The sequence below is a fragment of the Dasypus novemcinctus genome, chromosome 23, assembly GCF_030445035.2.
Source record: "Dasypus novemcinctus isolate mDasNov1 chromosome 23, mDasNov1.1.hap2, whole genome shotgun sequence".
Classification (NCBI taxonomy): domain Eukaryota; kingdom Metazoa; phylum Chordata; class Mammalia; order Cingulata; family Dasypodidae; genus Dasypus; species Dasypus novemcinctus.
In genome coordinates, this window is record NC_080695.1 from 48,071,023 (window position 1) to 48,141,994 (window position 70,972).

Genomic DNA, 70,972 nt, shown 5'->3' on the forward strand with positions numbered 1-70,972 from the left:
ACTATGGTGTGGAAGAAGCAGGGACAGAAGCTGGAAGAAACAGTCATTATGTGGGTCCACATAGAGCTGGATGACTTCTGACAAGTGGGCCTGACATGCCCAGGGGACAGGAGAGGAGGCCTGCCAGCGCTTGCCATTCTTGCATCACTGCAGTATGTGCTGGAGTCGAGCTCTCTTCCGGGGCTGTGGCTTCAGAAACACAGTCTCTCCGTGTCTCCTTTGCCCTTCCTGTCTAATGAGTCATCCACATTACAATCCTGGTGACACCTGGTCCTGTGTCTAGGACTGGAAATCTCTTAATCAGCTAGTTCATCTCGGCCCCCAGCAGCTCTGAGATGTGGGTAATATTACTGTTCGCATTTCTTGGATAACAAAACTAGGGTACAGAGTGGTTTATCCACAGGTCCTGCAGCTAATGGCTGAGCTAGGATTTGGGACCAAGTGACCTGGCTTCTGGGTCCCAAGTATAACCAAAATCTCAAGGCCAATTTTTTTAAAGCAGGAAATCCCTTATCGACATAAAATTTTAGTCATTCAGTAAATGTCAATAAATGATTATAGGTCAATCAGTGATGGTATATCAATTTAGAATTCATTTTGTCTGCTTCAGGAGACAGTTTCTAACAGCTTCCTCTGAACTAATACTTCTGTCAGGTATGTTTGGACCATCTTGCCTCAGCTCAGGATCTTGGGGCTTCCCTGCCCATCCCCCAAATGATATAAATATAAATTCCTTGTCAGAGTCGAAGCTACTGTTGATGTGAGTCTCCAAATTTGTCTGCTCAGACCAGGCTGAGTTGATCATCTCATCTCTCCCAAACACTCAAGGAGCCTGACTTGCTGTTAGTTTAGAATACCTCTGAATCAGCATCCAGTAGCATCCCAAATCTCCTCTGCCCAATCCCTTCCCCTACTCCCACCACTGCAGCTTTGAAAAACATACTTTTCCTTAATACAAAGCATGTAATTTCCCTTGGAGGAAGCAAAGAGTTACTTCATTTCCCAGTAGCAGTCGTTTACCTAATTACCACAATCCACAAGTACATGCAGAAAATAGGCTTAACTCCACAGTGGTCAGTTCCATTGTAGTACATAAAATTGGAACTTCAGGTGCCCAAGAAAACAATTCCTTGAAAAAACAATTACTATACTGACCATATGCAATCTATCTTAAACCACAGAGATGTAGGAAGTTAACACTGGGCAAGACCAAAGAGACTTCCTAGTTGTAATTGGCTTGATTCATGCTAAGATGCAAGGGGTTTCACCCATCTTTGCTTTTACACTATTAGTGCCAATGTCAACATGATAAGAAAAAAAAAGTCAAATGATAACTTACTCTTCTAAAAATTGTTTTGACCCAGCAGATTCCCTAAAGGAGCTTCAGAGCCCAAAATTTGAGCACTGCTGTCTTAGACAAGTCATTAATCAGGTTATTTAACTGAAAAGAGGTGGTAATAGTTCTACATACCCTGATTCTACTAAGGTTGTCAGGATGTTTAAGTAATATTTTAAAGTGCTAAAGAAAATGGTGATTATAATAATATTTCTGGGCACGACAGAAGTAACATGGTTTAATGGCTTGTTTGTTGGGAGACTTGTGTTCTACTCCCTGTTAGGCCCAGAATTAAGGTGACCTTTGACAATTCCTTAACTTCTCTAAGATTTGATTCCTCATATTCAAAATGAGGGAGATGAACTGGATTATTTCAAAAGTTTTGACCCCTTTAAACAAATAAGATTATAAATGCTTTCCTCTTTGTTTTAATATCTTTATCTAAGTAAACTAAAAATGGATTCAGCCATGGAGGTGGATCTAGGTATTTTATTCCTTTTCATTTTAAACTTAGAAACAAATACAATTCTATTGCTGTTAGCATGGTTTTGCTTTTCCTATACAAGTTAAGGATGTGGAGGATTCTATCAGCCATAATACAGTCACAGGGTCCAGTTGCTTTAAACAACTACAAATGGACACAAGTTATGGAACAGCAGTTTTCCTACATTGGATAATAGTCAGCACAGGACAGTGAAAGAAGATAGACAAACAAGATGAGCCCTAGAGAGATTTTCTAGGCCATAGCACTGGGAGAGGGGAACCAAATAGAGCCTGGTGCTCTCCCTGAGATGAGCAGAATTCAAAATTTCGGGGAGCCATGGTGATTAGAATTCACAGGATAGTGTGCCATTGAGAAGAGAGCTGGACAGAGTGAAAGCTCCAGAGATATGAAGGAGTCCCCCTTGAGTGTTTGATAAGTACATGCATGAGAGGAAACAACCATGGATGGAGAACAAACCATTCAAAGGAGCAGGCAGAGCAGTCCACACAGCTCATGTGGAACCACACAGCTCAGAGCAGCCCACACAAAGGCCTCTTTACACACACAACATCAAGGAGAGGGCCTCAGTAGAGGAGCCAAAATAGCTCTAGATGTAAGGCCATTGTTGACCCACCTAGTGAGGTTTAAAACATTTGGTGACAGTAGAACACAGACCAGCAGGGGAAAAATGGAAATATATTCTTGTAAGGGCTCAATAGTTGATACTTTATACCAGTTATAAAGTGAGTTAATATTACTTGAATAGACTGCGATAAGTTAAAGATGTATATTATAAGCCCTAGAGCTATCACTAAAAAATCAAATGATATATCTAACAAGTCAATGAAGGAGAGAAGATGCAATATTGGAAAAATACTCAATTCCCCAAAAAGTCATCAAAAGAGGACAAAAGTAATGAAAACCTAAAAGTACAAATAGAAAACAGCCAGATGCTCTAAATTCTAAAGACACCAACTAAAAGGCAGAGATGATCAGGTTAGATAAAAAAGCAAGTCCCTTTTATTATATGTTATCTATAAGAAACCCACTTTAAGTAAAAAGATGTGGCTAGAGTAAAAGCCAAAGAATAGAAATATATATATATATATATATATATACTTTGGAATACTAATCTCAAAAGAGTAATTAATATCAGTTGAGGGAGTTGTGGTTAGCAGCACATATAGGAATCCCCTTAATTTTTAATGTAAGGTTTATAAAATCTAAGTATCTTTTAAAAAATAAAAAATATATTTTTAAAAAATATCACATGAAATAAGTTTCAGAATAAGAAGAATTACTAGGAGTAAAGAAGACCATTTTATAGTGAAAAAGTGGTTATATCATCAAGAGGACATAATCCTAAATAGTTACATACCAAATAACAATGTTTCAAAATACATGAAGCAAACATTGCTAGAACTAAATGTAAAGTTAGCCAGACTCACGTTGCAGTTGGAAATTTCAGCATCTCCATTTGATGATTAAAAGAACATTTCATGACTCTCAGGATGGGAGTTCAATATTTTCCTGTTTATTGCGTGAGGCACTGCCCACTGATATAACACAATATGACAAGATGAACATTTACATATTCCACAGACACCCCCCTGCAGGTGCACCGTATCTTTTATACCCCCCCACATCCAACACCCTATACCAGTAATCCTCCCCTGCATATTTGCCAAAAGAACATTTCCAAAATTGTAGTTTAACCAGAGACCTGCAAATCTGCAGTTCACCTGCTCCTTCCCCTGTGTTCACTTGATTCAATGAGACTCCTCTCATGGTTGAAGGCAATCTCCTCTGTTAATTGTAAATGTAATCACCCCTAGATGCAATTAACTGATACCTTCAATCTTCAAAATACTCTAACAAACAGGCCAGTACTTGCTTGACTGCACAACAGCACAGCATAAGCTAGCCAAGTCCTCACATGAGCTGAACCACCACAGGCAGCTATGCACAGAAGGGGAGGCTGAGGCCCATGGTGGGAAGGAGGGACTTTTCTAAGATGCACAGTGGTCCCTTTATTGGGATTACACTTTTGGCTTCAGAGGGTTTGACCAGCATTCTGACTGCTTCACAGCAGGCTGCTCATGGTTTAACTCTTCCAAGAAGTTGGGGAATTAGAAAAAAATCATTTTTGTCAACTGTCAAGAGTCCAATGGGGGAGGCAGAAGTCTGATCTGTATGCTTCTTCTCAACACTGTCCATTTTTCCCTCAGGAGCCCATGGACATTCCTGTCCATGAGCTGTAGAATGTCCTTCAGTATCCTAGTGGTCTGTACCCACCCATCACACATGCTATCCTCCAGACATATGAGATTTCCACATTCCTCCTTCCTCCCACTTCATCAACAATCACTCTATTACATCCCCAACCTGAGCCAGAGAATACTGGAGATTCGAGTCTGAGACTCATGGAGCAGGTGCACTTGCTTTTTTTCTCTATGTTGGGAGTCTCTCTGTGACCATTTTCTCTCCTGGTCTATGGATACATATATGCTCAACTGTCCTGGACCATCCTTCTTCACATTCATGTTTAGCTCTGTGCTCTCAGCACTTGGCCCCACATCTGGCACAGAGATGGTTTGAGGAATATTTCTTGACTGAACAGTTAGTGGAGCATTCTACTCACCATCAAGGATTAGAGAAAGTTGGTTTTCAAGTAATTGACATGTCATTGGGGAGGAAGGTAGGAGAGGTGAGCAAGGTGCAGCCCTAGACCCTACTGTCCAGGGACATCCAGGTTGGAGGGAGAATCCCAACCAAAATAGGGAATCATTACTCCTTTCCTGAAACATGGGGCTGGACGTGCAAGGAGCAGCACTGTCTCAGAGTTGCAAGTGACTCTCCATGCCCAGGGTAGGTATGAGTGCTTTACAGTGTTGACATTTAAACTGGACCAGGGAGGGTGAGGAGGAGGTCAGCAGAAAGGAAGGAAAGTCACACTATGGGGGAGAAATGGCCTGAGCAAATGAGCCAGGTAGAAGACTGCAAGTCCTTTGTGTGGTGTGGGGGGAGGTTAGAAGGTGGTGTGCAGTGAGGGACATGCAGGGCTGGATCACTAAGGGCCTTAGGGAACACCGGCTCCCACTGCCCACAGGCTCCCTCCTCATCCTCATGCTGCAGAGGCTCCTTGCCTTGGTGCTCATGGACAGCATGGTACAGCCTGTTATCCACAGCCAGGGCCTGAACATGCTCCAAGCTACAGTGGCTCCCAGGCACTGAGGTCCTATTCCCCATAAAATAGTTAGGAAGGAATATATCTCTAGGGAACTTTCTACCACTTCTTTTTTTTTTTATTTAATTTAATTTCCTTATTATCTTTTTTGAAGTTAATATGGAGCCAAGAGTGCCTACAACTGCAAGCAGGAGAATTACATCCATCATCTATGTGGAATCTAAGCCTCCTCTTGATACAGGTATGGAGTGGACATAACCATCCCAGTTTCCACAGGATGGAGGAATAGAGTATGGACTAGAGTGGACTTATTGATATTGTACTATGGAACTAGTGTGATTAGTAATGGAAGAAATTGTAGCACTGATGTGGAGAACGTGTTCATGGTACCTGCTGAGGGTAGGGAGAGGGAAGAAGAAATATGATGTGGGGACATTTTCAGGACTTGGAGTTGTGCTGGGTGGTACTAAAGGGACAGTTGCTGGACATTGTATGTCCCGCCATGGCCCATTGTGTGGCCTGGGGGAGAGTATAAACTACAGTGTAAACCATTATCCATGTGGTGCATCAGTGTCCAAAATGTATTCATTAAATGCGATGAATGTGCCACAATGATGAAAGAGGTTGTTTATGTGGGAGGAGTGGGGTGATGTGATGGGGATGGGGGTACATGGGGACCTCTTATATTTTTTTAAAGTAATGTTTTAAAAAAATAAAGAAAAAACAACAACTGCTTTTTGACCTTGAATTAAAATTGGAAAATGGCAAAGACAAAAGTGTTGGTATTACTAAAAGTCTCCAAAAAAGAGTTGGGAAGTCATCAGAGGGGTCTAGGTTACTCACGCCTCAGTGAGAACCCAGAGACAGCCAAAGTAGGTACAACCCCAGGTACTGGTTCTCCTGAGGGCTACAGAGACCCACAGGGCATGGCACATGGCTCTGGAGTTCAGTGCCATGTCAGTGAACCCTACATTGGAATTTGTATTTCTGAGTGTGATTGGAGTTGGACTAAGATGTGACCTTACTACACATGCCTCTTCTTTCACTTTTACTGAACCGGTGGTTGGTGCTAGGGTTGATGTATACTCAGGAGACTTGAATCTCTGGACTATCCATGTGACAGCTGAGTCCTGAGCCTCAGCAGAGTTGGAACTACTACTCTCTGGTTCATTGGACTTACCCAGGTCAGCTAACAGGGAGTAAAGATGGTTAATCACCAGGGAACCGAGAGTGCCTACATCTACATCTTCTTTTAAACATAATAGATTTTTCAGCTTTACAGGGAAAATACCGAGAAAGCAGAGTTCCTCTATACCACCCCTACACATGCAGTTTCTCTTAATATTAACTTGCAGGAAATGAACCAATATTGATAAAATTTTTGTAACCAAAGCCCATAGTTCACATGAGGGTTCACTTTTTGTGTGAACAGTTACACGGGTTTTGACAAATGCATCATGCCATGTATCCAGCAATCCATGAGCTTACAGATTAATTGCACTACCCTAATAATGCACTGTGCTCCCCCCAGTCATCCACCCACCCAGCCCCCCAAAACCACAGGAACCACTGATCTCTTTACTGTCGCTATAGTTCTGCTTTTTCCACAGGGTCATATAGTTGGAAATGCAGAGCTTTGACCCTTTGCAGACTGACTACTTTCATTTAGCAACAGGCCTTGAAGGTTCCTCCATGATTTTTGAGGCTTCACAACACATTTCTTTTTAATGCAGAAATATACCCCATTGTAGAGCTGTGCATTTTGTTTATCTATTAAGTATTATTGGGCATCTTGGTCACTACCAATTTTTAGCAGTTATTAATAATACCTCTGTAAACATTCCTGTGCAGGTTTTAGCATGGATATGATTTTCAAATCTTTGAGGAAATTATAACGAGTATGAATGCTGGGTCCTATGGTAAGCCTCTATTCAGCTTTGTAAGAAAATGCCAAACTGGGTTCCAAAGTGACTGAATTATTTTGCAGCCCCATCAGCAATGAATGAGTGCTCCTTTTGCACCACGTCTTCACCAGTGTTTGTTGCCAGAGTTCTGGATTTCAGCCCATTGACTGGAGTATAGTGGAATGGAATTGTTTAATCTGCATTCCCTTAGTGACACATGATGTTGAACATCTTTTCTTACACACTTACCATCTCTATGCAATCTTTGTTGAAGGGTCTTTTTCTAATGTCATTGTTTTCCTATTATTGAGTTTTAATGGTTCTTTGGATATTTTGGTCTTTGCAACTCTTTATAAGTCAGTTTAATATATTTCAGTAAAGACAAGGGTTCCATGTGGCAACAACTGGCACAGCAGTCATGTGAGATGAAGCAACCCCGGAGCAATCCTGGGGAGGTACAGCCTGGCCTGGCGTATTCTCTGGATTTGGGGATTCAGTGCATGGTTTGGCATGCTGTCTGTGGGCCATTATCACACAAACCCTGTGCTAGTCAGCTTTTGTCACATCTTGATATCAGGCCACAGAGAGAAGAACCTGAGTAGGACATCACATACTGGCACCTAAATTAATCAGCAGGTAAATACTACACTGGGATGGACAGCAAGAAATGGATCCCTTAAAGGCCTCCCTGGGAACCCAGAGATGGCCCAAGCACAATATCTTTTCCCCCTGCTCCCCCACTCCTGTGCTGGAGAGCCCTTCTCCCCACAAGTTCAGGAGAATGAGCTCCCAGGAAGGCTGGCCATGGGAGCCTCCAACCATGTGTCCTTGTCTTGCTAACTGGTCACTCCCATCCTCCTAGTGGAGCTCAGCACAAGCTCTCAGGGGCATCATGTCTAGCTTCCTTGGAGCTCCAGAATGTCCATTCCCAGCCCACACTGCATGGGTAGGCACCGTCTTCTCTGGAAGCCCACCCAGTAGCCTGTTGTCAGTGTGGGCACACCAATAATCTGGGCTGTCTTCACTGTCCTGGAACACAGCAGATGCCCAGCTCTGTGGGACAATCTCACATCCCTCCAGACCACTTCATGTCCACAGACAACCCTGTCCAGGTCTTCTTGCCACACCAAAGTCTTTCCGGGTAGCTCTGCCCACAGCCTCTTTGATTGGGCAGAGGCTCACTGAGTTACCCTGGTCTCTCTGTGCTGAAACATCCTGGGACCCCGTGTCTCAGCGAGGCCCAGGATGAGGAGGTTTTTGCTGCAGAGCCTAATCAACAACCCAGACTCATCGAGCCCAGCACATCCACAGAGGGTCACAGGTCCAAATCTTCCTGGGATTGCTGATGAGCCTGGAGACCTGACTCTGACCCATGAGAATGGCTCCTTGACCAGGCCAGGCTGTCTGCCCTAAGAGAAGGACCAGGCTCAAGAGCAGCTTTCCCTGCCATGTGGGGGAAGGAGCACTGGAGGTTCAAGTGACAGGCAGCACCAGTCCCTCAGGAAACAGCTTACCTGGTGGAGTGTCAGGGTGATTTCACAGCCTTGGGGAAAAGAAAATAAACACAAGAAATGTCCTGTACTCTCCATGGTATGAAGGCAGCCTTGGGGACCGAAATGTTAAGAAGCACTTAATCTGGCTACCACATAGAGCTTTCTGTCACTGAGGAAGGTTGGAAAATTGTAATACCTGAGATGTTAATTGAAAGGCCAGATTTTCCCCTGAAAGCAAGTGTGGCCTTCCGTTGACAAGGTCCTCCTTATTGTTTCTTTCAGAGTCTCAGGGCTGGTGGGAGAGGAGTACTCAGTGATCCTGGCCACCAACTTAGGAGGACAAGAAGGCATGAACTGAGACATCTCTTACCATGGCCAATGGTCAGACTGGGCTGGGTGTTAGCATGAAGAAGCAGCACAGGGTCCTGGGGATAAGGTGGGCTCAGCGGGATAGTGGCCTCCAGAAGGAGGGTGGCAGGGGTAGGAACAGATTCCAGGTGGGGAAACACAGGAGCACAGTCATGGGAACAGGGAGGCACAGGAGAGGATTGAGGGGTGAGAGCCATCTGGTGCAGGGGTACAGGGCCTTAGGGTGGTCAGGAGGACCCAGATGCCATGCCCTGAGGCCTAGGATTTCCCTTTTATTTAGAGCCCAAAGCTTACCAAATGCTTTTTTTTATTTTTATTTTTGTCAGGTTCCTGGGATTAAACCCAGGAATTCTTCATGGGGAACAGGTGGTCACCCACTGAGTTATACTCACTCAATGTCTGACTATTTAAAATCCCTTGAGCTGAACATGAAAGGGCCCAGGATGCCAAAAAGAGGGCAGAGGTAAGACTCTGCCCACTTCAGCCATCGCAGAGCATTGAAATTCCAGCATCACTATAGAGCACTGATGCTAAACCAATCCTGTTGTTAACCATTGCAATGCTGCCTTTATAAAGTTAGAAAACTGGGGCTCAGAGTGTTCAAACCCTCAGTGTACCACTTCTCAGTGCTGAGAACTTGATCAAGTTCCTTTACCTCTCTGTACTTCAGCTTCCTTATTTATATTAAAAGAGGGCAGTACACTCTGGCTTCCAAATTGTTTTGATGATGAAGTTCAAGCACTTTAAAGTTAGTGCCTGACATATCCTAAACTCCCAGTAAGTATCAGTGATTGGTATCTATATTGTGATATTTTGTGATGTCTTGTGCAGGGTCTGCCTGCCCATCTCTAAGCTGTCATCTCCATGGAGAAAGAACCCTCTCCAATTTTTTTTCCCGATTCTGGGCTGTAACATGGTGGGCCCCTGGCAGGACTAGAGAAATGAGGCAAATGATGGATGAATTGCTTAGCTATAACTTCACTTACTGGTAACAATCATGTTGGAGTGGCCAACAGACCTGAGGTCAGGAGTACTCGTTGTAGTCCCTTCCCTACCACTGTCTTGGATTGAGTTAACCTAAACAAGATCTAAGGCTACCACTGCCACCAAGCCTCCACATTTGCCCTCAGCCAGGGCTGACCAAGCTCCAGCTCCATGTAGGCTCCTCTGCATGGAGCAGGATGGATCCCAGGACCCCGTCCTGCCATCAGCAGAGGCCTCACTCGGTGTTCTTGCTGCAGGGAATCTAAACATCCCTCCCCAATGGCTTCTGAGCTCCCCAAGGACAGGATCCAGTCCCACTCAGCACTGAATCCCAATGCCCAGCAGGTGCCTTGTGTACACCAGGGCTAGGAGGGGTTTGAATGGATAAAGCATGACTACCTCTTGGAAGTCCACAGGAAGGAACAACAAGAGGAAAACATCTGTCCATGATTCAAGGGCATGAGTATTCTAATAAATGTACCTGAAATGTTCTATGGGAACTTGGAGGAGGAAACTGTTCATGCTGCCTGTGGAATGCCAGGGAAATCTTCCTAGAAGAGGTGACAAATGAGCTTTGTTCCATCGAATGTGCCAGAGGGCATTCCTTATGCCTGATGAATGGAGGACAAGGAGATCCTCCAGCACTGACATTCAGTCTGGAAGTGTGAGGTCTTATTAAGCAAGAGAAGTACTAAGGAGGAAGCTCATCTCAGTGCTATTGACTTCTCTTTCATCGAGGGTTCCAGACAAGGGCAGACATAGTGGATGAGGACAAGTGTGATGACATTTCAAGGAACTGATCAAATCTCAGGAGGTGGAGAGCCAGGAGTACCTGTTCTTCTGTGTCCCAAGCTGACTCCTCCTGTGTCCAGGATCAGACATGACACTAGGGATGTTGCAGAGACCCTGGGAACCTCCATGATGCAGGCATCCCTTGAATCACAGCTCCTGATCCTCAGAAGCCACCTTTGTCTTATTGTCAGCAATGGTTTTAGGGAGATGCACAGATAGGATCACTTGGAAAACCCATGCACCTATGAGCATGGGTTCAAAAGTCCCTGGGCACCCACTCTTGGTCAAATTCTATGTTGCCCAGTAATTTGGTTCAAGAAGCAGAGGCCCAGGCAAACTAGTTCTTGTAGCCCTGGGGTAAGAATAGGGCAGATGACAGTGGGACAAGGAGACTGGTGCCTGGCTGTTCTCTTTTTCTCTGTCTCCCATGGTCACCAGCTCAGCTCCTCTCACGCCCCACCTTCTCCTCCCTGCCACACTGTACCTTTTCTCTCTCTTAACTGACTTTCTCACCTTACTTCTTGGCTCAGCTCCTTCATCTGTTCAGCTTGCAAGCCATGTTTATTAGCCACGCCCTTCCTTTAGGTGCTTAAAAATGTTACATTTCATTGTTTGTATAGTGGAAGTGGTCATTGTTTTTCCCACAACCCTTGAAACATCTGGGGGCATTGGGGACTGACCCCCACCCACATAGACCACTGAACCCACCTCCAGCACACATGCAACTGCTCTTTCTTCCACCGACCATGGAAAACTCCTTTCCTAAGTTACCTTCCCTCCCCTTCTTGGGGACACAGGGTCTTTCTGGGGCCCTTCTGCAAACAACCACCCATCATCCCCAGGAGGCCTTGGTGCCTCCTAGACATGAGCAGTTAAAGTTTGGATAGGCTTTGGCCAGCAGAGTGAGCACTAGGGCCACGCCATCTTGTTTTTTAACCTGTAGGCCAAAGGGCAACCTTGGTGGGGCTCCTGCTTCCAATTAGCTCCCTGATGCCCCTACCTGTTATTTCCTGGCAACTGTGACTTCCTGGTGTGGCCACTAGGTTCTTTCATTTTTCCTGGCCTCACAATGACCTGAAATGGCTTTGCTTTTTTAAACATAGGATAGAAGAAGGCATGGTAAAAACGGAAATCATCTACATTAAATTTGGGTTCTTTTAGCCACACTTGCCTGGGAGCCACACTCGTCTATTTCTATGGTGGAAAAGGAAAATGGAGCTTGGGGCTTAGAAGCCCACGTTCCCAAGGCAGCTCCTCTTCTCTCTGCTGAGACTCTGATGTGTCTCTTTCATTCCCTGGGCCTCACATTTCTTCACAGGTAAGATGGGAAAGAAAATGTAGACCTTGGTATTTGCTAGGAATAAGTGGGCTCTCTGGAAACAGCTTTTAAAAAAAGCAATGTGTCAAAGTGAAGGTCTATCCAAATATTTTTCACAGGGTTCATGGGTCAAATGAAAGAAAAGGTTTACAGTAGCTTGAAAATTAAGATAGCAACAGTGCAATGTTTTCTTGAGAGGACAGAGGTTTCTTTAAAATGAACTCTTGGCAAGGCTGGCTCCTTTCTCTGTCCGTTCCCCATGGTCCTACGTGACTGTGTGTGTAAACTTTCTTGTATTGGGGTGGTAATCAGCATATTTCATCCTAGCCTATCAGAATAGACAAAGACCCTAGACACACTGGGTGTTGTCAAAACAAAACTTGCCCCAGATTTGTGCAACAGGCAAGGATGAATTCATCATTACCACCCTGTTTGGGGAGAGACAGAACAAATTCCACTGAAGCACAGGCCAGACTGCTCTGTGAGGCTGGGGGTGGGTGAGCAGAAATCCCAGGAAGACTGGATTGGGGGTCACACCTGGGGTGAGGGATTGACTGAGGCTGCTGCCAAGAGTACCCCAGTGTGGAGGGATTTCCTCAGCAGTGATGTGGCCTCCTGGGGTTCTGGAGGCTGGATGAGAGGAAGAGGCAGGGAAGGAACTGCCTGGTCAGCGGCCTCTCAGCCCAAGGAGAGCCTAAAGGCCTGAGCAGGGGGAGCAGGAAGGAGAAGATCAGGGACCAGTGTGAGATTAAGAAATTTTAGGGCCTGAGAGTACCTTCTTTTCTTTGTTTTTCTGAATTGTGGATGGATTTTCTCTGTAGTCCCACAGCTACAGATTTAGTTTTGAGGTAGTCAGGACAAGGCTGAGAGTGGGCAGAGGCACACAAGGAGCTAGGCAGGCAGCTTGGTCAAGACAAAGAAAACCAGTCCTGGTCGGGGTCCTGAGGCCCCTGCCATGAAGCATGAACCTTTTAGGTGACAGATCATAGGGAGGTCCTGGGGTCCCAAAAAAGGGGCAGGGAGTCTAGGCTGGTGCTTGGGGGACTCAAGGCCATGGTAGTTTACCAACCAGTACAGTAGTGCCTGACAACTGTCACCACCTGCTGTTTCACAAATTCCCACAAAGACATTTTCTTCCCTGTGGCAGACTCACAGAATCAAACAGCTTGCACAGAAGCTCAGGGTAAGGAGAAGTTACTCTTTGAGCTCCACACAAAATAAATGAGGGGAGATGCCATTCCCAGGAGGCCAGCCAGGGTGGGGAGGGGGTGGGGACAGATGCAATCCAGGGTGAATATCAGAGCCAGGGTCAGAGCCACTCATCTGGCCACTCCCCAATCCTCTAGTCTCTGAAAGCCCCTGAGGCTTTCTTAAACCCAGCAGTGAATGTGCAGGTGTTTGTCTATTTCACAAGCTGTACAGGCCCACTCAGGGCAAACTACATTATGGACTTCCAGTATGGACTTCACCTCGGTCTTATTGAGATATAATTAACACACCAGGGAAATGGACATGGCTCAACTGATAGAGTGCCTGCCTACTACATGGGAGGTGCACGGTTCCAACCCAGGGCCTCCAGGCCATGTGGTGAGCGGGACCACATGCAGCACTGCTACAAGGAGTGCCATGCCATGCAGGGGTGTCCCCCACATAGGGAACCCCACGATCAAGGAGTGCACCCCATATTGAGCTGCCCCACATGAAGAAAGTGCAGCCCACCCATGAGTGGGGCCACCCACAAGGAGAGCAGACGTAGCAAGATGACACAACAAAAAGACAGATTCCCATGCCATTGACAACAACAGAAGTGGACAAAGAACACGTAGCAAATAGACACAGAGAACAAACAACTGGGGTGAGGGGGGAGAAGGAGAGAGAAATAAATAAATCTTAAAAAAATAAAATTATCTGATTAATTAAAAAAAAAGAGACAGATTCCCAGTGCCGCGGAGAATGCAAGCAGCCTCAGAACACACACGAATGGACACAGAGAGGAGGGGAGGATGAAAGGGGAGAGTAATAAAATAAATCTTTAAAAAAAAATTAACATAACTTTAGTCTTTTAAAGAGCCATTGTCAGAGTATTTAGTGTATTCAGAAGGTTATAAAACCATAACGACTACCTAATCGCAGTAAAGTTTCAATAATTCCAAATGAAATCCTGGACCCAATAGTACTAACTCCCCCCCTACTACCCTCAACCCAGCCCCTAGCAACCACTAATCTATCTTCTCTGTGTGGATTTGCCCAGTGTGGAGCCTTCATACTAATGGAATCCTGTAAGTGGCCACTAGTGTCCATCTTCTTTCACTTACCATTATGTTCTTCAGGCCCCTTCCGTTCCAGCATGTATCTCTACTTCATTATGTCTTATGGCTGAGAATATCCCATTTGATGCATAAACTACATTCTCTGTAAGCCTTCATCATTTATGGCCATTGGAGTTGTTGGTGTTTTCTGGCTATGATGATACCAAATGTTCCAGATTTGACCATAAGACCTTTACCTGAAGACATCTGGGGCATGTAAATGACAGTTGCTGTGTGGGCACTGGGAGGGATACATGAGGTGTGGCTCTGGGAAGCTCACAGCTGCCACTCTGTGCTGTAGCTAGCACCTGTCTCAGGAGCTAGAGCCCCCATCCCAGTTGGCCAGTAAGAGATTCAAAGCCAAACACCTACCGGAAAGCATCAAGCTTTAGAGCAAAAAGTGATTTCCCTGTCCTGGGCATTAAGTGCGGGTTGTCTTTGGACTCAGGGAACCATCAGGCTAAGCATGGGCTTGGGAAGACTGATGATTTAGCCACAGGATCTCAGCTCTATACCAAAACAACCCTGTGACTGGGGCAAGTTGCCACATCTCTGGGCCTGTTTCCTATTCTGTGAAATTGGATGATGCTGCATGATCTCTGAGGTAGTCAGAGCATTTAGCAGGGTGCAGTGGGAGCTGTGTAGGGATTTGTTTGCAATCTGGGGGAAGCCCCAAAGTAAGCTGACCCTCATTTCCAGCCACCATGTCCCTGAATCCAGTGGTGTCAGCACCATCCACTCCAGTGTCCAGCACAGGTGGAGCCAAGGCTTCAGCAGCAGGGATGCAGCTGACTCGTGTCCTATACATACAGCTGATGCCTCCAGTTCTAAGGTAAAATCCACCTGGACCATGTCTCAGATTCCAAAGATGGCCAGGAATTTAAAGAGAATGCCCACCTCCTCTCCGTGTTGGCCCTCCCCTCACCCTCCCTTCCCTGTGCCTGTTTGCCACCCCCATCCACAAAGGTCTTGATGATTGTTGACTGCTAAAGAACTTCTAGAACTGATAGGAGCTTCTAGAGCAGCCCAGGGCTGCCCTGAGCTCCCAGACCTTCTGCTTATCTTTGTATTCCCCATCACAGAACTCGTCCGTAGTCACATCAGCATCTGGAGGAATGCCTTCTTCATCTCCCTCCATCCAATCCAGGGCCATGCAGACCAACCACATGCATGGTTCCTCACGCGTGCTCTATAAATGGCAAGGGGGGCCCTGCTGCATTGTCCGTGTCAGCCTGTATGAGGACAACGTCAAGTACAAGAGTATCCTGGTGAGCTGGGCATGTGGAAATCCCCTGGGGCCCCTCAGTGGTTCAGGCAGTTGACACATAAGGAAGGACATGTTCCCTCCCTGCCTTCATGGAGCAGACTTCCTGGTGGATGGTGAAAGACAGACAACCACCTGCAGAGGCAGGAAGAGTGTGAGTTCAATGGCAGTCAGGGCTAAGGATAGTGGACATAGGGGCTGAGGCTGGCACGTGGAGTGAGCACAGCCTTGGAAGAGCTTGCTGAGGTGGCCCCAGAGAGGATCAGGGAGGGGACAGCCCACCAGGCCCAAGGAAGACATGTGTTGGGCAGCCCCTGGATCAGCCAGGAGCCCAGGGCCTGAAGGAACAGGAAACAAGGGGAAGAGGTGGGTCCAAAGAGGTGTGGGTCACATCAGGCCCTGTGACTGCTAGACAGAGCTTGACTTTCTCATGGGGGGAGACAGAGCCACTGAAGGGTCAGAGGAGAACAGGGATAGCAGGTGACTTTTGGTCTTAAAGTGGAGGTTGAGCTGATGCATGCAGATACCAGCCAGTTAGGGCTGTTGCTGTGACCAGCATGGACAACAGCGTCTGCCCCAGGACAGTGGCCATGAAGGTGTGAGCAGGGGTAGATGCTGGATGGGGTGTGCATATGGAGCCACTCATGGCCCCCTGCACAGAGACTGGGCCTAGGAGCCTTGTTCCATAACCACCCTGGGTGCTCCTCTCTTGTGGCCAGGAGCAGGGGTAGTTTCACTAAGCTCTCACTTGTCTGACCCATGTCCTGATCCTGTCTCCAGATTGGCCCTCATGTCAAGGTAACTGCATTCTAGACCTTGCTGACCACAATTGCATCCTGGAGCCCAGGGCAGTCCTGCTGACCTGTAGCGTATCATTCAGCCCCTCCTCCTCTCTGACATTTGGGCTCACACTGGATGTGTGCTATTTCCTGGGTGTTCACTGCTACCTGGAGGGGTCCTGGAGGGTCAGGGGCAGGGCAGGGGAACACCATCTCCCATGATTGGGAGGCAGGAAGTGAGAGCGTGAGGGTCAGATTTCACTCCTCAGTTCCCACAGTCTGTTGCATGGTCACTCTTTGGCCCCTGAGTTCTTGGCCTCATTCCGTGATCTCTTGTAGGTCCATGGGAAGAGCATATGGCCCCTATAGACCCCGCCCTGAATAGACTTGGCTCATAGGATTTCTGGCAGCTGCACTGTGAGGGATCAGGCTCTAGGACTCAGGCCCTGAGAGTCTGTCCCTGATCCACCACAGGTGACCAGCCAAGATAGGGCTCTAGCCGGGATCAGCAAGGCCCTGGAAGAACACAGCCTGCATCAAGACAAGCCAGAAGACTACAAGCTGGTGCAAATCATATCAGACAATCGAAGTAAGTCAGGAGGAGTGTTGGAGAGGGTGGTGTTGGAGGGGGTAGGCATGAGCCCTGTCCACAGCCTAAAGATCCGAGGCCCACTGGTTCCAGTATACCTGACAGCAGGGTGAGAAGGCACCCTGTCCAAAAACAAGGTGCCGATGGCAGCCCACAGGGCCCACAGCACCTTCTCCCTATCTGCTCTATCTCCCTTGTGTACCCTTCCCTGGATGAGACCCAGGCATTGGGAACTTAGATCAAAGCTAACACCATTGAGGTTCCCAAAGAAAGGGCTTTTCACAAGATGGTGAAGAAGAGGGGCTCAACTTGAAGGGTGTTCTGTGATACTGCACCTCCAAAAGCACCATGACTGATGGACACAAGTGCCAAATATGCACAGACCATCTTGTTATGATAGTGAAAACTAGACAAAGTCTCCTCGATCCCCTTTGGAGGCTTGAGGGAGCCCCCTCAGTATTCTAGGAAGTGGGGAAGTGAAAGAATCCAGAATAGCACTGACCCAGAGCCAGACTTCCTGACTCTGAGCTCTTAGATCAGTTAATCACACTTCTGGGCCTGCTCCTTATCCCCATAGGGGAGAGAAAATCCAGCATCGAATGCACACATAGCATGCCTGTGCACAGTGAGGGTAACTTATTCTCAGTGAGCTGATCCTCCTCCCCCAGCCATTAACCCAGGCAAAGTAAAATAACTCCCACCTTTCCTAGACGGAGGTTCAATATCCTCTCCCATCTTTCAAATGAGAAACTGCAGCTGGGAGGTGTGAAATAGGGCAGAAGGACCTGTCCTACAGAACAGGAAGACTGAGGACTGGAGCAACTAAGAAAGGAGATGAGTCACCATGTCACTGAAGCCAGAGCAGGAACTCCAGTCTGGTGTTTCTTTCTAGCTTGTTCTAGGCCACAAAGACAGTTGGAAAATAGGGTCAAAGTAGAAATACTTTAGGATCCCACTCAGAAGGCCTGGCTCAGGTGGTCTTTGCTGGGCCTTAGTGGTCTTGTCCTGGGTAGTGCTGGATTTGGTGTATGTGCACTGGGTTCTAGAAAGTCAATTTCAGCCCCTAGATCCTGAGCAGTGAAGCTGGCAGGGCATGGTGGTGAGAGTACATGACCTCATGGCAGCTCCATTCTGAGGATGGCAGTTAGAGTCAGAGTCACTCTTTAAATAAGTGTCCTTCATTGTTAGCTGCACCTCTGCAGAGTCTTTCCTTCAGGCAGGTGTCACTCCCAGGGCTCCTTTATGGTCCTGGAGTTGGAATAGGGAATTGAGGTCCCTGGCTGGGGCCTTCTCTCATGTGGGCACAAGTGTTGGGGTGTCCTGGGGTCCTCCAGAGCACAGCTGACCCCCCTTCTGTCCCACCCCCCAGTGCTGCAGATCCCGCACAGTGCAAAAGTTTACTACACTATGGATCCCTCAGCCCATCACCATCTTCTTCTCCTGAAGCAAAACACACCTGTGGATGCCAAGGTGAAGAACAGAGCTATCTCAGCCCTTCTGGGGAGTATGCAGAAAGGACCCAAGTTCCAAAAGGAGAAATTCTAAATGGCCCTGATGCCTGCCAGCTCAGGGTCCCCCTTCCCAGGTCTACCTGGCCAAGTAGTTTTGCTCACCCCAACCTCAGTGGGCCAGGCCAGGCAGGCACTTCCCTGATATGTCCCTGATCTATGTCTGAAATAATCCACTTTCTCGATGAATAAAAAAGAGCTTCTAGCTCTCTTTATTGAACAGGCCTGTAAGTAAAGAAAATCTGGTAGCAAAATCCTCCTCTCATGTGTAGATTTTGGTCTCTAAATGCTATTTTACATGGAAAGAGAAGAGGGCAACTGGGAGGTTGTGTGAGTCCAGGTCTTGGACAGGAAATGCATGAGAGGTCCCTGACAATTCTTGCATCCTGGAGAGCAAGGAATGGACCCAAACCCACAGGACAGGTTTTCAAAACATGAAAGGAGCCAACTGCAGGGTCTTATGGTGACCCAGGAGCCACCAGGACCATCCCGCTCCTACTATGGCCTGATTCTGTCCTGGCCTCACTGGTCCTTCTCACTGAGCTGCTCCATGGCCGCAAACCAGGCTCCAAATGATTCATGTGGCACAAGGGCCTCATAGCAGCAGCCCGCCTGGAGCTGCTGGAGCTCCTCCACCATCTGGTATTCCTGGAGCCAAGGAAAGGAAGATGTATCATCAAAACCTGGGTGGGCTTGCTGGGTGGGACGGGGTCCAGGGGCTGGATTTAGTCCTGTGGATCCCTCACCTCTTCACTCCCTTCCAGGCTCTGCCTGCCCTCAGGGCTGACTTCACACAGCTCATCCTCCTAGAAGTTGTTCTTCATCCCATGCACAACCCCACCCACTATCCCCCTCAATTTCAGAGGAAGCTATGAGCAGCCCTGGGGGGTCCTGCCCAGGAGGGTCTCTGTTTATCACCCTGACCCCACCCCAGCCCCACCCCTGTAGTGATGGCCACAGCTACTCACCTTCCTTTTTTTTTCGAAATTGATCTTCCTTCCCTGGAAGGCAGAGAATTTGCATTCATCATAAAGGGGCTCCTAGCCATTGTCAAGCCCATTGCCCCTCTGCCCCTGTCATGCTTTACTACTGCAGGTTCAACATGCACTGGGCAGCCCAGACCACAGATGGACTCAGGCAAGCCCCTCGCTTCCTTTAGTGGGGACTGGGAGTGGTGACAGAGACCTTCCAGTCCAAGTTGTGATGAACCAATGGAGAGAAGGCCCCTTGGACCAGCCTCCATCTACTCTTCTGTAAGAAGTTCATGGCACCCCAGCTCCCAGGGCATCTGTGAGGCTCCCAGGAGACATGATGTGCTCACTGCTGAGAGCTCAGGGCTCACAGAAGGACCTGTCCACCCAAGCCTCAGGGCCCCTTTCCCACCCTACCCTGGCCCCCGAACAACTCACATCCAGATACTCTGGCATGGCATACTCCAAAAGCAAAAATTGTGTGAGGAAAGTTCTCAGGCATGGGACCACACCTTGGATGTCACCCTGTGGCATTGGATAGGGTGGGGATGAGCACAGGCTCTCAGGTGCCCCCAAGACACCACGTGGGAAACTCCTCAGTCTCAGACTCAGGGACCACCCAGCCTTCCTCTAGGACACTTTGCTGTAACCCTTAAGTTCCCCTTAAAGCCTCCAAAGACCCCAAATTTCTCTGCAGCCACCTCCCAGGACTGACTTTTCTTCAGTAACCATGTGTACCCCTCCCCTACTGCAGCCACCCTGAGCCAGCTCCTCAAGGTTCTTGCTCTGACTGGCTGCAAGGAGAACCCCAGGATTCCCACAGCTCACCGTCCTAAGGCCAGGAGAAGGGACATTGAAGGGAGGCTTTCCAGGCTCAGTGGACTGGAGGGACAGGCTTGAGAAGGGCCCCCATCCTGATTTGGAGGCCACCTCACCCCAACTCCTTTGGCCTCAGGCACACTCACCCTCTCTTGCTGCTGGTGCTGCCTCTGGACTATTTGGGGATTTGCCTCCAGGGTGGAGAATTTAGAGATGGACCTCTGCCAGGGTGGAGAATGAGGTAGTGAGGCCCTCCCCCTCACCCATTGTCCCGTGGGTCTTGAGCACCTGGGAATAGTGGACTGCGGGAAATCTGCAGCTACCACATGCACAATGTCCCCAGCATGACCTTGTGCATGTGGACTGCTCTCTTGAGCCCATTTTTTCATCCCTGCTGTGAGGACACAGCACTGAGCCCTACAATGATCCCCTCTCCCTGCCCATGAGCCAAACATCCTTCTTCATCTTCGTCCAGAATAGGCCAGGCTGGATGTTTTCACAGAAACTGTCAGTGAAAAACTAACCACCCCACCTCCTGAGCCCTGACCCCAGCCTCCTCTTTACCTTGATGATCAGCTCACTGCCATGGGAGAGGTTGTGCTCCTTCCAGTAAATCTCTGACAGAGTCAGAAAGAGGCAGAAGCTGTCCCTGGGGGAGGGCAAGAAGGAAGGAAAAGGTTGGAGTGGGAGGGAGGGAGTAAGGGCTGAACCACCTTCTTTTAGCTGCTTGGGACCCGGACTGCCTGGCTAGGTGGTGTTGAAACTGGGTAAATCTGAGCACTGCAGGACAGTGTGGACTAGTGAGCTGAGCTCTCATGTGTGCACAGCAGGGACTCCCATCCCTTTCCATGAGCAGCTCTTTTTGCACATGCTTTTTTCATTTGGACAGAGTGTGTTGCTGAGAAGCTAACACTTAACATGCTCCCATTTGGCTCCACTCCATAAGGGATGGAGGAGGGAAGCGGTGTTGAGGCAAAACAGCTCACCTCAGGTGATATGGAGACCCAGAGCTACAATCTGCCTGGCCCTACCCAGGAGCTGCTGCCTCCCAGACTCCCTAAGTGGCGATTTCCCCAGGTCCCTGGCCCAATCTTATGTCCCCTAGAGAGAGGCCTGCCCACCTGGAAACTTCCTCCCATGTCTTCAATAGACAGAGGAGTGGATAGCTCTGGAGACCAGAGATGACGGCATAGAAGGACGATTGGTTATGGAGGATTCGGCACTCCTGGGAGGGAGAAAGATACACCATGAGAGTGGGTGTGAGTGTCCCCCTGCTCCAGCTTCAGCTCCCACAGCTGATATCCACTCCCAGGATGAGATAGACACTGATGGAGGCCCTGAGGCACGTCATGGACACAGAGTGACACCCACAGCCGTCCTGAAGAGGTAGCCTTGTTGGGAAGGGAGGATAGTGCAGGACTGTGCTCCAGGCTGGGAGGGCCTGTGGTCCTGAGAGCCAATAAGTATAAAGTGGGGTTTCAGGACACCAGAGAGAGCCCCCTGAACATACCCTGGCCACCTCGATCCAGTGCTCCACCACCCTGGCCCTGGCTGGGTCCTTCATGCTCTGGTTCCCGACGCAGGTGGACATGACGCAGTTTATCACCCGGTTGAAATGGGTGATGGTGGCATGGACGGTGGGCGCCATTTCTTCTTTGCATTTTTTGTTACGCTGGGACCAGATGGAGCCCAGGCAGTGATAGGGCACCACCTTCTTGAAGAGATCCTGGGGAGGAGGGGATGTCAGGAACCATGCCAAGCTCAGATGCCCTAGGCCCTCCTGACCTAGGCCAGGGTCCAGTGGTCTCAGGTGGGGCTTGGCAGGCTGAGGACAGGGTGTGTTCATTGTTCCCTGACGGGACCTAGCACTCTAGAGTCCTCAGCCCCAAGGCCTGCAGGGGAGAGAGCTCCATTTTCAAGTCCATCTCACAGCCCCCAGCCCCCAAGGTGCCTCAGACTTCCACAGGCCCAGGTAGCACCATCAACCCTCATTATAATGCATCCTCGGATGCCATGTGGTCAGGTGCATGGTCCCTGTGGGGACCCAAGCCTCTGGGTCCCTGCCTAAGGACCCAGTACACACAAGGGCCTATCTAGTGTCAATGTGATGGAGAGCACCAGCACTGTGCGGGACACCATGGGGTTGGCTGCACCACAGTGAGCTCCTTCAGGCCTCCATGATGAAGCCCCCTCAGGCTTTCTATTTCTTTGCTCTCATGTCATGTTCCCAGTCAGTGCATGAGGCAGAGATGGTTACTGTCCAATATCTACTCTCCAGAGGAGTGAAGCATGGGCTTACGGAGTAGTAAACTTGCCCAGGTTGAAATTCTGGGAGTGGAGCCAGTGTTTGAACCCAGATCCTAAGATTCTGATTCAGGGGGTGGTAAGGTGAGCAGCAGTTCCCAGAGGGAAGAGCCTCCCAGCCCCACCCTATCATATCCAGCTGCTCACCACATCCATTCGGGTCAGCTGCTGTGCCACCAGCTCCGGAGGGAAAGCCAGGAGGTTAGCATTCTCCTCACTCAGCCTGATTTCCAAAGGCAAAGTACAAGTGCAGGAAGGTTCTGGGGTTGTGGCCTGCCCCAGTGCTGGGTCAAGCCTTGGCACTGGCTCTGGTGGTGGTGCCAGACTTGCCTCCCCCTCAAGAGCCATTGCTGCTGAAGGCAAGTTAAGAGGCTGTGGTTCCATAAAGGGCACTGACTTGAAATGTGTAGGTGACACTGGAGGTGGTGGTGGGAGTGCCTCCAGTTCAGGAACTGGTGATAGAGATGGTGATGTGACTTCTTCCAGCATGGCTGCAGGTGCAACATCTGAGGAAGGAGCTGTCTCTACCATCAGAGTCGGCATTGATGGTACCTCCACAGGTGTCACAGGCCCTAGCACTGTGGGTAGAAGTGGTGGTGGTGCTAGAGCCACCTTCAGCTCCGGAGCTGGTGCTATATCACCTAATGCTTCAGGCTCTATTTGTTGTCCAAGCACTGGGACAAACTCAGGAGCTGGCAGCAGAGGTGGAGATGTAGCTTCTTCAGGCTCTGGAAGTGCCCCTGTGACTGCCACAGGTGGTGGAACTGGCAGTGGATGTTGTCCTGGAGGCATTTGCTGCTCTGGGGCTGACAAATGAGCTGCAGAAGAGGTAAGTTCCAAACCGTGAATTTCTTTAAGTGTCTTTAAGCTCCCACTTGAAGCTCCCACTACCTTCTGGGGAAGATCCAGCCCCCAAAACTCTTCCCAGACATCAGTCTCCAGGTGACTTCTCTGGGGCTTCTCTTTGTTCCTGACCTGGTGGCAACCCCTGGTAGTCCCTGCCTATGGGTCCAGTCCTGGTCCTCACCCCACAAGCTCACATGCTCCCATCCTGAGGCGCCCTCACCCTTTGGCTCTGCCTCAATGGACTCCAGATGGTTCCTCCATGACAGTAGAGCTATGGCTCGGCACTCCAGGGTAGAGCCAGGAAGATACACCTGGGCGTAGCCCACCAGCAGCTTGAGGCAGGGCAAGCCTGGAGGTTGTGTGAAATCCTCAGCATACTGGTCCATCCAGGTGCCCAGCAGTGAGGAGACGGTGCTGAGGACAGGAGGGGGCAGCAGAGTCAGACATGGGCCTTTCCTTCCACGCTGCCCCAGGGACCCTCCCATTGGAAAATCAGGTCCATAAGGACAGGAGAGGTTTTGACTGCTCTCTCCATAGCCAGGCATGGACACACAGTGGGAGCTTCTTCAGTATGTCAGGGATAAGGGAAGAAGATCTGTCCTCCTCCCCTGGGCCCTCGTGGCCCTCCCCCCAAGCAACTTCTGCCCTGCACAGCGGCCTCATCCTCTGCCATGCATCGTGCGTGTCTCTTCTTCCCACTGACACTGCCCTCCCAAACGTCAGCAGTGCAGCCACCCTGCCATCCATGCAGGCAGACAGGAGTGAGGTCAGGGCAGCTTTGGAGCTGGCTGCTCACCACCTCCTGTTGTGGGTCTGCACAAGGTGGTGTTTGGGCTCCTGGGGTGTGATTGGGCTGTGCTGTTCAAGTGTCCTCTGCCCAGTGCCCCAGGACCCCACCCACAGCTTCCCTTGACGCCTTTCCAAGTGGAGGGGAAAGCCCTCTGGACTCTACTCTCAAGGGAGCTCATAAGATGGGTGGGGCTTTGTGTTCTGCCCAGTCCTTCCCTGCCACCTGTCCCCCAAACTCCAACACTGGTCTCTGGAGAGGAGAGCCCCTCCCCCTCCCCCAAGTGCACTCACTTCCTCATTTCCAGGCCTCCTCCTTGCCTGTCTCTGCCACGGAGGCTCCGTCCATATCTAGGGGAGACGTGGGCATGTCACGGCTGACTCTCTTTGAGAGTACCCCTGCTTAAGGTGACACCTGTTGCAGCCTGCAGCCCCAACTCCAATGGAACCCAGAAGGGCAGGGACTTTGGCTGGCTTTGTTCACTGCGTGAAGCTGCCTAAGGAAGTGCCTGTGCCTAGTAGACGCTTGATGTATATACTTGATGAAGAAGTGCCCTAAGTGGCACCTTCTCAGGCATAGGGTGGGCCTGGACCCCTCTGACAGGATACACTGGTCCCTCCTCTTACCCACCAAGGTCAGAGGCCCAAAAGGGACCTCAAACTCCCTGAGTAAAGAGGAAACTCGGGGTCAGTAAGGGGGGGAGCCCGGGAGCCTCTTCACTGGGAGGAGGAAAATCCTGTTAAGGAACAACCCTGCCCCGCCAGCCTCCCTGCCCAGGGAGCCAGGCTCAGGGAAGCACTTTCCATGCATCCTCACTCTTAGTCCTCACAATCAACCCTCCAGGTAGGTACCCTGACCCCCCTCCTGCCCAAGGAGGAAACTGAGGCCGGTGGGTGAAATGACAGTTCTGAGACACAAGTTGGGGGCGGAGCAGTCAAGTCAGCAGGGACGGGGCGGGCACTCACCTTCTGAACAACAGGTGCAGGACCTGCTCGGTGGTGGTGAACACCCGGTATGTCCCCAGGAAGGTCTTGACAAAGACAAGGTCCCCCTCCTGGAAGGCGGGCACCAGGTGCTCGGCCAGGTTCTCCCACGGGCCTGCCTTGACCATGCGCACCATGCGGTGCTCCTCCCTCGAGCGGGCCCAGACATTCATCCTCTAGGGTGGGAAGAAGAGTCACATGTGCTGAGGGGCAGAGCTCGGGGGACCCCCGGGTGGGGCTGGGGCTCTGGGCAGTCCTGCTGTATCCAAGCCCTCAGCGCCTTGAGGCCAGGGTCATGTGCGTGCCTCCAGCAGGGAAAGGTCCTCGGCCTCCTTTTGATTTGGAGGTGAGGAGGTAATTGAAAGGTGAGACTCCAGACCTGGCAAAGGACAAGGGCCTGGGTGTCCCTGGGGGGAGGAACCCCACTGCAGGGCCGAGGAGCTGAACTGACACCTCAGGGTCCGGCAGACCCACCTGGTCAGTAAACGACTTCCTCCACAGCTCATGGGGCCAAAGCCACAACATGATGCCATTTGCCACCCAGAACTAAGACCAGGAAACTAAAGGAAAATGCAAAGAGACAATTCCATATGGGCTGCAGGGATGCTGCCACCCACAGAGACAGCCAGTGGTGATGGAACTGCTCCAGCCTTAGGCAGTTCCTTTGTCGCTTGCTGGTGTAAGGGCTGTCTGTGTGTCCTCTACCCACCCCGCCCATTCCAAAGAGCCTCTACCGGGGTGGGGGGAGGGAATATTGCTTAGGACCCATGGTTGGTGCACAGGGCACCAGTGCTGAAAGGGGAAAAGGAAAGGAATGTTCCAGGTCCAGCAGCACTGAAGGCCAAACCGCTGCTCTAAGCCTCCTCACTTCTGGAATATTGGCAGCCAAGTCAGGCCTCAGCTCCTGACCTGAGAAGGGCAAGAGGATGGTCATGGGAGATGGCAAGAACCCTCCTAAGGAGAGGAGCTGTGTGGCTTGGGGCAGGTGTGGGAGGACAGTCATGAAGACTGCTGCCCGGGGACATGGGGCCAAGGAGTGGAAACAGAAATAGAGCAGCTGAATGCACACAGATCTGATGTGGGCCCACCCTGCAGCCCACCCTGCAGGGAAATCCCTGCTAAGGCCTCCTTTCTGAGGTTCTTAAACTTTTGAGGTGACCTCCCCCTGGTCCATGGAATGGCAGTGTGGTGGAGGGTTGGGGGGCCCCAGGTTCCTTGGGAAGTGGGCTATTGGGCACATCAGGGGAGAAAGCCCTGGGAGAGAAAGTGGGGAATGCCAGATGGGAGATAGGCTCTGGGGACCCCCCCACCCTGCTGTTTCATACCCCATTGATCCCTACTCCCACCTGGTACCAGCGCTGGCCCTGGCCAGGGCCTCGACGGACCTGCACCTTCTCTATATAGACGGCGTAGACGAGCCCCTCCTCCAGCTGTTCCCCCACCATCTGCATGGAGTTCTGCAAACACAGTGCCCAGCAGGTGGGACAAGAGGGTCAGTGAGAGGCCTTCCCCAAACCACAGGGGATACAGCACTTCTTTGGAGCCTAGATCCAGGTCAGGCCCAAATGGGGGTCACCCTTTCCCTGCAGCCCCATTGGAGAGGAGATGACAGTTCAGGGCTCAGGATTAACACTGGTCCACATGAGAACCATCCCCAAGACACACCTTCCCACCCTTCCAGCCATGGCCTGGCAGGTGACAGGGAAGGACCTACTGGGTTCCCATCCCTGACAGCCTGCTGCTTCCCAGCGTGGCCCCTGCTTATGCCTTCCCACACTGGGTGTGGATGGGACATGGGGCTGCCAAGGCAGGAGCTCAGTAGTGGCAGGTGCTCAGTTGGCTGTTCCTAGGTCACCCCATGTTACCTTTGGGGACCTCCTGATCAGTGGCCTGGGGCTTTGTGGCTGAGGCCTGAGCCAATTTCGAAAGCCACTGGAAGAGGACTCATTCCTACTTTGGTTGAGGCCTGAGCCTCGGGGTCTGCGAATGCAGCAGGAGAACATCCTGCTCTCTCGAGCGTCTCCTGCCAAGTGAGCTGGGAAGGGGCTGCCTCTGGAATCTGGGGGCCTGGTTACCAGGGTTCCAAGTTCTGTTGGGTCTGTGACAAAGGTAGTGAGATCACCTCCTTCAGTCCCCTTCCCAGTGCCCTCTCAGGACTAAAAACTCCACAAAACTCCCTCTGCATGTCTGTCTGTCTATCCCCTCACCCAGATCATCTTGTTAACTGGTCAAAGTTCTGCCCACACGTCCCTCCCCACAGCTTCCTGGAAGGCCTGTGTTCAGCTCGGGCCCCGGCTAGGAGGAGATGCACCTGGGTGCAGACCTGGCTCCCTTTTCTTTTCAGTTTTGTGATACCACACTAGTTTCTGAGGCTTCCCAACTCTCCTGCCCAATACACTGGGAATCATTCTAGCATCTGCTTCCTGGGTACATGGTGAAGTCAATGTGGGGCAAACACTGCAAACCGCATAGTCTTGTGTAACAGATTGAATTCACAGATATAGACATGGAATAAACAGGAAGGTGATGGAGGGAACATTGAATATAACTCAAATCAGCCCTGGGCAGGGCTGTGTGATCTTCATAAACTCACTCCCACTCCTGGATTGCCATCTCAGTCTGTATCTTGATGTGGTTGAAATGAGATGAAAGTCAGATATTGCTGCTGGGCCAGAAATCCTTCCAGAGGCTTCCCACTATATTGAGGGTCAGAGGCAAGTGCGTCCTCTCAACTTCTGTGCTGTTCTGCCTGTGCCCTCCTTCCCTGACATCTTTACCTCCAGGTACAAGCAGCCCCATGAACCCCCCTTGGAGATAGTCCTGGCCTCGGGACACGCTTCTCAACAAAATGGCTAAATGTGGATGTCCCGCTATGACTTACACAAAGTGCTTTTCTGTCTTCACCACTCTCCCTTGTGAGTGAAGTCTCCCTCTCTGGACACCATCCCAATGTGAATCTTGCTGATCAACACAGCAGAGCTGGGAAGCACCTGCTCCCCCAGGTAAACCTCAGGTGAGGCTCTGCCATCAGCAGTGGCCTTCTTAGCCTCCTCTGGCCAAGGTCCCTATATTAGTCAGCCAAAGGATTGTTGATGCAAAATACCAGAAATTGGTTGCTTTTTATAAAGGGTATTTATTTTGGGTAGGAGCTTACAGGTACGAGGCCATAAAGCATAAGTTACTTCTCTTACCAAAGTCTATTCTCTCACGTTGGAGCAAGATTGCTGCTGATGTCTGTGAGGGTTTGGGCTTCCTGGGTTCCTCCCCTCCAGCATCTTACTCCTCTTTCCTCTGTGAGCTTACTTCCTGGGGCTCCAGCTTAAGGCTTCAAAATCAAACTCCAACAGCAAAACTCAAACATCAAAACCCCTCAAATCTGACCTTTGCCATGCCTTTTATCTGTGAGTCCCCATCCACCAAGTGGTGCTGACTCAAAGGCCTAATGATGTGGATGAATCACAATCAAAGCCCCAATCATAACTCAATCATACCCAGCGACAGACCAGATTAAAAACATAATCCAATATCTATTTTTAGAATTCATGACCATATCAAAGTGCTACTGTCCCTCTGCCACTGCTTCTTCCCCTGCTGTGCATGCTCCCAGGCACCCTCTTACCACACATTTACAGAGCTGGCTCCTCTCATCTTTCTACTCACAGTGAAAGTGTCACTTCAATATGTCCTTTGGGCCACCCTTCCCCACTTGATGGTGCCATAGCCCTCCTCCCAACACCCTGTGTAGCTTCCTCTATGCCACTTGCTCTTTCCTTGAACCTGTGTTTGCCCTAATGCTTTGGTCCACCTCCCCTTCCAGATGCAGAGATCCTGTTGGGCAGGGGCCACAGGGATTCTTTTCACTCCACATCCAGGACTGAACACAAAGCTTGCTGCAGGGTGAGTGATCCTGGCACAGTCACTGTATGAATAACTGAGATGTTCTCAGAGGCCCTTTACCAGCCTCAGCCCAGCTCAGATTGTGGAGATGGCTGCAAATGATGGGAGGTGCATGTTGTGTCTGAAATAGGTGGATAGCCAGAAAGGCCTCTGGATGATGCTTCCCAGTTGCCAGAGGCTGCAGCAGGCACAGTGGGCACAGCTGAAGCTGTGGCTGCCTGCCCCCTGCTGGCCAGCATCAGCGCTGCAGCTCCAGGTAAGGCTACCCACAGGAGTGAGCACACAGCTTGCTTGAATATCCTCAAGGCAGCAGCTCTCCTAGGCCCTTGGAAGAGCAGTGGGAAATTGAAGGAGGGCCAGGGTGAATGGACAGCTCCCTGGTCTGTGGATCCCTAGTGGGTCACCCACTGTAAACACCCCAATAGACAGAGGAGGAGACTGAGGCCTCCCTCCTGGAGCCACTTCCTCTCTAGGGAGGGGTTCATCCTGGTTCCAGAAGCTCAGAGCCCCTCTGACCCAGGCCTGCCAGTTCAAGGCTGTCCTGGGGATGGCACCAGTCATGCAGGCCCCTGGATCCTTGGTGATCCTCTTGCCCATCAGCTTGGCATCTCTCCCCATCCCCATGGATGAGTCCATGGGCATTGTGAGAAGAGTGGGAGCATTGGCCAGCAGCAGAGCTGCTTCCAGTTTTCCTCAGTTACCCCTGCTCACACCCCTGGGGTCCTCTCCTCCTCCAACCCCAGCCCCATGGTCCACGGCCATGATGGCATGTTTGCACTGGGCCATGCAGGGATGTCAAAAGGAAAACTGCCTCATAAGGGAAATTACTGAGCAGTGGACCCAGTCTTCAAGGGGCCCTCATTCTGAAAGCAAACCAGGAGGAAGGGTATAACCCTTCCTAGAAGCAAGTCACCCTAAATTACCCTTGGTGGTCTGCGTACCTCAGAGCACCTAGACCATTCCTGCATGCCTCTTGGCCTCAGTTTCCACATGGCACCTGTCTGGTTGCAAGTGGAAGTGCATAAGCGTGTGTTCATGCAGGACATGGAGAGAGGTGCCCTCAAGGGACAGACCTGGAGGTGGGCACAACCTTGTGAGTCTCAGCAGGAAAGAAAGCAGGTGAGCCTTGCAAGTGCTTCTCCTATTTCCTCCCAAGTGTCCTCACGGAGAGGACCCAGGGCACCTGAACTCCACCCAGTGTCTCACAAATGCCAGCGGGATGTGAGAGGGGCAGGAGGAGGGCAGACCAGCAGCGCTGAGAGTTGGCGGCACTCACGCAGATAAGGAGCCCTCCCAGCCCTCCCTGCCTTTGTCCCCCATTGGTGGGTGAGCAGGCAGCCCTGGCATCAAGTCCTCCAGCTCTAGGAGAGAAAGCCCAGCCTCCGACATGGGCTCACGTGCACTGCTCTCGCCCATTCCTGTTCCTGAGCAGGGCCTTGTCCCTGGCATGCTCTGTGGGGTGCTCCCCACTGAAACTCTTGAGGAGCCTTCAGCTCCCCTTCTTTAACCCCAATACGACACATGCTCCTGAGATGGAGTCACTGATTTCCTTTTGCGTTCAAGAAACCTGAGGTTCAGGGTTATTGACACAGGCTGTGACCTACTCCTGCTGTGGGTTTCAACCCCAGTCACCACGACTGCACAATCCGTGCTCTACAGAAGAGCCCGAGGATGTGGGTGGGTTGGAAGAACAGCCTTGCAGGCAGGGGGTCAGATGTTGGCATGGCCTTGGCCAGGTTAAGGCTGAAGGAGGCTCCCATGAAGCTGGAATGCAGAGTGGGGGAGCACACCAGGGAGGGCTCCTTGACCACAGCACCCAGAATAGCAAGAGCTGGGGAGATGAGGGGGCACAAGAACTCCCTCCACCCAGGCCTGGGCCACTGAGCACCTGCCATGGATGGGAGGCCTGCCTTAGTGTCTGCTTTGAACACTGAGGGTCCTTCAGTGATCTCCCTGGTTTGACCATGCTGGCTGCAACTCTCAGTGCAAAGAGTCAAGCAGCTGCTCAGGAAGGTCAGTCCCAGAGAGGGCTTCTGGCCTTTATGTTATTTAATCCTCCTCAGGAGCTCACCAGCATGCAGCTACCAGCCTGGTGATACACAGCTCAGAGGTGGTTCTGGGAATGCCTTCTCAATCTGTTTTCTTTCCACTGCCTCAGTCATGCAGTCACTCAACAATCCTTTGTGAAGTGCCTTCTGAGTGTCCAGCACCATGGCACAGGGTGTCAGGCCCTGTCGGTGCTCTGTTTTTGCTGACAACTGGGGAAGGATAGAGTTGGGCATAACAATATGGTAAATGCTAACACAGAGACAAGAGGAAGGTGTGACTGGAACAAGGAAAGTCACCCAATTCAGAGGGGACACATCAAGGCAGGCTTCCTGGAGGAGTTGGCAGCTCAGTGACACCCTGGGCATTGTGCAGGTGGTGGGACAGGCATGGGGCAAAGAGCAGCCTGACTAGTGGGCAGTATGAGCACAGGTGTGCTGGGCCAGGCCCTTTAGGGCACATGTTCTAGTTTGCCAAAGGCCTTCCGATGCCAAGAACCAGAAATGGGTTAGCATTTCTTATGGGACTTATTTGGGGTAAAAGCTCACAACACTACAAACAGTCCAACTCAAGGCACCTGAACAGGTGTTTTCTCACCAAAATCAGCTGCCACAAGGGGGAGCAAGATGTCTCTGCTGACTTCTCTGCCTTTCTGCAGCTGCAGGCAAACCTGGCACAGGGCTTGTCTCTCACTGGGTCTCCTCAGTCTCAGCATTGCAGGATCAAATATGGTGGCCTAATTTTCCTGTGTCTTTCTATGTATCTCTTTCTGTGTTTCCATTTATATCAGACCCAGCAAGGGGCAGAGGTTCAACCTGAGTCAGGCCTCACTGACATAGTCCAAACCAAAGGCCTGAAGCAATCTTGTCAAGTAATCTAATCAGAGGACTGTCAAATGCTTTTAATGCAATCAAAAGTCACCACACCCATGGGAATACATTAGTTTAAAAATACAATCATTCTCCTTTTGGGATTCGTAAAATAATTTCACCCATGGGAATACATTAGTTTAAAAATACAATCATTCTCCTTTTGGGATTCATAAAATAATTTCAAACCGCCATACCATGACTGAAGTTGGACTGTAAGGTGAGGAAAGGGAGGCCTTGACCATTAAGGATGGACCTGAAGATTAAGATGCAGTGGCCCATGGCACGTGGGGCTGTGAACATCTGTACCTGTCATTCATTAAGGTGGTACTTCTCAAATGTTAAAGCTTCAGTGCCTATAAAATGTTGATCTCTTCTGACACTGGTCTTCACAGAACCTTCAGACATGTTCTTGGGGCAGGCCTGAGGTGTCCCAGTTGGGATTCTGCCTCAACAGCACTTGTTGGCTTAAATTACAGAAATTTATTGGCTCAAAGTTTTGGAGACTAGAAGTCCAAAACCAAGGCACTGGCTATGCTTGTTTTCTCTGAGAGTCTGTAATATTCTGCTGTGGTTTGTAGATGCATTTCTATCTCTATCACATGACAATCTCTCTCTCTCTCTCTTTCTCTCTCTCTCTCTCCCTTTCACCCTCCCTCTTTCTCCTTATCTCCCCCCCCCCCCCCATCTCTCTGGCTTCTCCTGGTTTTTGGCTTGTGGCTCTATGTCCAAGTTCCTTTGTTTGTAAGGTCTTCAAGATCCTACTCACAAATGATTCCACACCTTATATAATATTAGGACCTTCAAATGTCCTGTTAGTAAATGGGATCACACCATAGGAATGCTGATTTCTTCTGGAGTCTGAGATTCATTGCTCAACAGATGCTTGCACCAGGAAAGTGCAGTTATACAAAATGGCTTGTACTATCTTCAGGTGACCATGAAGCCTGCCCAAGGCTTTTGGGTAAATGGATTTCTAACCTGTCTATTTTGATTTTTGTCCCTATATTAAAACCACAGATTCCCAGGTTCCACCCCATATTTCTCAAAGCAGCTTCTTGAGGGCTTGATCCCTGACACCTGTCATTTTACACAGGTTCTCCAGGTGACCTGTGGACATGGTTTAGGGCACCAGGGGACCAATCAGAAAACCTTCCCTGAGGACATGCAAGGCCTTGTGTCCTTCTGGCTCCAGCTCTCTTCCCTAGCCCAGCCAAGGTGGATGGTGGGCAAGGGCAGCTGATGTATGATTATTGGGAAGATGAGTAGGGGAGGATGAAGAGGAGGGAGAGACTCTCAATCCCTTGGACAGGAATGAGAAAGGGATGGATATGGAGATTCTAGATTATGTGTGACAGCTCCCTGGGCTCAAGGCTGGGGTCTCCCTGACCATGTGAGTCTCGTTCCCAGATCTAATGAAGAACTCAGGGCAAACCATGCCACATACCCCTACTTTCAGCACAGTAGCTGCAGTGGCCCTGGGAAGACCTTCTCTGAATAGCTGGGATCTCAGCCATGGGTGCAGCTGAGGCTGGCCCTGGCTATGATGTGATGCTCGAGGCTGCCTTCCAGCCCTGGGTGGATGGGGCATTCCTTGGAGGAGGGATGCCCTGCATTAGGGCATCCACAAACAAGCCAATGTTCAGCAGGCAGAGCCACTTGCTACCATCGCTCTCTGGCTGAGACCAAGCAACGTTTGGGGTAGCTTTGGTAAAGACCAATGTTCAGCAGGAACTATCCTAATTTAGTCAATTCTCCCAAATTGTCTTGAGGTCTCAGTGGGTGTGCTGGTGCCAGAGGAGAGTTTTCTATTGCCTTTGGGCACAGGGCTCTTGTAATCCTTTCATTTCAGTATCCATTCATTAATGCAGTGCACATAATTGGAAATGTTTTGACAAATATGGGTGATATTGCATATATCAGACTGTTTTTACAAAATATCAACACAAATAAGCTAGAGAGATGGACACAGTAGCAGCTATGTATGGCAGGGGAAGAACTGACAGATTGAGAAGTGATGAGCCTTTGTTTGTCTGACTGATTTTTATTATTATTTTTTTTTTTGGAATACGAAAATACTCTAATAATGACTGGAGAGATGAATGCACAACTATGTGACCATACCAGATATTACTGATTGTATACTTTGTGTGGATTTATGCTTTTCAAAATGCATCAATAAAATTTATTTGTTAAAAATAACATAATCTTTCCTTTTTCTGGAATTCAGAAAATTATCTCAAACTTCCATAAATAATAATAACCACTTTGAGGGATTCTGTTCTCAAACAACTCCCATAGATGCCAGAATGTTCATCAGCTCAATGGTAGCTACAAGCTGAGGGGCTGCATACCCGCAATGCCTGTAGAGACTTACACTCATGAAGGGACTGGGTCCCTTCTGCCCAGGCAGCGTGGCCAGTGGGGTTTATTCTTTGCATCCTCCATAGCTGTTTGCAGAGGTTTTGCAGAGGTGGGTGAGGTCTTGGAGAGCAACTAGGCAAGTAGGTTTCACAACACAAAACATAGGCTACAATGGGAATGGGGGCCCTGGCGTTGGGCAATGTGGTGGTCCTAGCCCCAGGGTCAAGGGGAAGGCTGAGCGGGTGCACGGCAGTGTCCTGCTCCTAGTTAGCCTTGTGGGATCGCAGAGTCAATCAAATCTGCTTGAGATCAAGTCTAATTCTCACTCCACTGCCTAGCAAATTCACCTGTGACTTGAAGTGTTCAGGGTGAAACTAAACCATGTTGACTCTAAGTAAAGGAATCGCAGGAAGGAAGAAGTTAGTGCTAGGGCATTGTTTCAGCAGGGGCTTGAGGGAAAGTGCATAGTCTGAGGCATGGGCCACGGGTGTGCTGCAGAGTGAGATGCGCACCTGTGGCCCCAGGTCAGGCTTTTTAAAGCATTTCCTCCTCCCCCTTCTTAATGTTGGGGGTGCCCCAGATGTTTCCTGTTCTTACTGGTTGCCCCCACAGTCAGTTCCCAGGGGGCCAATGGTGAGTACTTATGAGGGTATCCAGTTCTCTCCCATGACCCCAAATGTGATTCTCACTCCAAATGGGGTTCTCATGGCCAGGGTCTGAGGTACCCCTCAGGAGGTTTCTGGGTGGGGTCTCATGGCCATGTGGTCAGCAGGGCCTCAGCTGCCTCCCCCTTTCTCCATACTAACCTGAATCAAAAGGACCATGTACTGCATGATTCCACTTATATAAAATGTAAATATAAATCAATTTATAAAGAGGAAATTACATTAGTGGTTATGTAGGGCTGGGGAAAGAGAGAGGGATCAAGAGGTGACTACTATGGGTTGTGGAGTTTTTCTTTTTGGAGTAATGAAATTTTTCTAAATTTTTTGTGGTGATGAATGCAAAACACTGTGATTATAATGAAAGCCATTGATTATACAGTTTGGATAATAATATGGTATATGAATATATCTCAAAAATGCTTTTTATAAAACTGTAACTGAGAGTTAAGAATTAAGAAATAATTGTGAAACAAAGTTTATATTTATATTATATAAAATAGCAAAAGGTCAATATCTGAAATTGCTGAAACTGGCCAGATTTAGCCTAATCCTGCTATTACGATGGTCATTCTAAACAGATCCCACTCCTGTGGCTGGTTCTCTAGACTTAGCCTCTCCCCTGTATATATTTACTATTGTGATGATAATTCAAGAATGAATTTACCATTGTTTATGGTTATTTCAGCACTAGGCTCACTTTGTGTGTACTTGCCATTGTGCTAGTAACCCTCCACCCTCCTGTTTCATAGCCACATGGAAAACCTTGTGCCTGACCTCTATTCTGTAATTTCCTCTCCAGAACCTTGATCTCTGATAATGGTTGTAACTTTGTAACTCTCACTGGTTTGGTACCCACCCCATCATGTTCAGCCCCTTAATGTTTATTAACAAAGGAACCTTTGTCAAGCTCTGCCTCAACTACTCATTAGCACCCCAGTTATAAAATACTGCAATTTCTGCAGATGGATGAGGCCTAATAAACCCTCCTTTCCTTCCTAACCTACTTTTGTGTGTCTTTCTCTTCTTCCACACCAAGCAAATGAACCGAACCAAGGACCACCCAGCCCCTCTCAACATTTCTCTAAAATGTTCTTAGCCCTTACCCTCTACCTTGCGTCAGCTTCATCCTCACTTGGATTTCTGTTACGTTGCAGGGTGGCTTCTAGGAGCAACCAGGGCTATAGGCTTCCAGGAGAGAAACTGCTCTCTTCCCCAAGCCATAGAACACTCTCCTTGGTCCAAATTAGGTCACATTCTTACCCTTAAAACAATCACTGTGGCATGGGAATATCATTGACAATTGTCTTAACTGTGGGTAGTGATAACAATGTTACCAGATTTTGTCTAGTTTCTTGACTATGCTGCAGAAATGAATTTCAGGAACACATTGGGTGAGTTAGGACATTAATTTATTCAGGTATGAAAAATGGGAGAAAATAACAGGGCAGAGGGCCAAGTAGAGAGGAAGGGGCTGAAAAGTGATAAAGAGGGCTGATTTACAGACTACAAGTCCCCATTATAGGTTATAAATGCCCAAGTTTTAATTGTGTGGCCACATGCCAGAGGAAAAATGGTGAGAATAGTGTGCAGAGGGCAGGACAGGGGTCCACAGACAAGAGAGCACATGAGGGAGAGCTTGGGCTTGGGGCCTGCCTTTTGAATTGTTCCTTTTTCCACCCCTTTGCTAATGGCAGGGGAGGAGTTCCAGCTGTTCTCTGTTTTGATTGCTTATTTCTCCCATCAATCTCCCAGGAGGGCCCAAAGATAAAGTCCTTGGGGAATATCCAGGGCTTCTCCTGGCTTCTGGAGGAAGTCATCTTCTCAGTGGCAGAATCTTAGGGAGGTTCTTCTGTAGCCATTTTGGAGGTTTTTGAAGTCCACATAGACTCTGCCAGGTTCCAGATCCATCTATTGATTCCCTATCTTACTAGCTGGCTTCAACAAGACATTCCTTGTTACAGCAAAGCCGGAGTTCTGAACCATAGAAACTCACAACTGGCACCCCAGAAAGGTGGATGAACAGTTTTATTATGCATGGGCCCAGAGGAGAGTCAATCTTCAAATTCTGAGCCCCATTTTTCAGTTTTCCTAGGTTTATATAGGATTTCAGATGGCATCAGCATAATTTTTATTCATTGGCTGATGGGTTGCTAGGTAAATTTTATAAACATGTGGGTTTATAGAGGCAGAATGCAGCTGCAAGTTTGCAGGCTGATTTACAGAATTAGGGCATGAATTCAGACATTTGATACTCTCCTGCAAGGTCATACCCCCACAGGCCCATCCACAGAAGTGGGAGCAGGAGTGACTTGTTAGATATTTTGCAAGGTTATGCTTTTTGTTCCTCAACAATCACCCCTCTGATGCCCCTAATCACTTTTTATAAGGCCTCACTTTTGCTACATGGAAAAACAACTTCAGGTAGTAAAGCATCCTATAAGACTCAAGTACACTCTTAAGATTAGTGTTCTTTCAGCCACACTTCAGTCTCTGGGAGCTGTAGCTGCCAGTCCAGTTCCAAACAGCAAGCTGAGCAGTCCTAAGAGGACTAGGAACCAAAAGAATAGGAGCCCCATCTAGTCAGGTGATGGCGATTCTTGGTGGCTCCAGGCAATTCTGATTTTCAAGGGACAGTCAGGTACAGGGTGAGTTGTCCCATTGTTTTGTTTCTTCTTGGAGTGTGGCTTTCTAACTCTAGTATGATGACCCCAAGGACCAATACTTGAAACTCTGAGAGCAGAGGGGGTTACAGGGATAACAGTATGTGGGCTCATCCAGGTAGGTTGGAGGGGCTCTTTTTCAGGTTTTGTGACATATACTATTAAATAATTATAACCACGATGAACAATATTGTACCTCTGTCTAACACTATGCTGACACACGGGTAGATTTCTGGGAATTTTGTATACTCTTTAAGTATTCATAGGAGCCCCCTACTTATACAAACTTAATTAACAGAGGGCCAAACAATCTTTATAATTTTATAACACTTTTGAACACTTTCCATTCAATTTATAATATATTAAAGGAAAAAAAAACAAATCTTTTGCAATAGTTTGAAATAAAAAGATATTTTTCAGGATCTCATTTTGAGAAAGCAGGTTTGAACATTTTGTTCCTTAAAAAGAGAAGAGACTTTTTTCTTCTCAGAAAACCAAGGAAATGATAAGGATAAAATACAAGAAGCTATTTTGATAAAACCGACACTTTTTGTATACTGATTATTCAGGAGAAAAACGCCATTAACTTTTACTAAAACAGACTGATGACTTGAGAAACTTTGTCACACTAACAGAGAAAGAACAAAATTTTAACTTTGCATTAGTAACTATTTGATACTAAAGATTTTAGAATTTTTTAGATAGGCCCATTAAATCTTACTTAACTTTAAACATAAAAATTCCTTTTTTACAAACCTTCTGCACTTTCTGAATTCATTCAGGTTTTATTCCACATTTTACTCTTTCTTGATAACGAATCATTTTATCTTAGGACAAAATTACTTTCTGTTTCCCTAATAATACAAACACATTCTATATACCCTACATACATGAATTATCAAAATGATTTTGGAAACTGTCTCAAAACAAAACTCTTACAACATACAATTACCATCAACACTAACTAAACTTCTCAAAATAATGATTCAGTGAGGTTATCTGCAAATAAAACTTTTTATTTTAAATACCTATTGTCATGTAATACTAGAAACAGTCTTTTAGAAACAAGTTGGCAGGGGAGGCGGGCTGCCAAAAAGCTTCCTTGTTATAAAATTAAATTTTGTTATTATTATTAATTCTGTTTTGTTTGGTTTTTTTTTTTTTTTTTTAACTCAATTTAGGTTTCCTAATGGGATGGGATCCCAAGATGGGACAGTTTTGTGTATTTGGACAAGGGTTTTTTCAACTGCTGGAGGATAGAATCCTGGTCAGTTTTTCCTAGGAGCCTGAGATTTTTCTTGAAGGTTTGAAAAATTGGGAGGTGGTTATTTAAACAGAACTTCAAAAGTTCAAAAGCCTGAGGGTCCAGAGTTGTAGTCTGACTTTAAGGATGGTTAATGGGAGTAGATTTACTCATGGGCAGCCAGTTTTTAATTTATTTATCTTTTATTTTTACAGACCTTGGGTAGGGTGGTTTTGAGGGTTTGACTTAGGAGTTTTACTTTCCCTGAGCTGTGGGGCTTATATGCTGTGTGGAGTTTTTATTTAATTCCTAACATTTTGCCAGCTCTTGAACTACAGCTGACAGGAGAGCTGAGCCATTGTTGCTGCTTATGGATAAAGGTATCCTGTGCTGGAAAACTATTTCTCAGAGCAAAGCTTTAGCTACATTTTGTTTTTCAGTATGGTGGTAAAAGTCTTGACCCAGCCAGAGGAGGTGCACATTATTACTAAGAAGCACCCATACTTTTGACCTGGTTTTACTTCTGCAAAGTCCGTTGTTAAGTTTTGAAAAGAGGCAGTTTCCATGTGTTGGATGCTGGCCAGGGCTGGGGAACCTGGGAGGGGTTGCTCTCAGCGCAGGTTTGGCACCAGCTGCCAACAGTGGTGCAGAGCGAGGTCATCCTGGCAATGTAGAAATCTTTTCTGAGCAGGGCCTTTAAAGCAGTTTTTATATTTTAAGTGGGTGAGCTGGTGGTATTGTTGAACAAGGATGTAGGCGGCCCACTCTGGGATGAAGACCTGGCCATCTGGGAGTAGCCAGCCGCCCTCGGGGGTCTGGTGTTGTTGAGGAAGAAAAAGCATAACCTTGCAGAATATCTAACAAGCCACTCCTGCCCCCACTTCTGTGGATCCGCCTGCGAGGGCATGGCCTTGCAGGAAAATATCAAATAACTCCTACCCCTGTTTCTGTAAATCAGCCTGTGAAAACATGGCCCAGGAGAAAGATATCAAAAGAGTGACTTCACCACCTGCTTCTGTAAATCAGCCTGGAAACTTGCAGCTGCATTCTGCCTCTATAACCCCTGCTTGCAAATTTCACCTAGCAACACGTTAGCCAATGAACAGAAGTTATGCTGATCCCACCTGAAATCCTATATAAACCTATGACCACTAAAAAACAGGGCTCAGAATTTGGAGATTAACTCTTCTCTGGGCCTGCACATAATATATCTGTTCATCCACCTTTCTGGAGTGCCAGTTGTGAGTTTCTATGGTCCAGAACTTCTGGCTTTGCTGTACAAGTGTCCCTGCCTTCCTTGCCCACAACTGCTTCCCCTGGGACATTGCAGCCTTTCAATGCATTGTTTTAAAAGGGACAGGTGGGGCAACAGTAGTGGAGTTGCAGCTTGAGGGCTGCCTTGGTTGCTTGCCAAGCCACCCCATTGGCCAGTGCATTTTCCCCAGCAACAGAATCTGTTTTCCTCTGATGCTCCTGACAACGCATGACAGCAACATTGCCTGGCCCCAGACCACCTTCATCAATTGAAGGATTTTCCTTTTTTTTTCTCCCCTGCAGTTAGAAGTCCCTTCTCCTTGTAAATTGCTCCATGGACATGTACAGCGGTGAAGGCATATTCAGAGTTAGTGCAAGTGTTCCCCGTTTTCCCAGTGGCCAGTTGTAGGGATTGAATCAGTGCCCAGGGTTTGCTTGCTGTGCAGACCACCCCCCAGGCAGGGGAGCCGCCCTCACTGCTTACTTAGCTGTGGCGACTGCACCTTAGTAAGCCTCTCCTCATTTCTGACAAAACCACTGCCCTTTGTGAACAGGGTTTGATCTGGGCTAGGAAATGGCCTGTCCTGGAGGTTGGGGAGGCTGGTACATGCCTTCTTGTCACTTTTGCACAGTTGCACTCAGGAGTTCCTCTTTCCATCAGCAGGAAAATGTCAGGATTTAGGAAAAGAGGTGGGGGAGTTTTGTTTGTTTGTTTTAAGTTTTGTGGGACCTGAGTCCAAGTTAATTGAGTCCGTTAAATCTGGACACATAAACCCGGTGGCCCCAGGTGGTACTGGCAGCAGTGGGGAGTTTTGGGGTGAAGTGTTCCCCCCTCCCTTTTTGGTGGCCTTTTTCGATTTGTTGGGTCTGGATTTTTAAGGCTGCAACTAACAAGAAGACCTCCTGACCTCCTGTTTCATTTGCTTTTTGTTTTCCCCTCAGCAGTTTTGTAATTTTTTTTTTTTTTTTTTTTTTTGGTGTCCAGTGCCGCCAGGATGACACAAGCTGTGTTGACCATTCTCTGGCTTTCTGGGGCTTCTGGGTCAAAGAGGGTGTAAGTCTTGAAGGCTTTGTGAAGTAACTTATAAAAACTTTCTGGAGGTTCTTCAGGCTTTTGAGTGACAGAGGCCATCTTGGACATGTTTGTGGCTGCCTCGCTCCTTCCTTATCCCTCTGTGGAGGCTTCTTGATCCCACTGAAGGGCAGCCCTCCTGATCTGTGTGAAAGTCCCAGGCCTGTTGGGCTTCTGGTGCCACCTCTCGGGCCCATTCCTGTGGCTCCAAGACACCTGCGGGGCCTGTTCTCCAACCACTTTCTAGCCCCCGTGGATCCTGTGTCTGTGTCTCCTCCATATTGACCAGAGTTGGGAAGAGTTGGTGGCAATCATCCCAAGGGGGGTGGTGGGTTTGGAAAATGAACTCCATGAGGTCGATAAGAGCCTGAGGCTTTTCTGAATATGAAGGGGTGTGGTGCTTCCAGTTTAAAACAGTTGTAGTTGTGAAAGGCTGATAAAACAGGATTGGTCTCCCGGGTTGGACAGTCACATCTGCACTGATCTGGGCTAAGCTCTGTGTCACATGCATGGGCATCTGAAGGGCAGGCTGTGCAGATTGGAGTTTTCTTGCCAAAGGGGACTCAGGATCCCCCCTTCCGGGAGGCCTATGGCCCAGGAAGACTGAAGGTGGAGGAGTCTCTGGGAGATCTGCCTGTGGAGGCTCTAGGACAGGGAGATGCCCTGGAATGACTGAAACATATGGCAGGGTAAAGCGTCTTCCTCCTGAGGTCCTTGTAGAATAATAGGCTTTCGAGGATGGGCCACCTGAGCTACTAAGACCCTGCTCTGACCCTTCCTTTCAACACAGAATTGAACCTAAGGGGGCAGGGTTTGGGCAATTTTTAACCAGGAATTGATGTAGAGAAACTGATCAGGGTGGCCAGGGGCTTCAGTGTCTGCCTGCCAAACTGCATGAACCTTGGTTACATCTAGGGCTCCTTCTGAGGGCCAGTCTACACCAAAGGTGGGTCACTCCAACTCACACAAGGTCTAGAGAGTTCCAGGGGACATAGGGATACCATAATCCCTGGGAAAACCTTTCTTGAATTTTTTTTTTATCATATCCTCTAAGACTGTGTGTTTGGACTGTGATGATCCCATCCCTGAACTGGCGTCACAGGACAAACAAAGGAGGGGGGCCCTTCATGAGGCCACTCAGATGCCTGCCTATCCACATCTCTCATGAGACCTGTGGCTCATCTTAGCTAGGGTGTCTCTGTAGAGTCCAGATTAGCTGTTACACCATATGACATGGCCGCGGAATGCAGGTTGGGGCCCACTCACACTCCGTAGCACATGCCGTGGAGCCATAAACTGGATCAGTGAGGCAAGCCTCTGCAGTCCCCATTCATTCCCTCAATCACTCAGAGGTTATGCAGTCCCCCCAAGGGACTGTCCTATCTGGACTTTCAAATCTCAAGATGTTGGAAGGTGATCAATCTCCACTTCCGTCTAGAGATGGGCCAGACTGGGACTCAGAACCCAGGGGCTTTACATTTCTGATGATTCCTGATGTTCAATCTACCTCTCCACTGAGTCAGACCAGGGTGGAGGAGGCGGCCCACAGGGATCCTTTCCCTGAAGCAGGCCCCATTAAGAGGACAGTTGTTGCTGCCTTGTTCGTGTGGAGATCTCTCCAGGCCATGCCCACCAGCCCCAAACTGCAGGCTCAAAGGGTCAACTCTGTTGGGTTTCCAGGTCAGGGAATCAAATGTTACAGCAAAGCCAGAAGTTCTGAACCATAGAAACTCTCAACCAGCATGCCAGAAAGGTGGATGGATAATTTTCTTATGTGTGGGCCCAGAGGAGAGTCAATCTCCAAATTCTGAGCCCAATTTTTCAGTTCTCATAGGTTTTTATAGGATTTCTGGTGGGATCAACACAACTTTTGTTGATTGGCTAATGCAATACTAGGTGAAATTTTGTAAGCAGTGGGGTTGCAGAGGCAGAATGTAGCTGCAATTTTGCAGGTTGATTTACAGAAGTGAGGGGTGAAGTCACGCATTTGATATCTTTCTACTAGACCATGTTTCCACAGGCTGATCTACAGAAACAGGGGCAGAAGTTGTGTATTTGATACTCTCCTGCAAGGTGATGCCCTCACAGGTTGATCCACAGAAGTGGGGGCAGGACTGACTTGTTAGATATTTTGCAAGGTTATGCTTTTTATTCCCCAACATCCTGAGCCAATAACTGCTGCAAGGGAGAAAGAGTTCTGCTGACAGCTGTAAGCTAGTAAGATTCCATCCCAGAGCCAAGAGTGTGGTTGATCCCATCCAAATTGTATGGTTGCCCCACAACAGAGGGGGTAGAATAGAAACTAGATATGTGTAACAGGTCAAGCCCCTTGGGAAGGAGATTCTGAGAGGGATATTTGCCCACAGGAAGTTCACTGGCATGTCCTCTAGGCAACACACCCATGGGGCAGTGAGAAAAATAAGGTTGGGCAGACAGAGAAATTCAATCATGATGCAGTTGCTTCAAGGGACTCCATTGAAACCTGGGGTTCTTGAAGCTGGGATGGCCCTTCAGAATTATCCCAAATTTGGGCAAAGAGACCAGTCCTTTTTATCTCCACATTAAGCAATCATTGCATGAGGGTTGACCGCAGGGAGGGGACATAACCTTGGGTAAGGCAGGTCTTTTCAGCCATGGAGTTTCTCAGCTAAGATACAACAGCAGCAAACTTTCCCAGCAACTGGAGGAATGAGTGGTTCCATCCTGAAGGGGGAGTCGGGGGCCCACCCCAGCATGCACTGCTCTAGGAAGCTACTGGACCTAGGGTGGGTGTGGTTGTGGGGAGATTTTAAAAAACATTGATAGATGTTTAACATGTTTTGGAGTGAGAGTATCAGAACTTGCAGAGGAATGTCAGGAGTTGGTGATGGAAAAAGAAGTTGAATTTTGGCTTCAGCAACTGGGTGGATGGTGGTACTGATTAAGCAGATGGAAAAGTGTTTGGCACACATTCAGTACTGAGTAACAATTTCTTATCTTCTTCCTAACCTTCTGCCACTTTATTCTGAAGATCATGAGCAGTTATTACAAAGTTTTAAGGAAAGGAAGGTGAGCCTTAGAAATAACATCCTGGTGGCGGACTTGGGCCCAGTGGTTAGGGCATCTGTCTACCACATAGGAGGTCCATGGTTCAAACCCCGGGCCTCCTTGGCCTGTGAAGAGCTGGCCCATGTGCAGCACTGATACATGCAAGGAGTGCCTTGCCACGCAGGGATGTACCCCACATAGGGGAGCCCCACATGCAAGGAGTGTGCCCTGTAAGGAGAGCCGACCAGCACAAAAGAAAGTGCAGCCTGTCCAGGAATGGTGCCGCACACACGGAGAGCTGACACAGAGAGATGACACGACAAAAAGATACAGAGATTCCCATGATGCTGACAACAGAGGTGGACAAAGAAGAAGGCACAGCAAATAGACACAGAGAACAGACAACTGGGGTGGAGGCGGGAAGGGGAGAGAAATAAATATATAAATAAATCTTTAAAAAAAGAGAGAGAAATAACATCCTGGCAGACTGCAGACCATGAATTGGAGGCAGAGAGAGACTAGAGACATGGCAAAGGGCAAGGAGACTGCTGCTGTAGTCCAAGTGAGAAATAATGAAGACAGAGATGGTTGGGGTGGAGAAGAGGGGATAACCAGTGTGTGGCTGTTAGTCTGGCTGATATGAATTAGGCTGAACTCTTGGTTTTGTCCCTTTGGTTTAGTATCAAGTCTTTACCCTCTGAAACACAAGAAAACCTGAGCAAGGTGATTTTAACAGACCATGTCTATTTCTGGAGAAATGGGTCACAGCATATTACACATCATGATCTAGTCCCAGGCTAAACTGGTACAAGTCCACCCAAGACACAAGATTGGCCCTAAGTGGGGATAAAAGTTTTTCACTGTCTGTGTTAGGGATTCAGCTGTAAATAAGGCTTTGAAGGAGATTCAGAAAAATAAAACACTCTCTCTTCTCAAGAAGCTTTGATCACTGCTTGTCTTCTGAGACTGATGGAGTGGCAACATTTATTAATGAGTCAAACTCAGATCTCAGTTTTGGAACTGCTGCCACATTTTTGGGCTGTGCTTAGTAAATTGTGCCTTGCAAACTGTTTAGGAATATAAAGCTAGGAGAGAATTTATAATCAAATGTGAGTGAGACAGTGCCTGGGCCTAACTACTATTTGACTTTTTAAATAACAAGAGGTTGGAGGTATTATTATTATTATTATAAATGCCTCTCTTAGGAAAGACTCCCACATAAGGAATATATGTCAAGTTATCTGTTTGCTGTATTACATAAAAAATCATTCATTATTGCCCTGAGCTAGAACCTTTGAAGCCACAGAAATACTTATGACCCAACAGAGGGAAAAGTGATGCATTTTCTAACAATACTTCCTCTTTCTAGATGTTTGGTTATCATAAATTCACCTGGTTATTATTTAAGAGGAGGCAATGTCCAACCATATAGCCTGAGGTCTCAAACAGAAAATGGGACTCTTGCCTGCTCTGATCCCTCTTTCTCTTCTTTCTGCCCTTTCCAGCTGCCTTATTATCAATCCTTTATTTGTCATTCATGTACTGAGCACTTGCTATGTATGGTGCAATCTGTCAGGCCCTATGAAGACTGAAAATTGATTAACTCTAAATTTTACCGTCCAGTGGTTTACAGTGCAATGGTGGAAACAGAGGAAGCAAGGCTAGGTAAGCTAGGCTACAGAAGAGTAGAAGAGGCCAGGATTAATTGTAACTGAGAGGAAATAGAAGGAAAATCAATTTAAAATCTTTAAGGAATGGGCAGTCTTTTGACAGTAGAAAGGTGGGGAAATGACATTCCAATCTGTGAAAAACCAATTTCTCTAATAAAATAGATATCTGAAGGCTATTTTAAACAATGGTCCCTAAATTTCTTGTGGCTCATTTATACATAGTCCTGAAATTCTTTGACTTTCTTCCCTTTGAAAGGTATGGTCTATATCCCCTCCCCTTGAATCTGGGCTCTATTATGGATATTTGGAGAGCATGGGGTGGGCTGCAGCAGAGATTGCCTTGATTCTAACCAATCCTACTTCTTGCCGGGCACAGAGGTAGACTATATTTCCCAGTTCCAACACCCAACCCTGTGCAATTAGGATAGGGCCACATGACTGGTTTCTGGGCAAAGGAATATGGATGGAAGTGAGGTTTGGCACTTCCAAGCCTGGCCATAAACCAACCAAGGCTGTCCTTGTTCTCTAGCTGCTCTTCAGAATCCAAACTCAGTGGATGACTGGACAACACCAAGGAATGTCAAGAACTGTGCTGTCCAGTAGAGTAGCCACTAGCTACTTATGGCTATTGACCAATTGAAATGTGACCAGTTTTAATTGAGATGTGCTGTAAGTGTAGCATACTCACTTGATTCAAATAGAGTGGAAAAACAGAAGGTAAAATTTCTTTTATTTTTAATTTTTTATTCATTTTTTAAAAAATATTACATTAAAAAAATATGAAGTCCCATTCAACCCCACCACCCCCACCCCCCACTCCCCCCACAGCAACACTCTCGCCCATCATCATGACACATCCATTGCACCTGGTAAGTACATCTCTGAGCATCGCTGCACCCCATAGTCAATTGTCCACATCATAGCCCACACTCTCCCACGTCCAATCCAGTGGGCCCTGGGGGGATCTACAATGTCCCGTAGTTGTCTGTGAAGCACCACCCAGGAGAACTCCAAGTCCTGAAAATGCCTCCCCATCTCATCTCTTCCTCCCATTCCCTGCACCCAGCAGCCACCATGGCCACCCTTCCCACACCAATGCCACATTTATTAATCATTTTAGGTTTATTACATGTTGCAAGGATGTTTTTGATATTTTGGATCAAAGAAAATATATTCTTTGCATTTTCACCTGTTCTTTTCATCTCCTAGAAAATTTTAAATTATATATGTGACTCCCATTGTATTTCTATTGGACAGCACTATTCTAGTATAGCATTTTTCAAACTTTTTCATTATTGTTCCTATAAGGGGCCCTTTTAGACATTTCTCTTCCTAATTAACCTCTCCCTCATTAAACTTATTTTTCTTGTTTATTTTCTTTTAAATGATACATTTTAAAAAATGCAGTCCCATATACCTCCCACCACATCCACCCCACCCTCCCACATCAACAACTTCTTCCATCATTGTGGAATATCCACTGCACCTGGCGAATACCTTCTGGAGCACCTCTGCATGATATGGACAGTGGTCTACGTTGTAGTCTACACTCTCCCCCAGTCCACCCAGTGGGCCATGGCAGGAAACACAACATCCAGCATCCATCCCCGCAGCACCACCTAGGACAACTCCAAATCCTGAAAATGCCCCCACACCATATCTCTTCTTCCATCTTCCTTCCATCAGCAGCCACTGTGGCCACTCACTCCAGTTCACTACTAAAATTTCTTCTCTTACTAATCACAATAGTCCCCCAGCAGAACACCAGTAAGTCCAGTGTAATCTATACTCTATTCCTCCATCCTGTGGACCCTAGAATGGTCATGTCCAGTTCCCCTCTATATCAAGAGGGGGCTTAGATTCCACATGGATGATGGATGCGATTCTCCTGTTTGCAGCTGTAGGCACTCTTAGCTCCCTGGTGTGGTGGTTGACCCTCTTCACCTCCCTGTCAGCTCGCCAGGGTAAGTCCACTTTAATACCACAGATAAACTTGTTATCGGTTTATATACTGTGGTCCTGTAATAGTTAAGATTTTTCCACCCTCTGTATTAACCAGCCAAATGAGTTGTGATGCAAAATACCAGAAATTGGTTGGTTTTTATAAAGCATATTTATTTGGGGTAGAAGCTTACAGTGACCAGACCCTGAAGTGCCCAACTCAAGGTGCCACAAGAGGTACGTTCTCAGCCTGAATCTATTGCCATGTGTCATTTCAAGATGGTGGACGATGTCCACAAGGGCTCAGTCTTCCTCCTCCCAAAGCTCCATGGTCCCAGCTTCTTCCAATCTCAGCCATAGGCTGGGACATCTTGTCTCTCTCCCAGGGCTTGCTTCTCTCTAGGCTCAGCTGCCTAGCAGCTAGATTTTACATCAGCATCAAAAAACCCAAAGGGATCTTACAGTATCAGAAATGAGGGCTTCTCCAGGACAGCCTACCTAAGCCGTGAGGGTCTCCCCAGGCCACACAAGCATTAGGAGCCATGTGCTGTCAGCCTCACCCCTGGGCTCCAGCCACACAGGATTGATCTGGTGGCTTCACCCCATTCTGCCTCCATCACTCCCTTTGTTAAGGCCACTTTGTTCCCTTGGGCTGGGAGGCCTGGAATGAACTTCTCTTTATTTCCTTGAGAAATCTTTCAAACTCGGTTCTAGAGCCATTTCCTCAGAAGACCTGCAAGCCACCACCACTCCTGGACCTCCCTGGCCCCACAAATCTCTAGCCAGAGCTCTTGGATGCATTAAGCACCACAGAGAATTTTTAATACCAAAGCAAAATCCCAAGTCCTCTCCAAGCATAGGAAGAAAAATCAAACTGGAAAGGTACAGCAGCCTTAACCTGTGTGCTTAAAATTTTATTTTAGATTTGCCAATTTTACAAAATACAGAACTGTACAAAAGCAATGCTAGTGCCCCTCCTAGGGTGACAAAAGGAACCCAGTAAGTGAGGAACCCTGAAGTTTTAAGCTGAAGCCCCTCAGGATTCTGCAGAGAATGAGGTCCTCTCTGTAAAAGACTTTGCAGATTGATGGTGCCGTGGACACAGGAACTCCTAACGTAATTCTACAAATAAATACTTGTCAGATTATGTGGCATATTCTATGTGCTTTGCAAGTGGGTTTTTGACTGAATACCTGCCAGGGAATAAGAGAAATTAACATGTCATTCAAGAAGGTCCTAGAGACCTTGAGGGCCCAAAGTAAGGTCTTCTCCCCAAAGAGGTTTGGGAGGCCGGGGCCAGGGGACAGGTGGGGAAAGCCCAAGCATGAGCAATGGCTGGAAAGGGGCACATGGGAACAAGAGGATAAAAGAGAGAGGAGGAACTGAAAGAAAGTGAAACCAATTACTGGACTCCAACAGGGGCGTGTGTGGTGAAATAGAGCCAGTTCCAAAAACCCAGGACAAACTGCAGGGGTGTGGAGAGGGGGCCCTGGAAGAAGAGGGCGCTGCCCCTAGCCCTCTCCAGTCCCTCCTTCCCCTGCCCCACCACCCCTCTCCTCCACAGGCAAGGGGCAGGCTGGGGCAGGAAGGCCAGACTCCTGCAGAGTCAGAGTGGGGATGGGGTAAGGCGAGGAGACCCCGGGGTGATCATGAGGCTTCCCTTCCAGGCCCCGCACAGTGGGACCTCACCTGGAGTCAGGTGGGCTGGGTGGGGGCACCCCCAACCCCGGCCCCATGCCAGGCATCCCAGGAGGCAGGAGTGGTGGTGCAAGGCCAGGGGGCAAAGGCCCTCAAACTCCTGGGCCAGGCCTGGCCCTTGGGGGTCATACTCTGCCTCTCCATGTGCCCAGGGGCCCCCTGAAGGCAGGGGGATCTTTGCTCCTTTGAGAAAAGCAGACAAATTGGAATCTGGCCCTGAAATAAGGATGTGTAGTTCCTTAGAAAGGGGCACAGCACAGCGCCTTCCAAAAGCTTATCTTGCAGGAACAGGAGCTCTTTTCTGTGATTAAACTTTAAAAGAAATGAATTTAAACCCAAACTCAGATGAATTGTCAATTGATTTGCCTTAGCCATGACAGTGAGCAAAGGTGGAAGATCTTTCTCCGAGCTTGCTGGGGCCACCTGCAAGGCACAGTCATCAACCCCAATACAGTTTGCCTGGGTTTGCAGCCTAAGGCACCTCCACCCTCATTCACTAGCCAGTTACTTAACCCCCAGGGCCAGCCTCTCTTCATCAGTACAATGGGGTTGGCAACAGTCCTCTCTAGGGTTGCAATGATTAACACCTGTACAGACGTGTCAGCTAGTAAATAAGATGTAACTGTTTGCTGCTATTCCTGTGCAGAGAATAGATGAGCTAGAAAGAATTTAGACTCTTGTTTCATTTTCCCTAAGGGAATTCCCACCAAATTCTTAAAAGAGGTTAAATTTCTGCCTAAATTTCCTCACTTAAATTTTCTATCGATATTACTATAGAATATTCTGTCCTTGAATTTTTATGCCTTGTAAACATATTAAAACTGCTAGTCTCCTAAACTATTGATAACAAGTTGGTACCATCAATTCTCCTTGTTGTGTGCACAGATAAATTATGAATATCTGTTATGAGTCAATTGAGATAACTAAAAATAGAATTCAAGACTAAGTGTAATTTCAGTCACACTGTTCTTTTATAGAATAGTCCTGTGGTTTAATTTAAGGGATCTCAAACAGAAAATTGTATTAATATTTAAGGTAAAATATTTTGTTGCATGGGATATATTAGTGGATGAAAAGACTCTAACATCTTAGATTTGCTCTGTGAAGTATAACTTTGGGGGTTGGGAAACCTGCATTACAGCTAAACAAAGAGTTATTGTATCATCTGTATTTGGTGTTTTACATTGTGTCCAGGCAATAGAAGAAAAATAAACAAACACTTTCAGAACAGTAAAGAGAAACCCAAGGGAGTGCAAAATCTATGTGCTGTGAACTTTGAAGAGAGCCCAGCCTGTGTTTAACTGCTAAGCTTCCCCACACTCTGGATTTGTAACTAAAAAAAAAATATAACCTCCTTGAACCTGTTTTTCACATCCCCATTTTACAGATAAGAAACAGGTTCAGAGAAAAATATTACATGTTACCTTGTGTATTAGTTTGCCAAAAGAGTGTGGGTGCAAAGTACCAGAAATCTGTTGGCTTTCATAAAGAGCATTTATTGGGGTAAAAGCTTATAGTTCTAAGGCTGTGGAAACTCCAACACAAGGTATCATGAGAGGTGCTTCCTCACCAAACTTCGCTGCCGCGGTGTTGAGGCAAAATGGTGGGCAATCTCTGTGAGGGTTCAGCCTTCCCCTCTGGGCTTCCAGTAGCAGGCTCTCTTCCCATGGTCAACTGTAAGCCATGAGGCAAATGGTCTACCCCCAGTGTGGAGAAGTAGGAGCCTGTGACAACCCCCACCCAAGAGGAAAATTCCACAGCCCCCTAACCGCATATATCTTGCTTCTGTAACAAGCTTGCTCAACTGTAAAACCTTATCTCAAATCCTCCTCCTGTAGAAAGTCTTGTCAGCCCCTGCCAAAAGACCAACCTGACCCAGACCCTTTTAAATAACAAAAACTCCCCAACTGCTTGTCTCACCTGATAGAATCCCCAGCACTTAATTAACTGCAAACATCTCCTTCTGTATGTGCTTGCTTGCTGAGCTATTGCCCCCCCCAACCTAAAGGCCTATATAAGCAAACTTCCCCTGCAACCTGGGGCTGCTCTCTCCTCTGTGTAGGATGAGGCAGTTGCCATGTGGCTAATAAAGCTCTCAATTGGAACGTCATTCAAAGTCTGGTCAATATCGCTGGTCTATAAAACCAGTTTTAACTTTGAGACTTCTTTCTGTCACATGGCAAGATCAAAATGACAAAGGTCTCTCTTGTGTGTCTTCCAAGTGTGTTTTCTTTTATATCAAACCCAGCAAGGGGGGAACTCAATCCAAGTCACACCATACTGACAGTGGTCCAATCAAAGAAAGCCCTGAAAGCAATCTTAAGTAGTAATCTTATCAAAGGTATCACACCCAAGGAACAGATAAGTTTACAAATATAACCTTTCTCTTTTTGGGGTTCATAAATAATCTCAAATTGTCACAGCATGTAATAAATACTTGGTAATTATCAGTGTATTTTGTACATCTCTAAACCTGGGTCAAAATTCTTGGAACTAAAACTTTAGACACATCCCTTCTTCCAGAATCCCCAGGTTTTAATTTCTATGGAATGGTCAATTTCTTTCATTTTTCTAAGTAAGCATCTTTTCTGCTCTGGAAAAATAATACATTATAGTTTTGTCAATTAATAAAAATTGAGTGATCAGCATTTGGCCCACTGCCCTTGTTTGTACATGAGATTTTTGGAATATGGCCATGCCTGCTTGTTGTCTGGTTTCTTTCATGATGAAACAGAGATTTGAATAGTTGCAACAGACAGTGTGGCCCATGGGACTGAAAATATTTACTAATATGATCCTTTACAAAAAGATCTTGCTGAACCCTTGCTTACAGTGGAAAGAACCCCTTTATCTTGTTTATCTTAGAATATTTCATGATTTGATACATGTTCACATAAAAGTTGGGTTAAGGGGCATTAGCTCAGAAGATACTAGAGAAGGTGTTTAAGTAGATCAGGAGCAGAAGGCTGCTTTTATGTTGAGGTCTTAGCCTGCTATATTGTGGAAGTGACATACTTGATCGTCTTTCACTGCCTCCCTAGTTGAGACTCTCTGAGCATAGTCTGTGTGTTGCTGTATATATTTTCTTTATTATTTCAGGTCTGAAGAATTCTGAAACATTTTTATCTTTTTATGGGCAGTTGGACTAGAAAACTTTAAACAATGAAGATGAAGTTTTCTAAAGAGCTCTTATTAGAGTTCCGACTTTGAACTCTGAAGATTGTTTATGACAGAAATTATGGGCTGAATTATGACCCTAACAAGGCAGGTTCATATACAACTCCTAGTCTCTGAATGTGGGATCTATTTGAAAATAGGGTCTTTGAAGATGTGACTGGTTAAAATGAGGCCAAACTAAATTAGGGTAATCCTTAATTTACTATAAATGAGTGGTTTACCTTTATTGTGGTAACATAGATGTAACAAAAGTTGCCATTTTAAAGTGTACAATGCAGTGGCATTAGTTACATGTACAATGTGCTACCATCACCGCCATCCATTACAAAGCTTTTCCATTTCCCAAAACAGAAACTACCCATTAAGCATTAACTCCCCATTCTTCTTACCCATAGATCCTGGCAACCTCTGATCTACTTTCTGTCTCTGAATTTGCTTAATCTAGATACTTCACTTTAGTAGAATCATACAGTATTTGTCCTTTTCTGTCTCACTTATTCCACTCAATATGATGTCTTCACTATTCATCCACATTGTAGCAAGTGTTAGAACTTCATTCCTTCTTAGGGCTGAGTAATAATATTCTGTTATATATATACCACATTTTGCTTATCCATTTTCCATTGGAGAACACATGGGTTTTACCCCTGTCTTTTAACTATTGTGAATAATGCTGCTCTAAACGTTGGTGTACAGGTATCTAAGTCCCAGTTTCCAGTTCTTTTGGAATATACCTGGAATGTAATTTCCAGGTCACGTTTTGAAGAACTGGTTTCCACAGTAGCTGCACAGGGCTGAATTTTTTTATTTTATTTTAGTGAGAATGGGGAAATATGTATTCTATTATATTGCCTATGTAAATTATTACTACACTGTTTGCAGGGCATTTTTGTGATGTTGATTCAAAACTACTGAAATTAAGAGTATACATAATTTTTGTCTTAGTTCCATTCAATTCTATGAATATTTTCTGCACATAGTCTCATAGATGGCAAAGGGTCATATATTCAAGGATATTCATCTTGAGCCATGTTTGTAATATAAACAATCACAAACATTTAGGGGCCACAATCTTTATTTTTAAATTTTATTTTGAAAGAAGCTTTAAATTACATAAATGCTACATCAAAAATGTAGGGGAAGTCAGGAAGTGTGATTCCTCCAATTTCATTTTTCTTTTTCAGTATGTCTTTGGCTATTCAGAGCTTCTTTTCTTACCCTGACCAGCCAACAGGGAGGTAAAGAACGCCAACCACCACACCAGGGAGCCATGAATGCCTACAAGTGCAAGCAGGAGAATTACATCCATCATGTGGAATCTAAGCTCCCTCTCAAGATAGAGGTGGAGTGGACATAAACATCCCAGGGTCCACGAGATGGAGGAATAGAGTATGGATTAGAGTGCACTTAATGTTTTTCTACTATGGAATTATTGTGGTTAGTAATGGAAGAAATTGTAGCATTGATGTGGGGAAAGTGTCCATGGTAGCTGCTGAGGGTAGGGAGAGGGAAGAAGAGATATGATGTGGGGGCATTTTCAGGACTTGGAGTTTGAGGGAAGGCCCAACCGTTCAGCCGTCCAAGCCATGAGACTTGTGCTACAAGACACAGGACTATGAGTAAACTCTAGCCCCCACACGCCCTTGAGTAAACTCAGGGATGGTCTTCAAAGTGCTGAGTTAGGGGGCGAGGACAGTGGGCATGCGCTGTGCTGCCATTTCATCTCCTTCCACCGTTTGGTTTAGTAAATCTATAGTTACCATATATAGACATATTGTTGTCCCAACCAATCAGATAATGTTTCTGCATTCACCCTATATAATTCCCATCAACTACCCCTTCCCCGGACTTACTCGCAGATCGCTCATAAGCCGGCGCGCCCTGGCTCCCCCACTATTGCCAATAAAGCTGTCTACTTCTCCTGGCCAGTGGCTTGAGTGAGTTTGTAGCGCGGTCCCCCTTCGCTGACTAGCAGCCCCGGCCAGCAGTCCCCGGTGCATGGCTGGTGAGGTGTGTCGACAGCCCATGGCTCATGAAGGCGGTGCAAGGACGGCTTCCAGCAGCCACGGTGGCGGCGGTGGCGGAGAAAGCGAAACCAACATCTGTGCCGGTGGCGCGAGTTGTCTTGGATGGTACTGCAAGGACAGATGCTGGACATTGTATGTCCTGCCATGGCCCTCTGGGTGGACTGGAGGAGAGTGTAGACTGCAGTGTAAACCACTATCCAAGTGGTGCATCAGTGTTCCAAAATGTATTCACCAAATGTAATGAATGTCCCACAATGATGGAAGAGGTTATTGATATGGGAAGAGTGGTGTGTGTGGGGGGTGGGCATTATATGGACATCTCATATTTTTTAATGTATCATTAAAAAGAAAAATAAAGAGAGAAAAAAATGTGGGGCAATTTCCATAAATCCATCCCTATCCCTCCCTTACTTTTCCCAATTAACATCTTGCATTATTATAGTATATTTGTCACAATTGATGAACACATATTGAGGCATTGTACTAGCCATAGTGTATAATTTACATTATAGTTGATACTTTTCACTGCAGAATTTTATAGGTTTTGACAGAAAATAAAATGATCTGTGTCTGTCATTGCTATGCGATGCAGGACAATTCCATTGTCCCAGAAATGCCCGTGTTGCACCAATTCCACCCTATCCTTTGCCTTAGAATCTCTGGTTGCCACTGCCTTTATGACAATGTTACAAGTTCTTCCATTGCTGGAAAAATGATTTCTACATTAGTCCAAAATTGCTTCTCCCCCTTATGTTTGTTCATTCTCAATCTTGAGGATATTGGGATGGTGATGGACACTCTGTTTCTGATTAAGAAGGGGCTTAGATACATGGTGCAGATGGGATGAAGCAGGCTTGCTTGCCATTGTAGGTACTCTGTGTTTATTGGGAATAGATGTTGTCCATCATATTCTTTTGTTAGTTGTCCTGGGCAAGGCCAAAGTACTGGAGAGTAGGTGTTGCAACTCTGCTGAGATTCAGGGTTCAAGCGGCATATGAAGAGAACAAAAATTGAAGTCTCTGGGACATATACTTAATGAGTATAGTGCTAAACATAGGTTCATCTAAAAAGGGCAAGAGTCATGTGTAGGGAAATTATTATTGAGCCTAACTCTGTTACATTGGGAAGCAAATATTCCAAGGTAAATCATACTGACAGGTGCCGAATTGCTGAGATTGCCTGCCCTGCCTGCGGTGTCTAGATGTCTGTAGAGCCCTCAGGAGCCCACTTGCTTCAGGCATTGTTTACTGTGGCAGCCAGTGAGAGCCTAATGAGATGGCCACAGCAGTTTTTAAAAATGAAGGAGTTTTATATGTAATACATGAAGATCTTTAAGGTATATTGTTCAGGGAGTATGGGAAGGGAACAGAGTATTGTATAGAGTATATTTTCATTTGTGCAAACAGAAAATACACTCCATGTGTGTAACTGAAAGGATACATGAAAACATGGGGGGGAGGATTTGGTGGCTGGGGTTCCAGGAAGGGAGGAAGAAAGATATTTTGCAATATGCCCCTTATACTTTAAACATTTCGTACCATGCACACATATGACAAGTTTATAAATATCCAAACATGATGATAGGAAAAAGAAATTCCAAGTAAGTCAATGGAAATTATATTAACAGGTGATAGGAACTTTTTTGTGGATGCATTTCGAGGAGTTATTAAGAGTAGATAAGCATTTTAATAAATGTATTTTACATATATTATATTTCATACTTCATACTATTTTATATACTAGTCCGTCCCCCCCACTCTATATCCTATGAATATTTTCATCATTTTTAGTGACTTCATGATCTTTTGAATTTAGTCTCTGGTGGACATTTGTGCAGTTTTCAAAATGTTGCTATTCTAGATATGGTATGAACTGTCTTATAATGTCCAGAGGACATTTAGTGTAAAAACATACCCATTTGTTCAGTGGTTGGCTATAATCATTTTCCTCAGAATATACAAATTGAAAGTTTCTTAATTTTGTTTAGGTTCCCTCATTTTCAGCAATTTTTGTCATCGTCCTTCTACAATCATACTACAGCTGATGAATCTCAAGTCCTTATTCTGCTCTCCTCATGATCACTTATGCAGTAGCTTAAGATCTTTCCTTTGAAAGATCCTCTTCCTATTCACCCTGGACTCTGTTGCTTTCAAAACTCTATATTTCACTCTGTTCCAAAATCCTAAGAGACTCCACATAGCCTATTGGTTACACTGAAACTCTGTTTGGGTTACCTTCAGACTCCAGCCTCTACCTAAATGTGCTCCAATGTGACTTCCATGACTTCTGGAAAAAAGGCCTGAATTGCCTTCTCCTTTCTTGGTTTAAATGCAATTTTATATTCCACTTTTTCTAGTCTTTTCTGCCCACTGTTTCATAGAAATAATACCTTCTGTTTTCCTTGTTTGATACCGTGAATGTAAAAATTTACTATCTTCCTAACTGATAATAAGCTTTTTGTTTATATGTGTATACATTTATGATCAGTGAACATTTGGATTATTCTTATTGGTAGGTGGTATCTACAGATGAATGGGAAGTTCTTGTTGACACTAATTAAAACTGAAGAAGAGGAGTGGGTTTTCCAAGTGTAAAGTATAGTGCAAAGGCATTCTGAGGAGGATGTATGGTCTATTAGAATATACTTGTGTTATCAGAGATCACTGCACATGAGGTGAAGCTGACAAATAAATATGTGCAGGTACAGGGTCTTTGGGATAGTGTCCATAGGCTACATGTAGAAGGTGGGATCCATACATGGCCACCCACAGCTCACCCAACAGCCCTTTGTATCCTTGTAGGTGGCAGAACTGGTGAAACCAGTGTAGATGCCACTCTCAGTGCTGTGTGGCAGCTCATAAAGGAGCAACTGGGAGGAAAGAGCAGGGACTCTGCTTCTGGAAAAGAAGTAAGGCTGTGCAATTTCAATTATTAATGTGTGGATTCCTAGTAGAAAATGAGATAATTTTTTATTTAATTGTCAACTGAGTGTGTCAAAGCCACTGAGACTGCTCATTTGGCCTCAGAATAATTGCAGCCATGACCGGTCAGTCTCAGGACATCTTGCCACAACTGTAGACCAAGAACCCAGCCCCTAGACAGTAAAATAGAATAGTAGTGACAGTTCTAGGCCAAGAGCCAGGGTCAGTGAGGCAGTTCAGCTGTGCTCTAAGAGACTCTGGGCAGTAGAGGGATGAAATCCTGATGGCCTCTTGACCTGTATCTGTGGGGGGTCACCCTGAAGTCCCTAAGATTTTACCTAAAAGGTCAGTGAAGAAGAAGTGAAAGATGTTCCTGTTTCGTGGTTTAGATGCCATTGTATGAAATGTGAAGTTAACCACAGTGTAATTACATTCTTGTGATTGGCATTAACTTCTTTCTGTTTTTAATTGTGCATATATATCTGAATTTTATGGCCCTTCACTCTTTTGGAAAACTGGCCAGACTCGCTTTGTTATACAAATGTACCCAAAGTTTTCATGCCCTTCCCCTTATTTCAAACTCAGGTATTTAATGAGTTGTGTTTTCTTTTTCACACCTGTGACTTTAGACCAGGCAAAAGAAAGCCACATAGTAATACTGACTGCTTCTTTATTGAGCACTGAGGAAATTTGGAAAAAGGAAAGGAATAAAGGAAACCAAGGTTTTCACCAGACCCTGAAAGCTATCTGCCTGAAGAATGGCATCTGTGCCTCCAGGTCTCTTGCAAGAATAGATCTGAGTGAAACCACACTCAGCCTATTTGTGATCAAATTGACCCCATTTTTGGAGGCATTTTCAGGTTATGGATCTTTCATCTCATTCCATTGTGAAAAACATCTGAAGAACTTTGGGTGAGAATCTCATCTTTAAGAATCTGTACTTTGGATCTGGAAGTGTAAAGAAGAGCTTGCAACTTAAGGAAAACTTGTTCAGCAAAGCACTAAGGCCTTCTTAGTTCATTTTAATTAAATATACCCATGCTAACCTCGAGTAGATATTGAAATGTTGATTTCAGACTAATATTATGAATACCTTTATTTATCAAATATCTCAAACATGTAGCACAGGATCAATTTTCTTAGGGATCTGAGCCCAGAAGAGTGTGTTTTGGGAATAGAGTTAAGCAAACACGTGGCAGTCAGGGCTTTCTCTGAATGTTGAAAGGAGAAGTGGCTCAAAGATGACTCTCTATGTGTTTGACATGCTGAATGCTCACAGATTTGCATGGGTTGCGGGGTTTAACTCCTTGGGGCTCCCTTAAAACTTATGCCATTCCCTAAGAAGATCTCAATCTCTCTGTGTCTGCTATTTATTGTCTGCCTAATTACCTACCCCATATATTAAGGCCTTTGGTCTAGTTCCACTGCAAACTCTTCCAAAATCTTTTACATTCAGTTGGATGACCCAGCTGACTCTGTGATTCTCACTTACTGGCTTCGTAGCCGTTCGTTTCTTCTTTACTTGTCAACCAGCTTCATAGACATACTTTGGGTCATGCTTCCCCTCATTTAAATGTTAACATGTCAATCTTTCACTGCATCTCCTTGTCTTTCCATCACCACTTCCTCACTTTCTGGCCATTCTTTGCTCTTTTGAGGTATCCATGCCATTGCTTTTCTTTTCCTTATCTAGGCATGAAGAAACATTTCACTGAAGAAAATATACAGATGGCAAATAAGCACATAAAAACATGTTCACAATCAGTAGCCACTGAATAAATGCAAATTAAAACTCCAGAGAAATTGCAATATAAAGGTAAGTACAGCAAAAATTATAAAATAAATCAACAATATCAAACACTGGTGAGGATCTCTCTATATTATTTCTTACAACTGCATGTTATCTCAAGTTAAAACATTTAATTTAAATAAATTACATATATTGAAATGCAATAGTCACTTGAATATATATAATAAATGCATACCATTTTCTCTAAAATTCTCTTCACTATATGAACGTATGTATATATACATGCTTAGCTGAAAATGACAAAGGTATTAAAGAATCCTTAAGAATCAACAGAGAAATCCTGTGCTTGTACACTATGTTCATGTCAAAAAGAGATATGGATTTCACAATTGTAAAACACTTGGTAAATATTGGCAAATTGGAAGTTCCACATGATTCACTGTCACCATCACCTATCGCTGTGCATAGTGATCATTACTCTGGGACGAAAAAACGTAAGTCCTTTCCAGTTAGAACAGTTAATATTCACCCAGGAGGCTCTGTTAATGCTGTTACTGTGACCAAAAGAGAGTTTTATTTTTTTTCAATGGAAGTACAAGGATTCCCTGGACAGACTTGTCAAACCTTTGAAAACATGCGAAATTTTATTTTGTTTATGCAGGTATTAAAACAGATGTGTAAACAGAAATACTGACATTATTATAAGAAAACATGAAATACCTTTTATGATCTGCCCCTCAAGAATTCTTTGTAATAATATTTCAAAACAGAAAATTTGCTTTTATGGTTATATTTAATAAGTACTTAATATTTATGAAAGCATGTCATAATGTAGGACTATAAGTCTAAATTGAATTACGCATTCATTTTTAAAAGTTTCAACATGCAACAAAAATAAATCAATCACTTTGATTTTACACAATAAGGGAATGTGAATTTCTTTTTTTATTTATTTATTTATTATTATTATTTTAAATTACATTATGAAAAATATGAGGTCCCATTCAACCCCACTGCCCCCGCCCCCCACTCCCCCCACAGCAACACTCTCTCCCATCATCATGACACATCCATTGCACTTGGTAAGTTCATCTCTGAGCATCACTGCACCCCATAGTCAATGGTCCACATCATAGCCCAGACTCTCTCACGTTCCATCCAGTGGGCCCTGGGGGGATCTATAATGTCCCGTAATTGTCCATGAAGCACTATCCAGGACAACTCCACGTCCCGAAAACGCCTCCACATCTCATCTCTTCCTCCCGTTCCCCACACCCAGCAGCCACCATGGCTACCGTTCCCACACCCATTCCACATTTTCTCTGTGGACATTGGATTGGTTGTGTCCATTGCACATCTATGTCATGTGAGGGCTTAGATTCCATATGGGTACTGGATGCACTCCTCCCGCTTCCAGTTGTAGACACTCTAGGCTCCATGTTGTGGTGGTTGACCTTCTTCAACTCCATGTTAGCTGAGTGGAGTAAGTCCAATAAATCAAAGTGTAGGAGCTGAAGTCTGTTGAGGCTCTGGGCCTGGGTGTCATATTATCAGTCCAGAGATTCAAATCCCCTACATTTATCTTAAACCCAGCACCGACTACAATTCCAATAAAGTAGCATGCAAGTCTTGTGAAAAGAGATCCCCTCTGAGTCCAATTCCATCACGCAGAAACACCAGCTCCAAAGAAGGGCTATCTGTCATGGCAGTGAACCCCTTCTGCCATGACCATAGAACCCGTGGGTCTCTTTATCCCTCAAAAGAACCAATATCTGGGGTTGTATCTACCTTATCTGTCTCTTAGACTCTGTTCAGTTGTACATAGGGGTATTCCTTCTGACAACCTCCAGACTCTTTTTCAGAGACTCACAGCCTTATAATCTCATTTCTCCTTTCCATTTCCCCCTTACATTAGGTCAAACAGCTTCCTGAAGTCATGTTATTATACGTAGACAGGTATATTCTGCTGTTCTGCATTGAATCTTTAATTCAAGGTCATTTTCTAGTTGCTTCTTCAGCTGGTATGTGGTAGTGATCCCTCGGTACCAGGGAGGCTCATCCCCGGGTGTCGTGTCCCACGCTGGGGGGAATGCATCACATCTACATGCTGAGTTTGGCTGTGAGAGTGGCCACATTTGAGTAACATGAAGGCTATCAGGAGGAAACCCCCAGGCACAATGCTACTCTAGGCCTTGTTCTTATTGCAGGTGTAACCATTAGTATCACGAGCCCACTGTTGGGCCCTCCTTCCTTCCTGGTTCTTGCCGTTGCACCTGGAGGATTGCCGCTGCTCTCCCAGGGCCCACAACAGTGACCCCCCAGCCAGGAGCCCAGTACCCCCCCAGCTGTTTTTTTTGTTTCCACTATGAGTATATATAGACATTACCATATACCCTGGGCATATGCCCTGTATAACTCCCTGTCAACCATATATATCCTGTCAATAACATCCCATATCAGTGGGAATGTGAATTTCATTATGAGCCAAACCCAGCCTGAATTTTAGGAAAATGTTTCATGCTAATGTAATCAAAATATAATAACTGAAGGACTGCCATTGACATAACAGCTATCAAACTAGGCAAGAAATCACCTCCCTCAACCCCCAATTTTCATCCTTGAATTCAAGTGTCACTTACTTTTTAAAATAATTGTACTTGTGATCTTTCTCCTGCTAATTCAAGTTTTATTGTTGGGTTCTAATTTGCTTAATTATATATTATAGCATTGGATGCTTGTATATATCAAAGTAATTGAAAGAGCCTCATAATCAATTTCTGGAAAGGAAATAAAGGCAATTTATAGTAAATGTCCAACTTAGGTAATAACAACAGGACAAATTATTTTTCTATTTCTTGCAATCAAAGATTTTGGTATTTTTATTTTATGTATGAAACTCTATTTTTGAGAGATATGTATTGTTTAGTTCAAGTTAGACTGTATAAAAGAACGCACTTAGGAAAAAAATTAAATACATAAAATATAAGAGCTTAATTCACAACCATACTGTATTAGTCAGCCAAAGGGGTCCTAATGCAAAATACCAGAAATTGGTTGGTTTTTATACATGGTATTTATTTGGGGTACAAGCTTTCAGATACCAGGCCATAAAACATAAGTTACTTCCCTCACCAAACTCTATTTTCACTTGTTGGAGCAAGATGGTTCAGTCTTCTGGGGTTCCTCCATTCCAGGGTCTTCCTTCTCTCTGGGTTCAGAGTTCCTCCCTTCTCTTTCTTTTAAGACCTTACTTCCTGGGCTCCAGCTTAAGGCTCCAGCATCAAACTCCAACATCAAAATCCCCCACCTCTGTCTTTTGCCATGCCTTTTTTCTGTGAATCCAAAACCACCAAAGGATGAGGACTCCATGCCCTACTGACACAAGAGGTTTGCTTGATTAAGTTACTTAATCAATAAACCTCTGAATCCCATATAATCTCATATGCCCAAAGGAAAAGACCAGTTTACAAACATAATCCATTATTTCTTTTGGGAATTCATCAATAATATCAAACTCTTAGAAATACTTAAATGATTTATTTTAATTAAGAGCTTAAGACTATTTTGTGAACTAACAATTTCCTTTTTTATAAAGGAAATACAAGTGCTCTTAGACAGAAGTACTAATAAGTAATTTTCCTTTCATTATGTCAAATAAACATATCTGTGGAAAAAAACAGTATTTGATCTTCAAATTTTAATAATATATTATTTAAAGTTATTTTTAAACCACTTGAATAGAATCAAAGTTTAATCTAATATAAACTTTGAATGCACTGCAAAAGTTTGTTTTGTATATCCTCATGAAACTGAAGGATACTAGACTCAGGTAATAAAAGAAATTTTCATTTCATTATACCTGAAACCAAAATCAAACAAAAAAACTTGAACCCTTAACCCCCAAAATCATTTTCTAAGCATCTATTCACAGTAGTAATCATGTTCTTTATATCTCAGAGATATTAGTTATTTATTAGACATTTGACTTACAAATATTTTCCCCCAGTTTATAACTGGTGTTTTCCCTTCCTAAAAGAGTTTCTGCAGAGCAAATGTTTTAAAGTTTTATGAAGTCTAATTTGTCAGTATTTCATTTTATGTATCATATCTAAAAATGATTTACCAAGTCCTAGATCCCAAATATTTTCTTCTGTTTTTTTAAAAAGGTTTATAATTTTATCTTTTGTACTTAGGTCCATGACCCATTTTGAGTGGATTTTTGCACAAGGTGTGAGATTTATGTCTATTTTCTCTTTCATTGTCTATTGCTACAGCCATATTTCTTAGAAAATATGTATTACTTTTGAGAATACAGAGAGAAAGATTTGTCAAAAATATTTCTTCTGTATGCACCAGCTTCTAATCTTCCAAGAGGTGTTAGGTTTCAGTGAATTTAGTATCTACAATTATTGAAGCACTTTGACATTGGCAGAAATGAAAACAGCACTATTAAGATTTAACTATGTGGAACGTTACAGATTTCAGATCTACTTTTTAAAATTTCAAGACCAGGATTGGATTAATGGACTCTGTTGCCATAAGTTAATTTTCTCTTTTGGTATGTTTTTTAGACATTTTCTACCACTGAAACACCAATGCATATGTAACAACAACAACAACAAAAAAAACAATAAACAAAAAATCCCCTTCTGGTTAGTGTTTATCCTGTTAACTAAAAAGTCAATGAAACTTAAGAAAAGAGAATTTTCTATTCTTTGCTAAAATCGTATGCAAAAAGAGCAACTTTTCAAGTAGGTAACCTGATCTTGTGCATAAAGGGTTAAACTCAGGGCAAGCATGAAGAAGAGTAAGAGTAAGAGTTGATCACTCTTCTACTGAGATTCAAGCTTCCATCTACATTTGAACAGCTAAAGATTTAAATCTCTGTGAAATATACTTAACTGGCACATTGAAAATTATAGGTTGAAATGAAGGGAGTAGAAGAATCATGAGTAGAGGAATTATAAATTAGTACAACTATGTTATATTAGAAAATAGATTTTCACATATTCCCACATAGAGCTTACTGAAGGGGTGCAACCTATAAAATGATGGTAAGTTGCTATTGTGGTTGTTTCTTTTTTGTGGGAGGAAGAACTTGCAATATGTAAAGATAGGAGTTTCAGGGGTTCAGAAGGGAGTCTGGGAATAAATAGGTAGAACAGGGCATATTTGGGGCAGTGAGACTGTTTTGCATAATACTGCAATGACAGAAGACATTATACATTTTTCAAGGCCTATGAAACTGTAAAGCACAAAGTGTAAATCATAATATAAATGCAACTTTTTCAATATTGGTTCATCAATTGTAACAAATGTACCATAATAATATAGGAGGTCAATAATAGAGATAATTAGGTTTGTGGATGTGGGATGGGGGATTATACGGGAATACCTTATACTTTCAGTGTAATTTTTCTGTAAATGTGAATCTGAAATTCTCTAAAAATAATGTTCAAAAAAGAAAGACTTGGAGGACAACCACCAAAATGAAGACAGAGTAAGGTGCTCCTAGAGCCACCTTCTGCCACAGGGCACTTAGTAACACCCAGAGCTCTCTGGAGCTAGCTGATGCACCTGTTTGGGGGCTCCAGGAGGCCATATCCTTGAAGGAATGGAAGGAGGGGACTGCCCATCTGCAGAGAAGACTCAAAGTAGACCAATCCACACCAGGGTGGCCAGTGCCCATCCTCCACTGGAGGTGTGAGATGCCTCAGGAGGGGTTCTGAGGCTGGAATTGAAAGTTCCACTTCCCAAAAAGGATGAAGTTCCACTTTCTCCCAAAAGGAGGAAGAGACACTTGGTCAAAACTTCAGCTAATGATGGATGGGCCAGAGTATAATCTTAAAAACAGCTAAAGTTTGAGCCTGTCCAAGTCAGAAAGGCCAGTGGCTGCCATCTTAACTCCGCACATGGTAGGAAGGGAAACGGGGCGCACTGAAAATCCCAGTGCTCTTAGGGAAAGGTTTCTTTCCATCCAGATTAGATTGCAGCTCTTTCCTAAGCCCCAGCCCCACCTCCCATAGGGAATAAGCTAGGGAAACATGTGCCAGCCTCTCTGGGAAAATACCAGCCAAGCCATTGAGGCTGGTGATCATTCTACTTTGGCAGTGTAAGCTGCCCCAGAAGCTGTCTGTGCCTGGAATTGGAAGTTCCATTTCCCAAAAACAGGGGAGGAGCGGACAGTTGCCCACCAATTTCAGCTATTAATTGGAGGATTTGGCTGGCTAAGATAGGACCCTGGGAAGAGCTGGGATGTGAATCTGTCCAAGTGGGAAAGAGGCTCATGGCTGTCGTTTTGACTCTGCCCCCAGGCTGAGGGGAAGCCGGGCTGTCCAAAAATCACAGTGATGGTAGGAACCATTTTCATTCACCCAGATTGGCCTGAAGTCCAGCCTAGGCCTCATCCCCACCTCTGGCAGGGGGATGGACGGTGGGCCCTGCACCAGTCTATCCAGATTAACTGCAGGTATATTTGGCTGGCAAAGACTGAATAATCAAAAGTCTATAGGAGCAACTGTGATCAGCTGTGACCTGCACTGCATAGATTGCTGCCCACATCTGCAACTCCATCCCCACCCTAGGCTGGGGTGAAAGGGAAATGAAGCTTCATCAGTCTCTCTGGGCAATTAGAGTCCAGGCCTGCACAACTGGGATTATTCCACACAGCTGTGACTCTGTCCCTACCCCTGGCAGAGGAGAGAGTTGGGAGAAGCTTCATTGGCCCATGTGATAATGAGGATGGCTTGATCCTCCAGAGCTTATAGCACCAACTACAGCCTTGGGTCCTACAACACAACCAGCAAGGGAGAAAGGGCAGGAAGCCCTAAACTAAAGGGCAAAACTACACCCAGAATAAATACTCTTATAAGCCAGATGCCAAGACACCAACAAAAAATTACAAGCCACACCAAGAAATGGGAAGATATGGCCCAGTTAAAGAAAGAAGATAAGCCTCCAGATGTCAAAAAGAAGTTGAGACAACTAATTACAGATGTTCACACAAATCTCCTTAATAAATTCAATGACATGGGTAAAGAGATTAAACATATTAAGAAGACATTGGATGAGCACAAAGAAGAATTTGAAAGTATACATAGAAAAATAGCACAACTTATAGGAATGAAAGATGCAGTAAGTGAAATTAAAAAAAATTGGATGCCTATAATAGCCAATTTGAAGAGGCAGTAGAAATGATTGGTGAGCTTGAAGAAATTACCTCTGAAAGTGAACATACAAAAGAACAGATGAAGAAAAGATTGGAAAAAAATTGAACAAGGTCTCGGGGAACTAAATGACAGGAACAGACATGCAAACATAGGTGTCCTGGGTGTCCCAGAAGGAGAAGAGAAGGGAAAAGGTTCAGAAGGAATATTTGAAAAATTAATGGTAGAAAATTTCCCAACTCTATTGAAGGACATAGATATCCATGTCCAAGAAGCACAGCGAAATTGCATCTGAGAAATCTGAATAGACAAACTCCAAGACACATACTAATCAGAATATCAGATGCTAAAGGCAAAGTGAGAATTCTGAGAAGAGCAAGAGAAAAGCAATGAATAACGTATAAGGGATACCGAATAAGACTAAATGCTGATTTCTCACCAAAAACTATGGATGCAAGACCGATGTGTGATATTTTTAAGAAACTACAAGAGAAAAACTGCCAGTCAAGTATCTTATATCCAGCAAGATGGTCTTTTATAAATGAGGACGAGTTTCGAATATTCACAGATATACAGAAACTGAGAGAATTTCTAAACAAGAGATGAGATTTTCAGGAAATTCTAAAGGGTGGACTAGAGTCTGAAAATAAAAGAAGGAGATAGAGGTCTAGAAGAGAGTCTGAAAATGAATATTACATCAATAAAAGTAACTAAAGATGTTCAAAAATGATGAAGATAAATTATGACAGATAAAACTCAAACAGTCAAGAAAAACTTAACCAAAGATGTAAAGCACTTGTATTCAGAAAACTACAGCTCAATGTGAAAAGCAATCCAAAAAGACCTAAATAACCAGAATACACTCCATGTTCATGGAGAGGAAGACTAAATATCATTAAGATGATATTCATTCTACTCAAAATGACAAAAAGATTCTGTGCAATACCAATAAAAACTCCACCAGTATTTTTTATAATTGAAAACATGATTATCAAATTTATTTGAAAGGGTAAGTGGTCCTGAATAGCCAGAAACATCATAAAATGGAAAGCAACCTCTCCTCTCCAGATTTTAAATTACCTAGCTATAGTGGTAAAAAACAGCATGGTACTGGCATAAAGACGGACACATAGACCAATGAAAACAAATTGTTGTTTCAGAAACAGACCCTCACATGTACGGTCAAGTGAATTTTGACTAGCCAGTCAAACCCACACAGCTCGGGCAGAACACTCCATTCAACAATTGGTGCTGCAAGACCTGGATATCCACAGTCAAAAGAAGCAAAGATGACCCCTATCTCACACCTTATCCAAAAATTATCTCAAAATGGATCAAAAAATCTAAACGTAAAAGTGATAACCATAAAGCTTCTGGAAGAAAGTATAGGAAAATAGCTTCAAGACCTGGTGGAAGGTGGTGGATTCCTAAAGGAGTTGAGAGGAGGACTGAGATGGACTACTGATGTTTAATGTATGTAAAAGTTTTAATTAGCTCTACTGTAAAAGTGTGGTAATGTGTAGAGTGGATGGTAGCACATAGTAACAGCTAGTTTATAAATGGGGATGTGGCCGAAAATGGTAGTCTAGGTATGTAAATGCCAATTGACCGAATGCTAGAGAATATTGTAGGAATACAATAGCACAGTAAACCAAGAGGTGGATAAGAATTGTGATTGATGGCATAGATGCAAAAGTGTCCTTTTTTAGCTAGAAAAAATGTACATCATTATTCCAGGGTGGGGGGAATGCGGAGAAGCAAGGGAAAGATACAACTGAAGTGACCTATGGACTGTGGTTAGCAGCAATAATATAATATATTATTCTTGCATCAATGCCAAAGATATATTGTGCTGATAATGGGCAGTATGAAAAACGTGTGCCAAATGTACACTATGGACATGGTAACAATCAGATGATATTATATTATTCATAACAAAAGTTCCACCACAGGGCGGTGTGTTCATAGAGGGCTGTTGATTGGGAATTCTGCACTTGTGCATGATTGTTTTATAAGTTTACAACCTCTGTCATAGAAAATATATTAAAAAATAATAATAGGGTAAGTTGGGGGGAAGACACCAAATATAAGCACTATAATTAATAGTAAGATTTTGACAATATTCTTTCCTATTTTGTAACAAACATCACACAACAGTGCAAGGTGTTGGTGGGAGGACCCTGTCTGATGTTATGCATGTTTGCTTTATAAGTTCACAACAATTTACTATTAGTAGGAATATTTTGACAATGCACTTTAATCATTACTTTAAAAGGTTTAACAACAATCATAGGTATTAGTGGTAGGTTGAGGTGTGAGTCCTGTATGACGTTATACATTATATAAGTTGGTTTTGTAAGTTCACAACTATTACTGTATACTTCTCCTTCATGTATGTTTATGTATGAGTGATATACGTCAATAATTTTTTTGAAAAAAGAGTTGAATTCAAGGTGAGGACTCTGATAAATACCTGTTGAATTCTCTTAAATCAAGAACATTGATGATAAGGAAATAATACCTTTCATATACCTAGAGCATAAGGAAAATGTCATATAAATTCAAAGAGTTATTGTATAATTTTTGTTTTGTACCAGGGTTCAGCAAACCTTTCCGATAATGAGCCATATAGTAAACATGTCAGGCTTTTGGGGATCTATCTTCTTTGTTGCAATTTGTCAACACTGCCACTGTAGTGCCAAAGTAGCCATCTACAATACATAATGCATGACTGTGCTCTGTTCCAATAAAATCATAGAACACTGAAATTTGAATTCACCAGATATGAAATTGTAATATTTTTCAATTACTTTAAAATGTACAAAACCATTTTTATCTTGTGGGCTGGCTGCATTTTGCCAGCCCCTGTTTTAGATGCTTAAGAGAAAATCAATCAGTTGATATTGTAATATTTACATCTTACTCATCAGTTCAATAAATTTCAGAATGGGATTACAACTCCAGTATCTCACTTACGTATGCACAAACTTTTCAAGTATGAGTTGAAGACGTCCCAGGAGAAAAGGCAAATGATGTTTAAATTAACTGATCACTGTAGTAGGGTTGTAATCTCACTTTAAATTACCTGCTATAGACGAAGAAAATCTAAGATTGACAAGTCTAATTCTTCTGAGTACAAAAAATCTCTATGCTAATCTCTAGGCAGAGCTGGAGGAGCGTGGGGACGGGCGCGCTCCAAGGGGCGGCGCGCGGGGCTGGAGGCGGCGGGCGGCGAGAGGCTAGGGGGGCGCTGGGCCCACGACGGCGGCGACGAACGGGTTAGTTGTTAGTCAGTGTCAGTCAGTGGCAGCTGGTCGGGGCAGCCGCGGTCACCAGGAAAGGACTGGTCCCCGGCGATAGTGGACCCTGGGCGGCGGGAGCGCCCCCAGGGCGGGCGGGGCTGTCCGCGTTCCCCCGCTCCCTTCTCACGCGCTGGCTGTTGGGACCGGGGTCTCCGCGGTGAGGGCTCTGACCCGCGGGACTCTGGGCCAGGCAGCGCGGGGGCTCGGTGGCGCCGCTGCAGGGGCTCGGGCGGCCAGTGCGTCCTGCCCCGCGGGGTCTCTCGGGCGGAGGCCGCCGCCCACCCTGCCGCCCCCTCGCCCCCCGGCGCCGCGCCCCCCTTCCGGCCCCGGCGCCTCTCCCGGGCCGTTGGCGGCCGCCGGCGCCCCCCGGAGAAGGGAAAGTTGGGACCTGGCGGCGATGGACGCCCCGAGGGCTCGTGGCTGCAGGGTAAGTGGAGCCTGAGGCGCTAGACGCGGGGCGGCTGGGGCAGGAGGGCGCCTCTCGCTCCCGCCAAGTCTCCTCGGTCCTCCCGCTCCCCAGCCCCGGTGGCCCTCGGCCTGCTCGCTTCTCTCTGCGGCTGGGAAGCCCCTACCGTGCGGGTTCGCGGGGTGGTTTGGGGGTTTTGAGTGGTTCCGTTGACTTGTTTCTTTCTCCTTTGCTCTTTGACTCATTGTCCTTGCAAATTTTCTTTCTAATCTCCAGGAGTACTTATCCAAAATCTTCCTTCGCGTGCTTCTGAGAGCAACAGGAAAAATGACCTCTCCCTTCTTTAAATAAATGTTACTTTCTTGCAAAAAAGACAAAGAGTATTTGCTTCTGTGTGTCCCAGTCAAAAAATTTTCTTCCAAGAAGCTTTACTTCCCAAATGTTTTTCTCAGAACCCACATTTCCCGCAAATACAGAAATGATTGCTGATCAATCATAATTTCACATAGTGAACCAATTTTTGTACAAAAAAAAAAATTTAATTTAAGAAGAGTATCTTTATGAAAGTTTTTTTGTAGCCTTCTCTGTATAATCCTTTTCTAAAGAGGAAAATAGAAGATATTGTCTTTGAACTGTAATTTCTATATATCTATCTCAATGTAGTAGAGTTATGGATATGCACAGGCTGTGGATATGGATGTAGATGTGAGATATAAATGTAGACATAGACACACACATGTTGCAGCGACTCTGTGTGCTGATAGGGTAGACCGTCGCCATGGCACTGAGCT

General features: G+C 45.8%; 3 protein-coding genes across 3 annotated transcripts; 1 reads left to right on the forward strand and 2 right to left on the reverse strand.

Annotated features, from left to right (window-relative positions):
- Positions 1 to 14,881: 14,881 nt before the first annotated feature.
- On the forward strand, positions 14,882 to 18,559 carry LOC131275591 (ral guanine nucleotide dissociation stimulator-like). Its single transcript, XM_058286331.2, has 4 exons — positions 14,882 to 15,008; positions 15,259 to 15,444; positions 16,694 to 16,808; positions 18,178 to 18,559. Exons 2-4 carry the CDS (start codon positions 15,292 to 15,294, stop codon positions 18,351 to 18,353), a joined length of 444 nt encoding a protein of 147 aa, XP_058142314.1. The 5' UTR covers positions 14,882 to 15,008; positions 15,259 to 15,291; the 3' UTR covers positions 18,354 to 18,559.
- On the reverse strand, positions 18,502 to 23,648 carry LOC131275538 (ral guanine nucleotide dissociation stimulator-like). The gene is made up of 9 exons (XM_058286217.2): positions 23,477 to 23,648; positions 22,558 to 23,228; positions 21,617 to 21,832; positions 21,228 to 21,331; positions 20,671 to 20,755; positions 20,253 to 20,327; positions 19,726 to 19,812; positions 19,285 to 19,317; positions 18,502 to 18,964 (listed from the first exon to the last, which is right to left on the reverse strand). Exons 1-9 carry the CDS (start codon positions 23,640 to 23,642, stop codon positions 18,839 to 18,841), a joined length of 1,563 nt encoding a protein of 520 aa, XP_058142200.2. The 5' UTR covers positions 23,643 to 23,648; the 3' UTR covers positions 18,502 to 18,838.
- A 684-nt stretch (positions 23,649 to 24,332) lies between these two features.
- On the reverse strand, positions 24,333 to 26,477 carry LOC139437437 (ral guanine nucleotide dissociation stimulator-like). The gene is made up of 3 exons (XM_071211471.1): positions 26,373 to 26,477; positions 25,009 to 25,202; positions 24,333 to 24,393 (listed from the first exon to the last, which is right to left on the reverse strand). Exons 1-3 carry the CDS (start codon positions 26,475 to 26,477, stop codon positions 24,333 to 24,335), a joined length of 360 nt encoding a protein of 119 aa, XP_071067572.1.
- Between the last annotated feature and the right edge of the window lie 44,495 nt (positions 26,478 to 70,972).

Bases quoted from the DNA above. Each gene is read 5' to 3' on its own strand.
- LOC131275538 (XM_058286217.2), bottom strand. From the start codon at position 23,642: ATGGACCAGTATGCTGAGGATTTCACACAACCTCCAGGCTTGCCCTGC. The intron at 20,756-21,227 runs GTGGGCAGGCCT...GCCCTCCCCCAG, and splicing joins ACATGGGAGGAAGTTTCCAG to GGACAGCTTCTGCCTCTTTC. The intron at 19,813-20,252 runs GTGAGTGTGCCT...CCAATGCCACAG, and splicing joins AGCACCAGCAGCAAGAGAGG to GGTGACATCCAAGGTGTGGT.
- LOC139437437 (XM_071211471.1), bottom strand. From the start codon at position 26,477: ATGCAGATGGTGGGGGAACAGCTGGAGGAGGGGCTCGTCTACGCCGTC. The intron at 25,203-26,372 runs GTGGGAGTAGGG...TTCCCACCCTAG, and splicing joins AGGGCCAGCGCTGGTACCAG to AGGATGAATGTCTGGGCCCG. The intron at 24,394-25,008 runs GTGAGTGCCCGC...CGTCTCCCCTAG, and splicing joins CTGCACCTGTTGTTCAGAAG to ATATGGACGGAGCCTCCGTG.
- LOC131275591 (XM_058286331.2), top strand. From the start codon at position 15,292: ATGCCTTCTTCATCTCCCTCCATCCAATCCAGGGCCATGCAGACCAAC. The intron at 15,445-16,693 runs GTGAGCTGGGCA...GATCCACCACAG, and splicing joins TCAAGTACAAGAGTATCCTG to GTGACCAGCCAAGATAGGGC. The intron at 16,809-18,177 runs GTAAGTCAGGAG...CCCACCCCCCAG, and splicing joins AATCATATCAGACAATCGAA to TGCTGCAGATCCCGCACAGT.